Source organism: Quercus robur, chromosome 6 (assembly GCF_932294415.1).
Source record: "Quercus robur chromosome 6, dhQueRobu3.1, whole genome shotgun sequence".
NCBI classification, from domain to species: Eukaryota; Viridiplantae; Streptophyta; class Magnoliopsida; order Fagales; family Fagaceae; genus Quercus; species Quercus robur.
In genome coordinates, this window is record NC_065539.1 from 20,657,525 (window position 1) to 20,729,613 (window position 72,089).

The 72,089-nt window shown below is 35.5% G+C and overlaps 1 protein-coding gene and 2 long non-coding RNA genes across 3 annotated transcripts; 2 read left to right on the top strand and 1 right to left on the bottom strand.

Annotated features, from left to right (window-relative positions):
- Window positions 1-13,078: 13,078 nt before the first annotated feature.
- On the top strand, window positions 13,079-19,224 carry LOC126733201 (uncharacterized). The gene is made up of 7 exons (XM_050436414.1): window positions 13,079-13,477; window positions 13,757-13,842; window positions 15,016-15,162; window positions 15,308-15,416; window positions 16,846-16,969; window positions 17,821-18,091; window positions 18,816-19,224. Exons 1-7 carry the CDS (start codon window positions 13,354-13,356, stop codon window positions 18,921-18,923), a joined length of 969 nt encoding a protein of 322 aa, XP_050292371.1. The 5' UTR covers window positions 13,079-13,353; the 3' UTR covers window positions 18,924-19,224.
- A 16,930-nt stretch (window positions 19,225-36,154) lies between these two features.
- LOC126733202 (uncharacterized) lies at window positions 36,155-38,500 on the bottom strand. The gene is made up of 2 exons (XR_007659641.1): window positions 38,382-38,500; window positions 36,155-37,627 (listed from the first exon to the last, which is right to left on the bottom strand). It is a non-coding gene; the product is annotated as an uncharacterized LOC126733202 (long non-coding RNA).
- A 4,006-nt stretch (window positions 38,501-42,506) lies between these two features.
- Window positions 42,507-43,355, top strand: LOC126689668 (uncharacterized). Its single transcript, XR_007644571.1, has 2 exons — window positions 42,507-42,612; window positions 42,839-43,355. It is a non-coding gene; the product is annotated as an uncharacterized LOC126689668 (long non-coding RNA).
- The last annotated feature ends 28,734 nt before the right edge of the window (window positions 43,356-72,089 follow it).

The window sequence follows — 72,089 nt, forward strand, 5'->3', positions numbered from 1 at the left end:
GTTACCAAACATACCATTAGTTATTGCTTTTTTTACTGTCAAAAATACCTCTACCTAAAACTTAAAAATGGGGTTAAAATAGTAAATTGACAAAAATAATAAATTTCTATTTCTATATTGAAATGTCTTTCTACTTCGAATAAACTTCTACTTTTACGTTAATTTAAATTCCTACTTCTACTCTCTAACTCCCTACAAAATAAGATCACTCTTTTGTTAGTTTTAAAACTCCTCAAATTTGCAAAACTCACCCCACATTTTTTTTTTTTTTTTTGTGATTGGAAAAAGTAGAAATCTCAAATTATAATAAATACAAATTATTAATCTTCATACAAAAATTAGAAGAGCCTCTCATGTGCGTGCTCAGAGGCTAATATTATTTTAATGTGTTGTATATTAAAATAAAAGATGAGATGCTTTGTGTATTGTAAAGTGGTATTTTATTATAGATAAATAACTTTTTAGATGGTAAAATATAAACTATTTTGCAATTCTAGATGCTAATGCCGATGACAATGCAATGCGTCATTTGTTGTGATGGGTTAGACAAAGTGGATTAAATGGTGACTTTGTGGTGATGTGATGGGTTGGGCCTTATGGCGGTAGTGCTTGTGTGTATATATTGAGTTGGCCAGTTGGAGACGTGGTTATGGTGACCTTGGCTAGACGAGGGAGTGGGTATTTCAGTATTTGAGAGTCTTAAGTTGTCTTCTAAAAAAAAAGGTTTATTTATTTTTTATTTTTTTATAATGGTTTGAAGTTTAAATTAGGTTTTGGTTTGTGAGTCTTATGCACTTGGTGATGTGGGGTTGGAGACAATAATAGTTTAAATCACTTCGCCCTATCGTTTTTATGAAACACTAAGAGTCGTGTAGCATGGGTGGTGCTACAGCCAGCCAGGGGGCTTCATTTGAACCACCTGTCTTGGCCCAAAAAAAAAAACATTATATATAATTTTTTTGACCCTTAAATAAAAAATTTGAACACTCTAAACTTAAATTTTGTTTAACCCAGTTGAAATAAGCTTAAATATAATTATTTTAGTACTACTCTCATAATATTTTCACAATAATTTACAATAAAAGTTAAGTGGTATGTTGTAATTGGTTTTTATCTAAACTCATAACTGACATTGTTTTTTTATATACCTCTAACAATTTGCCACTTATATTATATTATGAAAATGTTGCATCAGTAGTATTACTGTTAAAATTGCTTCTTCGTTAAACAAATAAATAAATAAACTTTCTCTCCGGATTATACCTAACTCCAACACTATTGAACCCCCCTAGAAAAATTTTTTGGAGCCACCACTGTTGTGTAGTTCAATTAATACTTCTTGTTATCTTATAGTGGAGAGTCTAGAGATGATAAATGTTTAGGAATTTTTAAATTTTAATTTGAAATTACTCTAATTTATAGAATTTAAATATAATTCAACCTAAATAGATTTTGCAATAAAAGAAAAAACAATTGTACAAAATAACTAGGATGGTTTAATATAGATGCATCATGCAATGATAAAAAATAACGTAAAGGAATGAGTTGTTTAAAAGATTAACAATTTTAGTTGGAGGGGAAGGACGAGAACTACAATTAAATTTTATACTCAATTGAAACATAACATATATATATTCCTGAAATTTTTCATTGGCTGAAGGAGTTGAGTCAGAACGAAAATCCTAGGAGTCATGTCTGTCCGAAATTCTGTGGAAAGAAGGCTTAGAGCACTTGCAGCAGCAGCTGTGCTAAAAAGCTAAAAAGTTATTTTTAGCACCATTAAAAAGCTATTTGGAGCTGTAGCAGTGGACCTATAGCCAAAAAATTTGGCTTCTCAACTACAGTGCACAACTAAAGATAGTTGTGCACTGTAGCTCAAAAGTAAAAAAAAAATAAAAAAAAATAAAATTTGTGTTCACACTGCTGGTTAGAATATTTGTGTTTTTTTTTTTTTTTTTTTAGTGGGATGTATTATTTTATTATAGTAGATATATTATTTTATTGTGATATTTATATTATTTTGTTGTGTTGAAAGCTAAAATAGATCCACTGCTGCAGCATGTGAATAGGTAAAATAGATAAAATAATTTTTTGTGATGCCAAATAGCTAAAAATATAGTTCCACTATTGTGAATGCTCTAAAACGCAAATGATGGTAAAAGGCCAAACAGGGTAGGATCCTCTTGCCAAGAAAAGCCGACAAGGTTCAGATTGCCAAGGTAATGCCTCACTTGAGGACTGATGATTGATAAGGTAGTCGAGGATGAATGTATTACCCAAAATACAAGCTGAGGATATAAGACAGGTGCACGCAACCCAAGTAAATAGTCATTTATGTATTAATTAGGTGTTCCTACCTAATACAAGCCACATGAAATAGTGAATGACCAGCCTAAATGATGCTTTACACCCCAAAAGTCCTCTTTCATCATCAAAAGGGGGAGGAGGCGTCTGATGGGACAAGCACATTCTAACATCTAGCATGATAATCAACTATTAAAAGGGAGTGAACTGAGAGTATAAATAGGGCCTTTCCCTACACATAAAGGGGACTTGAAAAAAATAAAGAGAGGAAGTGTGTAAGTCATGAGAGAATCTTTTACTTATAAAAGTTTGCTTATAACTTTGCCAGAAGTGTATTTGTGTCTTTAAATCCAACGGTATTCATTTAGATTCTTGATTTTACTTGTTCAGTCTTCCCAAGTTGGATTACCCTCTTGTTTTTAAATTAATTGTGTCGGTTAGAATTTCCAGATCAACTTTATAGTTGGGCCAAAGAGTTTTTGACCACCACAATATATATATATATATATATATATATATAAATTGTTATTTTTTTTATTATTATATATTTTTATAGACTACATGATGGGTAAAGATTTATTTGATGCTTAACTTGCTAAAAGAGCCTATATAGTTGAAACTAACATGATTGGAAAATATTCCCTTTTGTAGTTAGAAAGAAAGGCATTTCATACAGTTTTTATTCTTCAATAAGTTTAGGCACACAGAATTTTTAATAATTATTAGCATGAGTTGTTGTAAAATTTGTAATTGGATGATATATATATTTTTTTTTAATTTAATAGTTGAGGATGTGAAATTTAAATTCAAGAAGTTGGAAGTACCTTAGGGTACCTATTTGCGAGTTGTATTATAAATTTTTTTGTGTAATTGGATGGTATCAATTATGAGTACATATAAAAAAATTTGATGCACTATATATATATATACTAGTTATTGGCCCGTGCGTTGCACGGTTTTATGAAAAAACTTATAAAATATATGTATAAATAATTATATATTTTAATAATTATTATAACAAAATAAGTGCTAATTTGTTAGTGACTTGAAGTATTGTTAAAAATAATATCAATGATTAAAAAATATCAGAAGAATTTTTTTTCCTTTGGAAAATCTTTGAATACTTATTTGTACACTATGTTTTTAGAGTATCCTTATTCTTCTTCGTCATTGTTCTTTATTAAAATCTTTAGACATAGTATTATAAAAATTGGCCACTTTTAAAAGATAGTAAAACTATTCGAAGAATAATAACCTTTAATTTGTTCTAATTATAGAACCTATCATGATTTTTGCTTCTTGTACTTTGCACAATTTTATACATAAATTCATATAATACAAAATTTATTTGAGAAACAAAAAGAAAATGAATAGTTTGAATTGTAAGAGAGACACTATGTGTAAATGAAAAAAAAATTGCAAAGCTCTACATATAGATTATAGACCTTTCTTAGGATGCTTGGAATCCTTTACGACAAACCTAGAAAACAAAATCAAGAAAAAAATTAAACCGAGTTAAATTTTTTTTTTTTTGAACCATATAGATTGTAAAATTGCATATGAGTCTATGACCATTTAATACCATGCTTTAAAATAAAATTTTTTTTTTTCTATAAAGAGCTATCATTTCCATTTTGATTTTACTACTTTAGTTAAATAATTTCCATAATCGCAAGGAAAAAAAAAACCTATTTTATAATGATGGTCCAAAATTTTGCAATTTAAAACCAAAAATATAAAAAGATTAATGAAGAATTTGTTGGGAATATAAAATTATACTAATAATTAGCAAAAAAAATATGAATTAATGTTGCAAACAGATACATAATTCTATGCACACTTTACATAAATAAATGTTGATATTCAAAATAAAAATAAAAACTAAAAAGGGAACAACATGAATAAATCATACTTGACAAAATTTATTTCATTTTTTTTGATAAATTATATAAAATAAATCCTATTAACTTAGTTTTAGTGTATTTAAATGATCTAGAAAAATAATGAAGCATATACTTTTGAGCCTAATCACATCTAGCAAAATAATAAAGGATTCAAAATAAAGGCAATTTAAGTTCATATATGTTTGCATGAGATACGTACCTATCCATAGTAGCAATGAAAGTCTCATCTTTGAGATGAAGAATCAATATAATGCTAATAAAAATAAAAATAAAAAAAGAGAAAGAGAACGTGGTTGATATTTTTTTATATATATAAATGATGCAAAAATTCATATCTAGTTAAACATCTAGATGATGAAAGACAACCTACAAAAATGACAAATTAAAAAAAAAAAAAAAACACGACTAGGTTCTTAGTTGTGTTGACAAAAAAACAAAATGTATAATAGATAATCAACAAATATTAAGCAATGAATCCAACATTATTTTCACTCATCATCCTCATTATCATCGGCTATGGAGTTAAAAGCATTCAATCTCTCAATCAATTTGGCATTCCTTTCCTTGTATGAAAGCTTCTTCAAGTCGAACTTCTTGTGTTCCTTTGGAGGCTGTTTCTCAGACTTCTTATTCTGATAGATTTTTTTTTTTTTTTTTTGGTTTAAAATGTCATTAACGTAGAAATTATAAATTTAATGGAGATATATACTGTTTTTTGACATAGATAAAGATTATCAAATTAATTGAGATATATACTATTTCTTAGGATAGATTTATATTAATCACTTCTTGAAGAATTTGGATTTTTCTTATCCCTTAATAGTAAAAAACGTGAACAATGAACAGTTGGATGAGATTTAAATTTAGAAAATTTTTGATTGTTTGTCAGTGACAATCTCCTTTGTCTCAAAGTTTCTTTCTTTCTTTATTCTAGAAAATTTGAAGTATTGCAATTTTGACCTTGTGACTCGTTTTTTATACAACTCAGAGAAAAACAAAGACTATATAGACTTTCAGTGGCATTAGCTATTTTAGTATTTGAGGATGCAAAGTGCAGCATTAGCTAAGATTTAAGTTGCAACTTGAGGAAAATAGAAACAACAAAAACGTGGGATGAGATTCAAATTTAGAAAAATTTTAAAATAGACTTTTAATTAGAGTAGAATTAAAGTCTTGAAAATTTAGATGATAAATATTATCTAAATTAAATTTTCGTATGTTAAATATTATCCCTTAATTTAAGAAATATATCGTAACAAATAAAAAAATAATGTTAATTAGATGATAGATATTATTTAAATTAATTTTTTGTATGTTAAATATTATCCCTTAATTTAAGAAATATATCCTAACAAATAAAAAAAATAATTGTGGGGCCCGACAACAGATGGGCCAGATCCACCTATTCACGGGGATACTTAAGGCCCAAGCCGAGGAGGATAGTAGTCCCAGCCCAATAAACACAAAGCACTAATGGGCCATAGAAGCCGCCGAGGAAGGTACAGCCCTCGGTTAGCCCAGAGCTACACTAAGGAAAGGGGCAAAAGTGGTATAGGGATAATCTTGTAAGAAATCTAAAATATCTAGGAAAGGCTGCCAATACTACTGGCCCTAGACAGAGCTTTGCCTCTCACAGAGTCGTGTTTCTTTGGCCTACTCAACCACTCCCAGCAACTCAGGTCTGAAACTGATGGGACAGGTGTCAGTCTTGGAAAGTCCGACCCTACACGTGGACGAAGGAAATTGAATGCATGCTAATATAAAAGGAAAATATACAACCTAAAGAAAGGGGGGGATTCTTCCGGAAAGAAAAAAAGACCTAAAGGGGTGAACACCTCTAGATCATGCATGAACAACTCAACTAAACCACGGCTGAGTAAACATGGTTTAGCCTTTCGACCCCATTCTCTACAAATGATATTGTACGGGTCCATTTACGTGTGAACCCAACCCTACTGTGGGCCCACGCGAACTGTGTCCCTACAATTGGCGCCGTCTGTGGGAAGGCTTGCATGTTAGCTCAAGCGATGGTGAAGTTGAGCTTCCGTCGAACAAGGGGCTACGAAGGTGCCTATATCACCGGCGACATATTACTGATGTTCCAACATAAGCTCTTACTAGGGGCTACGTTCCACGTCGTCGACGACATAGACAAGCCTAGGGGCTTCAAACACCAGGCCAGCTCCCCCCACCTTGTTCGAAGAGTCAAGCCTTCAGAAAACAAGCAAATAAAAAGAAACAAAAGCAAGTTTTGGACAGAACCAAGGCCTTGCATGGTCCTCGGACCCAAGCCTCTGGGGAAACCAACTACTTACAAAGAAAAAGCAAGTTTTGGACAGAACCAAGGCCTTGCATGGTCCTCGGACCCAAGCCTCTGGGGAAACCAACTACTTACAAAGAAAAAGCAAGTTTTGGACAGAACCAAGGCCTTGCATGGTCCTCGGACCCAAGCCTCTGGGGAAACCAACTACTTACAAAGAAAAAGCAAGTTTTGGACAGAACCAAGGCCTTGCATGGTCCTCGGACCCAAGCCTCTGGGGAAACCAACTACTTACAAAGAAAAAGCAAGTTTTGGACAGAACCAAGGCCATGCATGGTCCTCGGACCCAAGCCTCTGGGGAAACCAACTACTTACAAAGAAAAAGCAAGTTTTGGACAGAACCAAGGCCTTGCATGGTCCTCGGACCCAAGCCTCTGGGGAAACCAACTACTTACAAAGAAAAAGCAAGTTTTGGACAGAACCAAGGCCTTGCATGGTCCTCGGACCCAAGCCTCTGGGGAAACCAACTACTTACAAAGAAAAAGCAAGTTTTGGACAGAACCAAGGCCTTGCATGGTCCTCGGACCCAAGCCTCTGGGGAAACCAACTACTTACAAAGAAAAAGCAAGTTTTGGACAGAACCAAGGCCTTGCATGGTCCTCGGACCCAAGCCTCTGGGGAAACCAACTACTTACAAAGAAAAAGCAAGTTTTGGACAGAACCAAGGCCTTGCATGGTCCTCGGACCCAAGCCTCTGGGGAAACCAACTACTTACAAAGAAAAAGCAAGTTTTGGACAGAACCAAGGCCTTGCATGGTCCTCGGACCCAAGCCTCTGGGGAAACCAACTACTTACAAAGAAAAAGCAAGTTTTGGACAGAACCAAGGCCTTGCATGGTCCTCGGACCCAAGCCTCTGGGGAAACCAACTACTTACAAAGAAAAAGCAAGTTTTGGACAGAACCAAGGCCTTGCATGGTCCTCGGACCCAAGCCTCTGGGGAAACCAACTACTTACAAAGAAAAAGCAAGTTTTGGACAGAACCAAGGCCTTGCATGGTCCTCGGACCCAAGCCTCTGGGGAAACCAACTACTTACAAAGAAAAAGCAAGTTTTGGACAGAACCAAGGCCTTGCATGGTCCTCGGACCCAAGCCTCTGGGGAAACCAACTACTTACAAAGAAAAAGCAAGTTTTGGACAGAACCAAGGCCATGCATGGTCCTCGGACCCAAGCCTCTGGGGAAACCAACTACTTACAAAGAAAAAGCAAGTTTTGGACAGAACCAAGGCCTTGCATGGTCCTCGGACCCAAGCCTCTGGGGAAACCAACTACTTACAAAGAAAAAGCAAGTTTTGGACAGAACCAAGGCCTTGCATGGTCCTCGGACCCAAGCCTCTGGGGAAACCAACTACTTACAAAGAAAAAGCAAGTTTTGGACAGAACCAAGGCCTTGCATGGTCCTCGGACCCAAGCCTCTGGGGAAACCAACTACTTACAAAGAAAAAGCAAGTTTTGGACAGAACCAAGGCCTTGCATGGTCCTCGGACCCAAGCCTCTGGGGAAACCAACTACTTACAAAGAAAAAGCAAGTTTTGGACAGAACCAAGGCCTTGCATGGTCCTCGGACCCAAGCCTCTGGGGAAACCAACTACTTACAAAGAAAAAGCAAGTTTTGGACAGAACCAAGGCCTTGCATGGTCCTCGGACCCAAGCCTCTGGGGAAACCAACTACTTACAAAGAAAAAGCAAGTTTTGGACAGAACCAAGGCCTTGCATGGTCCTCGGACCCAAGCCTCTGGGGAAACCAACTACTTACAAAGAAAAAGCAAGTTTTGGACAGAACCAAGGCCTTGCATGGTCCTCGGACCCAAGCCTCTGGGGAAACCAACTACTTACAAAGAAAAAGCAAGTTTTGGACAGAACCAAGGCCTTGCATGGTCCTCGGACCCAAGCCTCTGGGGAAATCAACTACTTAAATGGAAGAGCTGTGTTACATGGACTCTCTAGTCTGCTTTTGAACCCTTAACACTAAAGGGACCAATATGGAATGGATTAACAAGTTTTCAAAAGCACCACCAAAGTCGCGCAACGTTTGGTCGTGCTCTTAGATGAATTATTCAAAGTTCGACACCCTCAGACGATATTCTCACACTTATTGCAGAGCGTTCAATCGACATCTCGGTTAGTTTTCTAAGTTTAACTTATTACGAGTTATTATCATGTCTGTTAGTGTGCATAGATTAAAATTAGTTGAATCGGGTTTCAAGAGTCCTTGCCCTGAATACTGCCAAGGAGAAACACACACATGGAGTACACCAACTCACAAAGTAGTTCTATCAAAGGAACAACATTCAGAATAAATAAAGAAATCGTCATTTCTTACTAAAGCAAAAAGACAGTACAATGTACAATGAAAAGCTAGAACCGGTCTGTGTCAAAGTTCACTACATGACCAAAAGAAAGAAAGATACAAGAAAATAAGTAAAAGCCGAGGAAGTAGGTCAGAGGAGAAGTTGGCTACAGCTCCAAGACCTTGTTCTTCTTCAAAGCTCTCACTTGCCCACAACTCAAACAGCGAAAGAGATCCAACTTGAACCTGACACCATTGAAGAAAAGGTGTAGGGAGTTGAAGGTGGTGGGGCTTTCTCTAAATATACGCCTACCGCAAAGCGGAGGCGCTGAGGGAGGAAAACCCTTCTTCTGCCGTACCAAAACTCTGGCATGAACAGAACCTGCTTCGGATTTTGACTAAAAGAGGGGACGATTCTTTTCCCTCTCGGCGGAGAGGGAGTATTCTCCTGAATTTGTGCTTCCTGCGCCCATGTCTTATGGTAGTAAGCCTCATGAAGACACGATGCTTCTGCGGCGGAGGAAGTTCTTTATTCCCAACCCTCGTTTTCAACATGTTATGCCAAGAAAGGAGAGCTCCGGATGTGGGGAGCGTGATGTGAGAGAAAACTGAAAGAAGGAGTGTTATATATAACGCAACCATCTCTCCCTCCTATTTATTTGAAAAGACAAGATGATGGTAGTCAACTCATGCAGCGTCCCAAGGAGCACTACAGACAAAGTGGTCTTGGCTCAACTTCCAACATCGACTGCAACCACAAGATTAAAAAGCCTCGTAAAGGCGCATTTCGGTCATCGTGACATCAGAGAGTACCACGTGGCCAGAAGTTGCAGAAATATCTCTTAATTCATAGGCTAGGTGGATTCGTGGACCCGGGGCCGCTTGGCGTAAGGGCCCAGGTACCTTGGCCGACGCGGAGCAGCGGCCATGGCCGAGGACAGTCAATTTTGGGCGAATCGGGAAATGCTCAAAGATAAGGGAAACCAAGTACTGGTGCGGACATTGGTCTCGGACAGAACCTAAGGCTCGCATGGTCCTCGGACCCATGCTAAAAGGTAAAACTCAATACCGACAAAACCCAAGTCTCGGACTCATGCCTCCGAGAAAAATCAAGTACGTAAGATAAAACGTATAAGTCCTGAACAAAACCCAGGTTTGGCAAAGTCCTCGGACTTAAGCTTCTTTGGAAGTCAGCTGCCCTAATGAAGGGATTCTTTTCGGCTTAAATAATGGAAAAGGTTAATGCTCACGCCTCGTGGAGATGGCAGAGCAACCTAATGATCGTCAACCTAAGGAGGCCATTCATCCGAGAGGTAACATGTCCTCGGGTAAATACTTCTCACACCTAATCGGACATTTGACACCCATCACTGCTAATTTTAAGATAAGTCTCATTCCTTACTGGTCGGACTGTTATATTGAATAATAATTTTGTTAAAATTATCGTGGCATCATTTTATCAACGATTACTTCGTCCTTAGTCCTTACTGATTCAAATTCTATACTATTATGCCGAGCAGCGCTTTCGCATTTGTTAGAATATATAAACAAGACATAAGAAATAGAGTAACACTATCTTTTATTAATATGAAAATTTGTTACAACGTACAAGGAAGGGCTTAAACAAGCCTATACAAAAAATGAACTGCAAAAACAATAACAATATCTGTAATACAAATAAGTAAACCATCAGGTGTCTTTTGAATCTGCCTTCAAGGTCTCTCTGAAATCCATGCCTCAGTACTGCTCATATCAGGAGAAGAACCTTATACAAAAATAATGAAGGACAAGGAAGAAGAATTGGAACACATGGAAGCACTCCAGCAAGCTCTTGTTGCTGAAGAAAGCAAGGGAAAAAGAAGATGGAGGACATAAACGGGAAGGAGGAGAAGAAGAGTGAAGCAATGAAAAGAAAGTAAAAGGAGCAAAAGAGGGAGAAGGGGAGCCTAATTAGGTATGCTCATGAGAGAGCAGATGGAGATGACAAGGGAGGTTTTCGACTCAGTCACACCAGAAATGGGGTATGACGAGTCCCTGCTTCGGATTTTGGCTAAAAGAATGGGGAGACAAACCTTGAGTCTCCACCATCCTTGTCCCGACCGAGCCATCTCAAGTTTCGTTAAGATATGGTGTTTCAGGGAAAGGAGGGATTCATTCATGGTTGATCACTGTGGTGGACGTGTTATCAAATGAGGGATAACCAGAGGGAAGAGGCGGATTCTGGGAAAAGTCTAAGGGATTCGCATATGAGAGAATCACCCTCTTATCTTCTCTCTTTATATAGGGGAAAAAGACGAGGGTACGTGACACGTTCCGATCCTCTAAGAAATCTGCTAGTAAATGCAAAACCGTTTCGTTTCTCCAAGCCATCCTTAACCGATAGAGTTAAGAGACCTCGTAAAAAGAAGACATTAAAAGCGCACTACGGCTATCCAAACGGAATAAACGCCTCATGCGTAAGTCAAGGGAATTGTCACGTAGACCGGCGCATTACTTGGGGAGGTGAGAAGTCGCTGACGTTGATCAAGGGCCGAACTTAATAAGCCGCAATAAAGTCTCGGTATTATCAAAACCCACCTTTCCAACCGAAGAGTTGGATAGCAGGGTTTTGAGGGGCTATTGTGGGGCCCGACAACAGATGGGCCAGATCCACCTATTCACGGGGATACTTAAGGCCCAAGCCGAGGAGGATAGTAGTCCCAGCCCAATAAACACAAAGCACTAATGGGCCATAGAAGCCGCCGAGGAAGGTACAGCCCTCGGTTAGCCCAGAGCTACACTAAGGAAAGGGGCAAAAGTGGTATAGGGATAATCTTGTAAGAAATCTAAAATATCTAGGAAAGGCTGCCAATACTACTGGCCCTAGACAGAGCTTTGCCTCTCACAGAGTCGTGTTTCTTTGGCCTACTCAACCACTCCCAGCAACTCAGGTCTGAAACTGATGGGACAGGTGTCAGTCTTGGAAAGTCCGACCCTACACGTGGACGAAGGAAATTGAATGCATGCTAATATAAAAGGAAAATATACAACCTAAAGAAAGGGGGGGATTCTTCCGGAAAGAAAAAAAGACCTAAAGGGGTGAACACCTCTAGATCATGCATGAACAACTAAACTAAACCACGGCTGAGTAAACATGGTTTAGCCTTTCGACCCCATTCTCTACAAATGATATTGTACGGGTCCATTTACGTGTGAACCCAACCCTACTGTGGGCCCACGCGAACTGTGTCCCTACAATAATGTTAATCTAATTTTATTTGATGATAAGAATGAATTAGAATCCTGGTAATATACTATTATTTTTTAGTTCTTTAAAAATCTAAAATTTTAATAAAATTTTTGCAATTTGGTGAAGTCACGTGACGCAACCATGGCGTTTAAGTCCAACTTTTATTATATATAATAATATGATATAATATGATGTATGTATTTTCTCTATATATTAAGAAAATTCAGAAAGTTAGTAGCGGTTTCAGAAAATATCAAAAATACCCCTAATCTAATTTGATAATCTTTATTCCTAAAAAAAAGGGTTAAAATTGTAGTTCAACAAAATTCAAAATAAAAAAACTACAGCATAAATTTTTTTCCTAAAAATTAGCGCACACTTTATTTAAAAATTAGCATACACTAAATTCAGCAGTTTACTTATTTTTTAAAAGCTAAATTTTAACTTCTTAAAAATTAATTCCCGTGTAACCTTACTAACAATAGACAAATTCAAATTGACAAATTATGATATTGAACTAAAAAATAAAAAAGAGCCTCATCATAAGTGCAGCTTGTGATAAGGCTAGTATAACTTATTACTTTAACAAATTGTGAAAAATATTGTATAAGAGAGTATTATATATTTATATTTAGATCCATCACATTGCTTTTTTTCACCTTTGTTTATTTCTTATGGCAAAACTAAATTACATATTTTAGTATTTTTTAATACCTAAAATTTTTTTCAATTACTAGCTAATATTTTCAAATAATGTACAAATACTGTAATAACTTTTTTCCTACCTTTTATATATAAAAATTATGTTATAACAAATTTATCTTTCCTTAAAATAAAAAATATCTTTTTTTTTTTTTATAACAAAAAAAATTATAATTTGGTTTTAAACTTTTAATTAAACAAATAATAATCTGGATGGAAGTGGAGGGCAAAATTTTCGTCACAAAAATAATTAGAAAATTACAAATTACAGGTGAAGAGGGGACATAGCGGTCAAATGGAGAAAGGCGTAGTCCAAATTGGGAAACGCAATTCAAAACACCACCATCAACCATTGCAGAGACTTTACTATTCCTTCTTCTACTATTTCCTACGTGTCATCAAGGACCTCACTGACGTTGAATTTCCTCTCAGAACAACGCTCACACAGAGAAAGAGGGTCAGAGAGAGAGAGAGAGAGAGAATATTAGAAAATTAGGGTTTTTCCTCGATGAATTCTTAGTTTTTTCGAGACGCATTTCCTCAAAATTCATCAACACCTTGATCAAAATTCTCTCTCTCTCTCTCTCTCTCTGGTTCGCAATTCAATGTCGGATCACTCTGACTCATCGCCTCTCGTCGCTCCGTCGCCGATCACCGACCCCAGCGAGATCGACCTCGAGGCCGGCCCCGGCGAACAAATTCAATGCAGAATTTGCCTCGAAACCGATGGTAATTGTGTTAAGAATTTTGGATTCTATGTTTCTTTCTGTACTGTACAATTGGTGTTAAGAATTTTGATCAAGAAATTTAGGTCTAGTTCCAGTACATCAGCCTCAGTTTGGTGAAACATTAACATGAATTTTTAGTGTGCTTTGTTATTGTTAATTTTGCCTTTTAAAGCTGTATATTCAAGTTAATTGAGGCAATTAAACAATTGCATTTGCATATATTGTTGAGTGGGACAATTTAAGCTCATCTGCTTGTGATTTTATCTTATTTTCCACTCAGGTAGGGATTTTATAGCTCCTTGCAAGTGCAAAGGAACATCGAAGTATGTACACCGGGAATGTTTGGATCATTGGCGAGCCGTAAGGGTATGGGTGCCCATTTCCATCTTTAATTCTATTGATAGGAGCATATCATACGATAATCATATTAACACTTCTTATGCTAGTTGCTCCTGGGTTTAAGCATAAATTGCTTAGCCCGTCAGGGGCAAATGCCCCTGGATTACCCGGCAATTGATCCTGGCAAGTGCGTTCAGTTGCTCGTAGGTTTTACTGGCTAGAGGTGTGTCCAAAGGGCTCTTCTTCTTTAGAAAGGTTCCCTATGTTATCAATAAAACACTTCTTATACTAGTCATTGGTCTTAGCATGGTTACTATGTTTAATCATTTATGTGAGGTTCATGCTTGTGGATCAACTTTATAAACCCCAATTTTGATCGTCACTACACCATCACTTTCTGTTGATCAAATTCTAGGATGTCCCAGAGTATGTACCCATCAGTCAGTCATTGAATTTGCACCACTAGTCTACTGATGATCAAACTGCATAGTAGAAAGTGGTCTTATAAAAAAAACACTTCTTATGCTAGTCATTGGTCTTAGCTAAAGAACATTTGTAGCAAAAGTGGTCTTAACCCTTTTTTTTCATGTTTAGATTTCGGTAGCTTGAGTCTGCAATGTTAGTTGTTTTTGGGTTTAAATCCATTTTTGCCCTGTAAATCTGGACTGACAGACATTCAAGATTTTTAATTTACTTCAAAGGTTAAGTATATGTTTGTTAGAAATTAGAGTAACCACTTGCAGGTACAAGGGTGGGGAGGAGAACTTGCAAACTAGGGTTATATATGCATTCAATTGCATATGAATGTGATTCAGAGCATGTAGAAGTATGTGACGAAGGTTTATAAAGTGAACTTTTCTCGATACACTTGTTGCTTGCTAAATTGAACTGAGGTCCACGCCACAATAGATTGCATGATAAGGATTCTGTTGGTAACTGCCATGTCGGCAAGCTGAATCCTGGGTTGCATAACATGCACACATATACACACACAAATTTTGTTTGTCTCATGTATAAACTGCAAATTTCATGATGGGCGTACTTCTTACAATAAGATAATCTACTTGGAGGTAGGCTTTTGATGATCTTTGCGTAGCCTGTTGTTCAATACAAATTGTTAGCATGTATGCTTATGTTCCTTAGGAATTGCTGCCAATGTGTCATTTTTAATTTATCTGCATCACACTTTGACTTCTGCAGGAAGGGTTTGCTTTTGCTCATTGCACAACCTGCAAGGCCCCTTACCATCTGAGAGTTCATGTTGCTGCTGATAGGAAATGGCGAACCTTGAAATTTCGATTCTTTGTGACTAGAGATATCATATTTATATTTCTGGCCGTTCAGTTTGTATGTAATTTTTTCTCTAACTCTGGTTTTTTTTTTTTTTTTTTTTTTGGGGGGGGGGGGGTGTGGGGGGGTGGCGGGGCGTTGTTGGTGAGAGGAATTGCATATTAATAATTTGGTCCTCTGTCTATATTTTCATTGTATGCAGGTGATTTCTTTACTGGCGTACTTGGTGTATTTGATTGATACTTACAAGCAATCCTGGCTTCGTCATGCATGGGGTTTCGACAGTGAGCTTAGTTTCTATTACATATGTGGTAAAATTTTAAGTACCTAAATAATAGTTGTCAAAATGTATATATTTATGCCCCCCAAAATTTTATGATTCTTGTTAACCGTGCTGGTCAACCTATAATCCTGTAAATTTGCTAGTGTATCTGTTCTTACTTTGGGTCATCATTAATATGAATAGTGTTGTGTTCATAATTATTTGTACAGTCACTTACATATGTTTATGTTTTGGGTAAGCAACTAAGTTAGTCTATGAAAACTACCCAAGGTTCCATTTTGGTCCTTAACATTTAAAAATTAAAATAAAGTCCTTAAATAATTTAAAAAATTGCAATTACATCCTCCCTGTCAGTCTAAGAGACAGAAAGTGATAATGAGTGGTGTTAATTTCTTACATGGTAGCTTTACTTATCAAAATAATAATAGTAATAATTACGTGGTAGCTACTTATCAAAACAAAAAAATAATTACGTGGTAGCTAATGTTAAGAGAAGTTCAATTAAATATCTGCACACTTACCTCACTCAAGAAAGGAATTATTATATGGCAATTTTTGTTGATATGTGGCATTATTTTGTGTTTAAAATTAAAAGTAACAAAAAGAAAATCTCTTTGTTTTCTCTTAGTTTCTTCCCCCTTTCTGACCAAATCCCAAACATATAAGAGGTTCTTATAACCAACTAATATTTAACAATTCTTTTATTGATGTGGCTATGTGATGTGGACAACTATCCATATGGCATATGTCATGTCAATCAAAATTGTTTTGCCAACACTTTTCGTCACATCCAATTGAAAGAAGGACCTAATTGCCACTAAAATTATTTGGGGACTTAATTGCAACCTTCTAAATTTCAGGGACCAATTATTTTATTTTTAAGAACCAGAGGAGTTGGTTGCCCCCCCTTTTTTTCTCTTAAGTAGCACAATGATTCTGATCATGATTTTGGTTGAATGTATTTAAGGTTATATTGTGCCCCTGGAGCATGTTGGGATGATTTTCATACTGTATTAAGGCTCAAAAGTTTTGAATGAAGTTATTAGTTATTTTTTATATATAAAAAAGTGGTATTTTCCATGACAACCATTAATGATAGTTAGAACACTTAAACTTCTCTTTTTCTGTTAAGTAAATGATAAGTGTGACAAAAAGGAAGTGCAGGGATATAAATTTATTGGCAGGTGATGACTGGTGAACCTGAATTTGCTTACAACCAGAATCTTTGGATACATTTTAGCTTGGGAAATGGATACCAATCAAGTACTGTTTTATCCATTGATTGTAGGATGTGTCTATTTTCTTATTTGACTCTAATGACAAGGCTATATATCGGTTGTCACCTTAGCTTTTTTTTTTTGCATTAATATTATATGCTGTTTTCAGTTTGACAATTCATGCATTAATATTATTTATTAAAAAAATAATAATTCATGCATTAATATTGTCGAGTATAGGTGCTCTATTGTTTTTTGCGCTGCTTGGGCTGTCTGGGTGCTTCATTACTTGTTATGATCGAAGGGTGCGGAATGATTTGGCTCAGCCTTGTCGAGAATTATGTCTTTGTTGCTGTCATCCTGGGTATGATTCTGCCATATATACTTTGAAACTTTGCCATAATTGTCACAGATGATTTAAGTTGTACTGTCAGACTGTCAGTATGCTGCTATATCATTTTGTTATTATCCAACTCATTCTTTTTTCAGTCTATATTTTATAGAGTTTTTTAAATATAAAGTGGAGGTGTTTAAAAAAATTAGAATCTATCTTGGGTTTAACTCCTAAACTGTTGAGAGCTTTTAAGGAGCAAAGCAGCAAGGTAGAAGTGCTGCTTGATCTTAAAGTGAAGCTCATTCAATGGTGTAGTAAAGCAAAAAAACATGCTTTTTTTGGAGGTGCCAATCTCAACCAAAAAAAAAAAAGAAAAAGAAAAAAAAGCAAGCTTTTTTTTTCTCTTGGAAATACTTATGTGTTGTGTTTATAGAATGTGCACTTGCACTTTGAACTTAGGCTTCATGAGGACTTCGTGCTCAAGTGTGCCTTGAGCTTTTATCATCACTGTTCAAGATGCATTATCCTTGTTCATGTCGTGGCAGCTTTACTATGATGATTGTGGGCATTCTAATTATATATAGTTTCACAATTATTTCTTGGTATTTCCTTTATGTCATCTATTGCATAAAGGCTGCAATTTGTGTGCACCTGCTATCTGCCTATGCGCTACTACTTCGATTATTGTACGATGGTCAAATAATTATATAGGTTATGTATGCCTAGGAGTTTTTTTAAGGTTGAAATGTATAATGCATTAAGCACTAATATCTGTACCTAAAAAATATGTTGTCTATTATATTCACAAATTATCTATGTAAACTAAAAAATGCAAATCAATATTGACTAAGATGATTCAACTTTTCATTTTATTGTTGCAGAGTCTGTGCAGACTGTCACCTACCTGGTACTCTCTGTATGTGGACTGACTGCACCACATGCTTTGAAGGTTGTGCCAGTATGGCAGGTGAATGTGGTTGCTTAGGAGGCGCTGGTGAAGCAGGATTACCTTTATTATTTATAATGGCTTTGATTGTTCTGGGACTTTTTACAGTGATTGGGATATTCTATAGTGTGTTGGTGGCTACAATGGTTGGACAAAGAATTTGGCAGCGGCACTATCACATTCTTGCGAAAAGGATGCTAACAAAGGTGAGAATGGATGACCTGTCCTCTATATGCTGATAGACCCATGTTGCACTAAGCTCAACCAGTCAAACTCAACTACTCAAACTAGTAGGCCTTCAGGTTATAGCTGTGTATAAGAGGGATCATTATATAATAAAGGAGTAATATTTCATTGAAGAACTAAATATCAGGATGGAATAGTGAAAAAGGGTTCCAGTTTTTGGATCCAATTGGGAGGCGTGGCATTAGAACACTTGTGTTTAATAGAATATTCATCTTAAGCTTAAAAGCTGTAGACTATCAGATATCTCTGGATCTGGCAGGCATGCAAGTTTATTTTGTGAGGTTGTCTTTTCTATAGAAACTTCAGAAATGTATGTTTTCTAGGGGTTTTCCCCATTTTGGATAAGTATTCTGTTTTTTAGGTTTGCATGGGGACATGCAAATGTTTCAGCAATTTGGTCTAAATTATGTTGGATATGCCCTTTGTTATGCAACTTTTTGGTGATAATTCTGGCTTGATGAAAATATATATTGCAAGTTGGCATGCTTAACTTTTCATGTTACTCATTCACCATGTATTTTTCCATGAATTGTTGGCCTCCCAAAAGTACTTTACAGAGCTAGTCATAATATTATACTCATGATTTTAAGTTTTGCCATCACCAAATATTATAATGCTATTCAGTCTTTTGATAAGGAGGTTATTCATTCTTGGTTGTGAAACTGATTCGATTTGCTTTTCCAGGAATATGTGGTCGAGGATGTTGATGGTGAGATGACAGGATCTGACTGGGCTCCCCCGGCTCTTCCGCCTGAGCATGTTCAGCAACTAAAAACTCTTGGCCTCCTATGAATTCAAATGGTGTATGTATATCACTTTCAAAAGAATTACAAGATCTAGAAATGGGCCGACTCTCTAATACAGTAAATTGGTCCTAACTATGGGCTTGCTAGTTGCTAAGTCTTTTTCGGCTTAGTCAACAAAAGTGTGCATCTCAAAGGCACTCCTTGGTGTAGTCATATGTAATACTATGTATAACTGTGAATGATAATATTTGAAAAAGAGCCTGATGTTCTTATTGTTACTTTCACTTAAGTGTAAGAAAACAAGTACAGGATACCTCTAATGACTAACGAAAGGTATTTTAATGATACTTCCATGCCAAATTCTTGTTAGAGAAATTGCTTCTCTTCATTTTATTTATTTGCTTGGAGAGTTGTGTCAAAAATGTTTAGATCGCTTTTCTTCATCAATTACAAGTTACAACTTCATTATATTCTTTATTCACAATGGAAAATCTATAAACTTACTATATTTTGTTCAATATAATTGTGGAATAGGCAAAATTAAAAAGGGAAGAAGCCAAAATGAGAGCTTGAAATAACTTTCCTCCGGATCAAAGCAAAACGAAATCGTTTCAACAATCTCCCTTAATATTCTTTTTAACTTTAGCTTATTTGCCTAAAGATTCACTTCCAAGAATATGTGTGCTATGTATTTATTTGTGATTTGTGTAAGTATCAAAACTATATGGTTTCAATTAAATGCAATAATCCCTAATTACATGATGAGTTATATATATATATATATATATATATATATATATTATACACACACATGTATATATGTATGTATGTATGTATGTATGTATTTGTGTGTGTTTAACATGGTTATGATAACCGGACCGGACGTTCCTACTGGTTGAACTGGTCACCAGTCCGGTTTGGAAAAAAATCCCAAAATTGGCAAAAACCAGTAAAAAATCGAGAGCCAAAGGCGAATCCGGTTTTGCCTTGGCCCGGTTTTTAAAACCATGGTGTTTACCTTTTTCTCTTAGTTTCTTATCTAAATGTTGGTTGAACTTTAATTTTGAGTGAAAAATAATGTGTTACTTTTATTGAACCTTTTTTTTTATAAGTTTGTACGGTGGTCGATCCATTATTAACAGGCTCATAGGCTAAGGGGTTGGTACCAATCTCATGGTGGGCCCGATCTATAGTGCTCGAGAGATTGGCCTCGAATTTGTTAGTTCTCGGGATTCAATCTCGTTCGAGGTCCAGTCCAGGGAGTACCTCGATAATGCCTTAGGGGACATCACCGCAGAGCAACATTCGGCCTTTATTGTAAGTCCCAGAACCTAGAATCCCCGTTTCCAAGGTGGGACCTAGGTACGTCAAGAATAATCCTGAAGGGCCCCACCTGCATAATAAATACTAAAATTAATCATTCCAACTCCACTAAGGGAGGGTATAAATAGGAAAAGGAGAGGAAGAATGGGGGTTAGGCACTAGAGAGTACAAAACCAGAATACTACAAACCGAGAGAGAGAGAGAGAGAGAGAGAGAGAGAGAGAGAGAGAGAGAGAGAGAGAGAGAGAGAGAGAGAGAGAGAGAGAGAGAGAGAAGAAAAAACTGCTCTGAAGGGAGAATAGGTAATCAAGTCACGAATATTGATTTCGTTTCTAAGGAACTTCCCATTGTAGGAAGTTGTGAGCCCAATATAGGAGTTAGCCCATTAACCAAAATTTGGCCCGCACAATTGGCGTCGTCTGTGGGGATCTTTTACTTAGCTGTAGTTCTAGGCGAAATAAGCTATTGTTGAGTATGGCTGACCAGCATTTGGCGAGTTCTACAGACAGTCGGTCAAAGGAGGCAAAAAAGAGATTAGGATCGCTGGTATGAATAGAATGGGAATGGCCTGGCTTTAGAGAAGGGTCCTCGCAGTTGTATCAATTAGCGTCCGATATTCCCGAGCAGGAGCATTATGATAGAAGGGATCAGGAATTAGAGCGTTTGTGTAAACAAGTTAAGGAGTTGGAAGTACAAGGTAGGCATGTAACACCCCAAACCCATACCAAGGATTTAGATGCACAACTTTTCCTATAAATAATCAACAATAATATAATGGAACAGAGCGTAATTAAATATCCACAAATAAACTTCAAACCATCAAATTTCTTTCCTATGAAATCCATAAAAAAACAAAAATTTTAACAATAAAGTCTCCAAATACAATCTCAAAGAGTTGCACAAATGCCAAACTCACCATCCTAAGAAAGTATACTAAAACAGTCCATTAACTAACATAACTCCAAAAGAAGTCTTCAGTCTATGGCTCCAATGATCTACCACCAAAAGATATTCTATTGCTCTAATCTAAAAGGGTGGAGAAAGGGGGGTGAGCTAGAAGCCCAATAAGAGATTACATAACATGAAGGCGTTTTTCAAAACAAAACAATAGTATCATTGACAAAATATAGTTCTTACAAAAAATTTACAAATAGTTTTAACAATAATATTATATATTCTATAAAACTGCTAGGAACAAAACATTTAACTATAACACTGTAATTAGTAAATAAAATAGAAACCACTTTAGTTAGCCAAAATACACTAAATGGGTAGAAACAATATACTATAATAATAGACAATTTTTCCACTTGTGAAGGCCAATAATGATAAAACAATAGTTTGATATGGAAAACATTAAATATTAGCAAGACAAAGACATAAACTGCTAAACACTTGGTGGGTGATTCCTTTGGGAACAATAACACTAACCTCAAACAGGCAACACTGGCTCTAAAGAGCAAATGATAACATTGCACCACACCACAATAACACTACATCAGCCGAAGACCAACACTTAACCCTGTGTTGACAAATGTTGTAGTTTGTCTAGCTGACCGTTTGAAAACATTCTTACTTTATTACAATATTGTCAATACCAATCATATATCATATAACAAATACTTTCTCAAAAATATAGTTTTGAGTCATTCTTAACATATACAGTTTCAAAGTAATATACAAGAAATAATAAAATTCAAGTATGTGTATAAAGCATTGATAATGGTATAAGTTTTTGAAACTTCACTTTTGCAATTTTGTATACATATAAATATATTTTTACCAAAAAATATATATGTATATATATATCGTGAGAGACGTCATGTTCTGAAGTCCACTTACCTCAAATCACCAAAACACTTTAGACCTCAACTATCCAAGCCAATGTCACTTGAACCTAATAGATAAATAGATGATTTATTAAGTGCTAAGCTTTCCACTACTAATTAAAAATCCTCTTACTAAAAGAAAATAAATAAAGCAGTCACCAAAAGCTCTTGCATTAGCTATAGAGATGATTTTGCTGAGTTAAGCCATACTTACTCTATTTATATAATCCATTCATGCTATCCCTCTTACAAAATCATATATTGACCTCTATACATCATACCTACACGTGAGATCCTAACAATGTTTTCTAACCAAAGGCTTATCATTAGTATTTAATACTTTACCATCAGATCCGAAATAATCCACAAGCATCAGTATTTACTTACATCTCATGATAGTCTATTTAAATTGGATATAGGGATTTCGATATCAATTGGGGTATTTATATCGTGTAATCTTATGACTCACCATGCTATGTACATAAATTATGACTCTTTACTCTCTACATATATATAGATGCCTATCATACCACTTAATTAAGTCATAGCGCAGAAACTTCAAGAAATCCTATACCATCAACTTAAAGATATCTTGCACCATGTAATATTGTAATATCGACTCTACTGTTTGGAGATAAACAACATGTATCTTTAACCTATGATATCACACACAAAATCTATAGTTAGCTCCTTAGAAGTTACCTTGATGTTGTCTTTGTCAAGTTTGGCAATGATCCTTTTTGTTGTAGCTTTTAGCATCCAACGTCTCTCTCTACCTTTCACGTGACTAACTTAAAAGACCCAATATATATACCTCTAAAATAACACTCTAATTCAGTGTAGGAAGATTAATCCCACTCCAATTAGTACTCTTAAAAAACACTCATACTTGGGCTAGAGTTTAAGACCCACTAAAACTTAAATAAGCTTCCAAGACTTTAATTCCCAATTAAACTCAAATTAAGGTTGTTTAGATAGGCTAGAACTCTAAAAGGATTTCAATAACACTTAAACTCCTAATCCAAATAGGTTTTAATCTCTTATCCTTTTCCTTAACTGATAAGGAGACTAAAAGTTAAATATGAATAATCAACAAAATAACTCTCACGTTACATCTTCTTTTATTAATTTTCTTTGTAGGGATTATAATATAAATAATATCACCTTAAAAATGAATTAAATAATTCATCAATTCCACTCTAGAAGCAATTAAATTAAATTTAAGTGAGGTGGGTGTTATAAGGCGTTGAAGAAGGAATCGTGATGAATCCCTTGAAAGATCTAGCAACACCTAGGAAAGTAGTGGAGAGTTCTCTCACCAAAGTGGTTCCCGCTCATCAAGAGAGACATCGCGGGATTTTGCCGAGCGATTGTCGATTTCTCCTAAGCAACCTAGGAATCATAGTGCGGCGATGGATGCAATGAGCCGGGCTCTACGCAGAGCGGCCCATCACTGTTTTCTAATGAGATTGAATGTGAGCAGATGCCGAAACGATTTAACAGATCGCCTTTCATTTCATATGATGGTAAGGCCGATCTTGTTGAACACGTTAGCCATTACATTCGAATGATGTCATTGTACAACCAGAATGTCACGCTTATGTGCAAAGTATTCTCTTCCAGTCTTAGGCCTACGACTTTGAGGTGGTTCAATTGATTAAGGAAATGGTCAATACATAGTTTCGGTGAGTTAATTCAAGAATTCGGGGCTCGGTATATGACTTGTAGCCGAGTGCCACAACTAGTTGATGCGTTGCTATCTATGAAGATAGGGGCTAGGGAAACTCTTTGGAGCTATGACAACTGATATTGGGAACTTTACATTGAAATTGGGAGAGGCAATGAAAAGGTGGCCACCAACACCTTTCAATTAGGACTTCCACAAGACTCGAAGTTGCGAGACTTGTTGACCATGAGGCCCCTCGAGAGTATGCATTAGTTAATGAGGCGAATTGAAGAGTATAAAAGGTGGGAGGATGATTAACAGTAAAGCAAAGGCAAGGCGCTTGCCACTTCGCAGTATGCAAAGGATTCATGGCCAAGGGGCTTTAAGCTAAGACCGAGGAGAGAGCTAAGAATCCAAGAGCCTAATGTTTGGACCGAGGAGGTCAATGTAATGTTTAGGGAACCTGTTCATAAGATTCTAGAACGAATCAAGAATGAACTGTATTTCAGGTGGCCGAGTAAGATGGGAGGTGATCTGGTAAGAAAGATTCAAAACTTATATTGCACGTATCATTAAGAAAAGGGACACTACTAAACAATGCAGAGTATTTAAGGATCATTTGGAGCAATTGGTAATATCTGGGCATTTGAAAGAGTTTGTGGTAGCGCCTAAAGGCAACGCTACAGGGCAGGCATCGAGAACTCAAAGGAGTACACTCCCACCGCTGTTGGGAGTGATTGAAGTCATCCTTGCAACTTCGATGAGCACAAACTTGAGTTGATGCAAAGGGGTTTTAAGTGTAGTCTCGGTAGAGAATTCTAAGAGTGACACTTGGCCTAGGAAGAAGCTAAGGATGAGTTGGGGGCTGATTGAGTTTGGGGATGAAGACCTGGAAGGGACGACTCAATCGCATGACAACGCCCTAATAGTTACCGCTAGAATTGGTGGCTTTGTAATAAAAAGAGTGTTAGTAGATCAAGGAAGCGGAGCAAAGTGATGTACCCCGATCTGTACAAGGGATTGGGGTTAAAGGTTGAAAACTTGTCTAAATACGACACTCCCTTGGTGGTATTTGATGGTAGAATGGTTATCCCAGAGGGACAAATCTCTCTGCCCGTTAATACTGAAGGGAAAGAGGTGATAGTAAACTTCATTGTGGTGAACTCCTTCTCCCCATACATTGCGATTCTCGGACGGCCCTGGATCCATGCTATGGGGGCCGTACTGTCCACCTTGCATGTGAAGGTGAAGTTCCACACCGAGCAAGGGATTGACGTTGTAAGAGGAGATCAACAGGTAGCAAGACAATGTTTGGTAGCGGCGGTTAATCGGGAGATTAAACAGAAGGAATCAGTCGAGTAGGAATGGTTATAGCAATTACAGGAACCCGTGGAGGCAGAGGCGTTGACAACGCCGAGGATCTAGTTAAGTTTAGCATACTTCCGTGCGAGAATAGGAGTTTTCAAATAGGTGCAAGTTTGAGGCAAGAAGAGCGGGTGGATTTGTTATTGACCTTGGTACAAAATATGGATGTGTTTGCCTGGAGTCCGTATCATGTCCCCGGGGTCAACCCCAAGTTTATTACCCATAAACTAAACGTAGACCCGTAATTTCCCCCTAAGAAGCAGAAGCCGAGAAGGTTGGCTAAGCCACATGTTGAAGCCGTGAAGCAAGAAGTAGAAACGCTGAAACAAGCTGGGGCAATTCGGGAGGTCTTTTTCCCAAAATGTTTGTCTAACATTGTAGTGGTTAAGAAGAAGAATGGCAAGTGGCGGGTTTAAGTGGACTTTACTGATCTTAATCAGGCATGTCCTAAGGATCCATTTCCAATCCCGAAAATTGATCAGTTAGTAGATGCAACATGCGAGCACATGAGGATGAGCTTTCTAGATGCTTTCCACGGCTATCATCAGATTGCACTAGCAACCGAGGATCAAGAGAAGACATCCTTTATAATCCCTAAAGCCAATTACCACTATACAGTAATGCCTTTTGGCCTTAAGAATGTGTGGGCAACTTATCAAAGGATGATGACTAGGATGTTCAGGGATAAGATTGGGAGCACGGTGGAGGTATACATAGATGACATGGTTGTGGAGAGAGAGAGAGAGAGAGAGAGAGAGAGAGAGAGAGAGAGAGAACAAACTGCCTTGAAGGGAGAATAGGTAACCAAGTCACAAACACTAATTTCGTTTCAAAGGAACTTCTCATTTTAGGATATTCGCACACCTACAATAACAAATAAGTTGTGAGCCCAATATAGGAGTTAGCCCATTAACCAAAATTTGGCCCGCACAAAGTTATTATTACTATTTATGAATAATTGAGTTTAATTCTATTTTAAAATATTTTAACTTAAATAATTTTTAAGGCTATCCATCCCAACAATGACTCGACTAACTAGTCCAACCTGAAGCCACCTGAACCAAAACTGTCTGATTGAAGAAGAGAGGCAGTTGGCGGTGGGTCTCAAAGTTCCACAACTGATGTCGATAGGTCGGGTGGCAAGTCTCTTTCTCAAAAACCCAAGCCCCGATCCAAGTAACTAAGCCCTTGAAAGAGGCCAGATCTACCTAGATTCGGCAAAAACATAGTGGTTTTCGCTTAGATCCGGTAAAGATCTTGTTATTTTTGGTGAAGATCTCGTTGTTTTTGCTAAGATCCGACTTCGATATAGTGGGTTTTGCATAAATATGGCTCAAATTCAGTGTTTTTTTTTTTTTGCTTAGATCCGGCGAAGATTCGGTGAAAAATACATGTCGCCACCAAAAGGAACCTCCAACAGCATCTTTGTCGGCCTCATTCAATCCGATTGTTGACCAACCGAGTCAGATTTGACTTGATAGTTAGTTTTCGCAGTCAGTGGTGGGTCTTCTCGTTGGAAACCTGATGCCATCGAGTTGATTACGGGTTGGTAAACAAGGGTATCCACATCTCTTGAGTATCTGACTATTCCCTTGGGCATGTGCAGTCCCCTTGTCACACATACACAGGGTTATTACAAGGAAGAATCCCTTAGATGGCCCCAAGGTGCTGGCAAGGAGAAAGTATCTTATGAGACACTCTCCCCACATTAGCACACTTATTTGGTTGGACTATCCAATAAAAATAGGACACGCTTTTCTCCTCCTCCATTTTCATTGTAGAAATCAAATTTCATAAAAACTCTCTCTCTCTCTCTCTCTCTCTCGGCCGTTGACTAATTTTTTAAAACTTTTTTGTGGTAAAAAAATAATAAATTAAGACATTGTTGGTTTAATTGTTTATTGTGAGTTTTACTGTACACAAGTCAAACTCAATTGGTAATATATAATGGACATTATTAAAGTTTTTTTCATTAAAAAAAATCATCAATTTTTTTAACATATTTGGATTACGCCATTCAAAAATATATATTTAATATCATTTAGATACAATGGTTTTAAGGAAATAATTTAGACCTATACATAATTACATGCAAATGAATTGAAAAATAAATGGTTGGAGCATTCTATAATGAGTAAAAAAATTTAAATATCAAATAGCAAAATACATGCCCAGATAATTTGGTCACACTAGAGTTAAAAACATATATTTAAAATTATAGACATGTATGAGAAACATTCATAAGTGCGAAAAGAGTGAAGGCTATACAATGAAATTAGCAAAAATTATGAGTGCTTGGACCCATTTTTTAACAATTCATGTACAAAATAAACGGCTTTTCAAAATAAATTACAATATTTCCTAAAGTGTGTGTTGCTTAACAATAATATGATATTCATAAAAGAGATCATGTATAAATAAGTAAACAATCAAATTTTAATGTATATTTTCAAATTGAAATAGAGTGCCAACCACAATTGATATTAGATTATAAAATTAGTTTTCAAGATTATAAATTTCTTATATATTTTTATTCTTTGTCAAATTAGTTATCCGATAAGGCATTTGTAATTTTGTTTTATATTTTGAGATGTTTATATTGTGTAGAAATGAAACTTGTGTGTTTGTTTTAATTATCTTTTGTGCCTTTTTTTTTGGATAGTAACGTTGGAATTTGTAAAATTTTAAACTTATTGAAAAAGTATTAATTTGTTTAGTTGAGCTCATTCCTGATATGAATGATGAATTCAAAGTAATGCATTTTATATTAATTAATTTGTTACATTACTTTCCAAATGGAAAATACTTTTTTTTTTCTTAAAAAACTTTCATGTGAAAAATACGGGTCGACTTGACCCGACCTGAAACCTGATTGATTTGACCAATTCCTAACCCACTTAAAATGACCTATTTTGAATCGAACCCATTTGACCTGCGACTGGATTGACCCAAACTATCCAAAAAGTTGTTTAAATTCTTGTATCATCTTTGTCGAAGCAAAAAACCCCTACATAAAAAAAAAAAAAAAAAATTGTCATAATCTTAGAAAAAGAGATAAACAAAACCATCTATCTTATCCATAAAAACATACATACTCAACTGGGGTGGGCATACCCATTATCAAAAAATCATAATTTTCACAATAACTCAATCAATAATATGAAATTCAAAAAATTTCCTTGAAACTTTTATCACAAATGAAAATAAATATAATAAAGGTTTGATATATTGTAGGAAATCACCTCCAGATAGCACTCCCACCTCAATATTGATTGTGAAAATATTATTACTATAAAAAGATCTTCAAGAATTAAACAATAGGAAAGAAGCAAACCCAAAATCAGAAAATAAACAAACACACACAAACAAAAGAACACCAAGGATTTGTATAGTTTGGCTTTTGGCCTACATTCACGGGCAACAGCGAAGAAATTCTACTAATCAAAATATGGAGATATACAAGTTGGTATATCAATATTCTCACACACACCCAATCCCTAATACACCTAATAGCTCTCTCACAAATACAAAGAATAGAGAAAACCTTGCACCCTATTCTAAACTAGAGAACTCTTACAAATATGCACCAGCCAATCTCTCTATTTCACTCTCTCTTTTTTCTCTATAATTGCCGAAGCACCTCTATCCTATTTATGCTAAGTTAGGCTGGCTAGTAGTGATTGCTTTGCACAAAAATTGCTATGAAAAACTAGGAAACAGTGTTGCACATGAAATAGGAAATCAAGACTTGTATGGAAATAGTGTTGGCAATGAAATAGACTTCAAGTATTGTACAACACTCCAAAACAATCATAGCTTAAGTTGAATTCAAGCCATTGACTTCACAAGATATCATAATCCTATACTTGTTTTTTAAGATTCAAATTATCTAATTGAGAATGAAGGTCTTGTTAAAATTTAAAAATTCAAAAACAAATGAAATTTCTTAAAGTGAATGAGAAATGAATTTCCACAATCTTATAAATTAAGTGTTGATGCAATATGACCTTTAAAATATCAAAAGATAATGCCCCAATAACATAGACCTCAAATAAAAGCATCAATTCACGTTTGACCAACGAGTAATTCTATCGAGGTAAGATTCAACCTGCTATGTCAGATTATCAAAACATCACATTTGACGGTTTCATCTTCACAGTGTGTAGTATCAAATCACATATGACTGCATTTTTGTCACATTTGAAGGTTCCCTTTTTTTTTTCCCCCTTACATTTGATAATTACATTGTAACATTAGGCAATACCAATATTACATTTGACTGTACTTCTGTCACATTTAGTGGTACATTTTTTTCTCACATTTGACGGTTTTATTATCACTTTAGGCAATACCAACATTATATGTGACTGTAATTTGACACATTTAATGGTTTCTTAATTTTTTTTTCTCAGTTTGACTTATCTATTGGCACATTAAACAATACCAACATTAGTTTTAACCACACTTTTGTCACATTCAGTAATACCTTTATTTTTTTTCTCACATTTGATAGTTTAATCGTCACATTGGGTAGTACTAATATCACATATAACCATATTTTTGTCACATTCGATAGATCCATTATTTTTAACTCACATTTTACAGTTCCATGATCACATTGGGCAATGCCAACATTATATATGACCATTATTTTTGTCATATTCAATAGTTCCATTATTTTTTATTCATATTTGACAGTTCCATGGTTATATTAGGCAGTACTAATATCACATATGACCGTACTTTTGTCACATTCTGTGATTCCCTTATTTTTTTACTTACGTTTGACAATTCCATTGTCACATTAAGTAGTACTAACATCACATATAACTGTACTTTTATCACATTTGGCAGTTTACAATTTTTTCCACATTAAACAGTACCAACATCACAACCAATAGTACTTTTGTCATATTCAGTGGTTTCTTTATTTTTATTTTAACTCACATTTGATAGTTCTATTGTCACATTAATCAGTACCAACATTATATAGGACCGTACTTTTGTCATATTTGGTAGTTTATTAGTTTTTACTCATATTTGACAATTCCATAGTTACATTGGACAGTCCCAACATTACATATGACCCTATTTTTATCACATTCGGTGGTTCCATTATTTCTTTTCTCACATTTGATTGTTCCATTATCAAATTAGGAAGTAACAACATTATAATTGACTACAATTTTTCACATTCAGTGGTTCTTTTATTTTTTTACTCATATTTGACATTTTTATTGTCACATTTTATAATACTAACATCGCATATGACCACACTTTTGTCACATTAGATGGATCTATTATTTTGTACTCACATTTGATAGTTTCATTGTCACATTGGACAACCTAAAAAATGATGGAAATACCCTTAGAACCTAAAAAATGACCAAAAAGCCCATATAACCTAAAAAATTGATGGTAATACCCTTAAAACTTAAAAAATGACTGCAATGCCCCTAAAACCTAAAAAATGACCAAAAATATCACCTAAAATTTGAAAATGACCAAAATACCCCCCTCGAAACCCTCTAAAAATACCCATAAAACCTAAAAAATAACTGAATGACCTTAAAACCTAAAAAATGATCGAAATAACTTTGAAACCTAGAAAATGACCGAAATGACCCTATAACTTAAAAATGACTTAAATACGCTTAGAACCTTAAAAAATGACCGTAGTGCTCTCAAAACTTAAAAATTGACCGAAATAACCCAAAACCTCCAAAATGACTTAAAAATCATCCATGAATTTCACAAGAATTGATTCATGACAAAGCTTACTGGTTTATTAATTGCCTACTCTATTATTGTAAAATTATAATATGTGGAGTAATTCTAGAGCTCTTTTTTTTTTTTTTTGGTGATAACAGAGAATTTTAGAGCTCTTTCTAAATGTCAAAGCAATGGTAATCATGAGTTCACAGTTATAAAGAACATTTTTTTTTTTCATAATAACATGTTGGATATCAAGAGTCAAGAAATCACCATAGATAGGTTAGAGGAACCTTTTTTTTATGACCTAAAGTTAAGAAAGCACCATGAATATGATCTCACAAGAACAAAATGACAATAAAAATGTTATATGACCACTTTATTTGGTTTTCCCAACCTAAAAGTCTCAGTGGAACTCATAAGATTTTCTTTTGTTGTATATTTATTGAAATTTAAAGATGATAAGGTATATATATATATATATACAAACGCACATAGTGGGAGGTTTTTCATGACTAATCTATTTAGTACCACAACTAAGTGCCCCAGATAAAAATTAATGGTTCCAGCCCTAAGTATGTTCTTTATATTTTATTAGACCATGTTTGTTATTGACTCTTCTTACTCACCTTTGAGTCCCAATACATGTGAATTCACTATCCTTTATAATTTAAAATAGAAAAGAAAAAAAAAATGAAATAAGAAGTCACAATCTTGGTTGTATATCTGATTCATTGCACAGATTACTGATTGCTAGTAATTCATTGAGATTGTGGTGTAATAGGAGAGTCAATTTTACAAAAATGACCATACGAACAAAATTATTTACGGGTGTCAAATAGGTGGGTTTGGGATGGACATAATTGAGTTTAGTACATAAAACTCATGTATTAATTTATAGGTTTTAGGGGTATTATGGTAAGTTTCTAGGTTTCGGGGGTATTTCTGTTATTTTTTAGGTTTATGAGGTGTTTTGGTCAATTTTTAATTAGGGGGGTTATTTTGGTCATTATAAAGGTTTCAAGGGTATTTCGTCATTTTTTATGTTTAGGGGGTATTTTGGTCATTTTAAAGGTTTCAAGGGTATTTTAGTCATTTTCTAAGTTTTGGAGGTATTTTAGTAAATTTTTTATGTTTAGGGGTATCTTCTTCATTCCATAATAGTTATACCATAAATGTTTGAGTGATCTTGTGAACTTCATTGGATATAATTTGCTAGAATATTTTTTTATAAATTTTTTGAAGTACTCTAATATATTGGTCCTCTGCCTAGACGCATTGATGATGGATACAATGAGTTCGTTGTGAACTTCATAAGAAAGAAACTATACAATGAACTTTTTTTTTGGTTGGGGGTGGCAGAGTTTGATGATAATCATTAGCATATATACAATTTTTTTTACATTAATCTCTTTAATTTTCTTTTTTCCATCTAAATAATCATCATCATAGATTATATATTATGGATTGGTAATGGTTTCTTTGCAGGTATGAATATTTTAGAAAACAATACAAAGAAAGAGAGTTTGCAATGACAATTGTTAGCATGTATACAGTTTTATTGGCATGGAGGTCTTATACAAGTTCAAAACAGCAAGATGAATATACTACTCAACCACTTGAAACCTCCCAGAAGTTGGATGTGAGGACTTCAAAAATACTGGAGGCCAGGTCGTCAACTAAGCATTCTTCTTTCTTTGGACGATTTGCCTCTGCCTTTTGGTGGGACACGACTGAGAAGGGCAAGGTTGGTGGGGGTGAAGATGACAGAATGTAGAGCTCTTTGTGATTTGTTTGATAAATTCTGGATTTTGTCTGATAAAACAAATCACAAAGAGCTCTACATTCTGTCATCTTCACCCCCACCAGCCTTGCCCTTCTCAGTCGTGTCCCACCAAAAGGCAGAGGCAAATCGTCCAAAAAGAAAGAAGAATGCTTAGTTGACGACCTAGCCTCTAGTCTTTCACACACTTCTAGTATTTTTGAAGTCCTCACATCCAACTTCTGAGAGGGCTTCAAGTGCCTGAGAAGTGTTTTCATCTTGCTGTTTTGAACTTCTATAAGACCTCCATGCCAATATGACGGCATAAACTACGTTAACGATTGTCGTTACAAACTCTCTTTCTTTGCATTGCTTTCTAAAATATTCATAACTACCAAACCAAATTACCAATCCATAATATATAATATAATCTATGATGATCATTATTTGGATGGAAAAAAGAAAATTAAAGATATTAATGTAAAAAAAAAAAAAAAAAAACTGTATATAAGCTAATGATTATCATCAAACCCTGCCACATCCAACCAAAAAAAAGACCATCATATAGTTTCCTTCCTATGAAGTTCACAATAAACTCATTGTATCTATCAAATACATTATCAATGCCCCAGGAGGACCAATATACAAGAGTAGCTTCAAAAATTTTATAAAATGTTTTTAGTAAATTATATCTAATGAAGTTCACAAGATCCCTCAAACATTTATGGTATAACTATTATGGAACGAAGAAGACCCCAAGAGCTCAAAATTGTTGACCAGTAACAGCCACACGGACATGAAATCCACATATAAAGACCACACCCCAGAGAAAATAGAATAAAAAAGCTAAAGAATGTACTTGTTGGAAGATTGGGGACAAAAAAATGAAGCTCCAGAAGAGTAATCATATTTGCAAGCCTTGACATTCATTCCGATGCCAATAATTTATTAAAGAATATGCATGTTTTCACTAATTTTTTTTTTCCCATGAAAAGTAGCTAGAAAGCATAAAAGGAGAAAACAATTCCACTTAAAATTACTGTAACTACTACTAAATCTAAATGACTCAGCAAAATTTTATCAATCCATCTTTAGTACCTTTGAAAGACCCCAGATAATGTTGAATTTCTGAACAGGTTACAAACATTCAATTCATTATAATGCAACACTATATTGTACCTTCAAATGGATAAACCCAAAGCTTAATAAATCCTAGCTCACTCATGGGTATCACAAAACCTCATTAAAATCTTGTAAATACAACAAAGATGCTGCCATTATGGCCTCAAGTTCAGCTGCACTTCAACTGCAATATGGAGCCCAAGCATGTGAGGGCAGTAACAATGAAAAACAATAAATGGCCGCCCTAAATTGTTTAGTAAAATTTCTAAACAACATTAAAGCTTTTAAATATGGAATAAAATATCAGAACCTGCAAAGAGATCAAGGACCTATGAAGCACGGGTGCGTTTCGGGACTCGGGTGCGGGTGCGGGTGCGGGACTCGGCAATTTTTGAAAAAGTTGGGTGCGGGTGCGGCGGGACTCGGCGATTAAAAAATTATTAAAAATATTTTTATTTATATTTTTAATATATTGTTAAGCATACTTTTTCACATTACACAAACATATCAAAGATTGAAAACTAAGATATTAACTAAATATTAATATATTAATTAACAAAAACTAAGATATTAACTAAATACTTTTTCACATTATAGTTAATATATTAACTAAATAAAACTAAGATTGAAAACTAAGAAGGATTCACAAATCATAAATCACAAATCAGAGACAGAGGCAGAGAGCACAGAAAGAGTGAGAGACGAGTGAGTGACGGAAAGAGTGAGAGGCAGAGAGCTGAATTTGGTGTGTTTGTGTGAAGTGAGCTGAAGGAGGGTTTAATATTTAGTTCAAACGGTGCGTTTTGCACCTTTTTTTTTTTTTTTTTTAAATTTCGGCCTGAATCGGCCGATACTGCCGATTCAAGCCGATACGGCCCGAGTCGGACCGATTCAGCGCGAATCAGCCTGAGTCGGAGCCGCGTTGGTGCGAGTCGGCTTAAAAAAAACAAAAGCCTCGTGGCATGACGCAGTGGGATGCGGCCGGATGCGCGGGTAGCGGCGTCCCTCACGCGTCGCTGCGTCCCGCCGCGACGGACGCGGGTGCGGCACCTCTGGTGCCGCGTCCGTGCTTCACAGTCAAGGACACACCTAACAAAAAAAAAGAGGTGAAAGGAGCAAGAAAACTCTCTCACAATTACCCGCTAGAATTAGCTCTGACCGGATAATTTACAATAAGTAGAAATTTCTTATGGTTTACAGCAAACCATCAAAAGGAAAATGAGGTTGGTTGCTGGTCAGGATTATTCACCAAGCATCTTAGAAGTTAAAAACAATAGAGAAAAAAAAAAATACAAATCAATGGGTACAATTGCTGATATTGACGTAGATACTCTATTTTGAAGGAATAAAAAATATGAAAATATTTTAGAGAAGACCCTAAAATTTAGATACAAATCTTCAAAGTACATCTATGGGTGAATACGTACTTTAAAGATTTGTATCTAAATTTTAGGGTCTTCTCTAAAATATTTTCATATTTTTTATTCCTTCAAAATAGAGTATCTACGTCAATATCAGCAATTGTACCCATTGATTTGTATTTTTTTTTCTCTATTGTTTTTAACTGGTGAATAACCGTGACCAGCAACGAACCTCATTTTCCTTTTGATGGTTTGCTGTAAACCATAAAAAATTTCTACTTATTGTAAATTGTCCGGTCAGAGCTAATTCTGGCAGGTAATTGTGAGAGAGTTTTCTTGAATACATGTTTTTAACTTTTCAGCATTATTACCTTTTTCTTGCTCCTTTCTCCTCTCTTTTTTTGTTAGGTGTGTCCTTGATCTCTTTGCAGTATATCATGAATACATTTTTATGCATCAAAAATACATCTTGAATATTTTATCAAAAAAAGAAACTACAATTTCTATCCTCTTATGAAGAGAACAACATAAGCAGACAACAATATAAAAGGACTTATTATATGAAAATTAAAGGATCTCAAAAGAATCACAAAAGGAGGGAGAAGGGATACCGCCTAAACCAATCATCTACTCAGCTTAAGCATTTCCATTTCATTTTCAAATCATATATGAAGGTGATAAATTCATGTAAACTCGTGTCCCTCATCCACTAACTAAATAATAACAAGGATGCTTATAACAATCAATTTAACTTTGCTGCTCAAAGTACTAGAGAAGTTTTGTGAACAGTAAATTTTGAACAAATTAATCTTCTGCATAACTAATGTAGAGACAGCATTACCTTTTTGGTTACACAAATGTAGAGAAGCATTAGCTTTTTGGTTACACTAATGTACGTAATAATATTATTCATCACAAAAAATGTATGTAATAAAATTAATCAATAACTAAAGCTAACATTTGGAATCACCCCAGCGTTTTCTTACAAAGGCTCAAAATAAATGCAAAAGTTCTGAGTTTGGATAGCATACAGGATTCCAAACAAAGCAAAAAATAAATTAAACGTTCAAAATATATATAATATCATGTAATATAGCACCACCAGTAAGGGAATTAAAGTAAAAAGAAAAAAGGAACTAAGAAAAAGCTCATGATCGCGATAAGGCCATAACAAATAAAATACAAATACATGACACACAAGAAAAGAGAAAGAGCATCGCATGGCAACGGGTTGGGTTCGGGCCGGGTTTTTTCATACCCAGACCTGCCCCGTCGGGCCTACGCGGGCCCCGTCCCCTCATGCCCAGCAATGCCCAAAATCAGAAACACATACTTCGATTTATAATTTTTCGGCCCAAAATCACAAACACAAACACAAATCCAAACACGATCACAAACATAAATATAGAAATCCCAAACACAAATGTCAGATCTATGATTTTTCTTTCAAAATCACAAACCAAACACAAATTTTAGATCTATGATTTTCCCTTTCAAAATCACAAACACAAACATAAACTCACATTGAGACGAACTGAACCCAGAAAAAAATGGAGATCGAGGTGGAGCGAGGCCGTGAGGCCATGGGTGAGGAAGATGAGAGGGGTAGAGGGCTGTCCGACAGTGTGAGTTCGGCGACAGCGAGGACGAAACGAAGTTGGGAGAGTAGAGAGCTGTGCCTGTGCTTGAGAGATGAAGAGGGAGAGGCGGCCGTGTGAGACAGTGAGTCAGAGAGCTGAGACAGAGTGAGTGAGATTGTAAGCTGGAGATGAGAGGCGGATGTGCTAGGCTGTGAGGTGAAATGAAATGAGGAATAGAAAATTTTAGGGTTTATAACTATATATATGAGAGGGTATTTTAGTAACTGTATATGTAACCGGGTCCGGTCCGGGTTCGGGCCAGGTTTTGGAAAACCCCTGAACCCGCTTCGGGTTTTTTTTTTTTTAAACCCATACTTGACCCTTTTTTTATCGGGCCAAGTACCTGCGGGTCGAGCAGAAATTGCCAACCAATAAGAGAAATGATAATGTGATTTCATGTAATCGTGAAAGTCTTATTTCCTTAAATTTCACAAATAATAACACTTGACACACGATCAGACCTGATAACTTTAAATCAACAGTGAGGAAAAAAATTTCAACTATCTTTTCTTTTTTTTTTTCTTTTTTTTTTTAGCTTATGATACCAGCTCATTTTCACCATTAGCTTATATAAATTTTTTTAAAAATAACCATTTAAATACAAAATAGGTAAAGATACTGTGAAAATCCAAATCATTTAACATATAAGATAGGTATCTTCAATGTTGAGAAATCGGTGCGTACCATCCGCCACCAGATCCCACCGGTTCCGCAACACGGGGGTTACCGCCACCAAAACCCACCGGTTCAGCTACCATCCTGTATATAGGTGGTAGAGGGCCAGGTAGCAGCAATGTGGTTGCTGGCTTTAGTAGACAGCTTATAGGTAGTGGCCGGCGCAAAGCCGGTAGAGGTACCATGGCTGGATGGTGCACAGCTAGTGGACAGCGCACTTGAAGCCGCATCAGTAGAAGAACACTCATTCTACTAGATGCAAAAAGATAAACGTTTGTAGAACTCCTACAAAATACTAAACAAAACAAAATAAACACGTGTTAATCATAATAAAACTTTTATAACCAAATGCAAATATATAACCAAATCACAATAAAACACTTCACGCACCTGAAGTGTACATGAGTATATGTTTGTGTGATTGGTAAGTTATAAAATAAAAAATAATTGATGATAACCTTTAATAGAAAGATACATAACATATAATAAAAAGGGTTAATAAATTAAAATTTAGTAATATATTGTCTATTAGTTCAAAGGATGGTGCCACTGCACAAAGGGTTAATGATTTGATTTATTTCAAATCATTAGCATATTTACCCATTCATACTCCAACAAGACCAAGGTGGGACAAAAATCCACGGTAAAAACTATCTAGACCTAGCATATTTACCCATTCTTTTTTTTAGATAGGTAATAAGAATATTATTAAACAAACTGTAAAACTGAAGAAAGCAAACACAAGGCGTTCATGATGGTGAACACAAGGAAATGCAACAAACAAACAAACAACATCAAACAAGAAGGAGAAAAATCACCCATTCATATGTTTAAAGGCACCTCAGCTTACTTAAACATGGCAAAATCAAATCGTATAATCAAACATAGCAAAATCTCCCAAAAATGAATCGAGCAAATTAAATCACACCAAAACCAAACCCTAACTACTACATTTAATCAATAAAACATATAGCAATAAAAGCAATGTTTAGAAAATAATTCAGAAAAACAAATAGCAACAAAAGCAATGTTTAGAAAATGATTCAGACCTTGTTTGAGCAGATCTTCGCCGGTAGCTCACCAGAATATTCTCTGTTTGAGTGAGTTTGTCTGTTTTTGTAAATGACTACTGAGTATTAGCACGGGCTTTGGCATTTTTATTTCAGTGAGTGAGTTCCTTGGACACGTCACACGAGGTTATAGTTGGGTAACTTCAACTTTTTTTTTTAAAAGTTAAGTTACAAATTAAACCCTCTAATTTTGTCAAATTCAATTTAGTCCTTTAAATTAACTTTCTTTCGTGGAATTTAGTTTTTTAAATTTCAACTTTATTCAATTCAATCATTTCGATAATTTCTGTTAAAATTGCACCTTAGCAATTTCTAAATTTTTGAATTTTAGTTAATTTGTCAATAAAAAATACTATTTGAAAAAAAAAAAAAAAATATATATATATATATTATTTGAAAGAAGTGAGTAACAAAATTTATTAATTTCCTCTAAAGAAGAATTCCTAATGGAGGGGTTTGTAAGTATAATAATAACTAGTCTCATATGAGACTCTTTTTTTAATTTTAAGTTTAATATAATATTTCAATTTAAGGGTGTGTTTGCCTTGTGCGTCCGCGTCTGCGTCCGTGTTTTACGCGTCTGGCGTTTTCAGCTTTTATTTTTATTTTTTAACTAGTGCCTATTGCATTATTCATGGGACATAAACAGTGCAATCAGGCATATGAACAGTACTTTCAAGCATGAATAGTAATTTATTATTATTATTTTATTGTTTTCAGTTTTCAGCAAAATAAGTGGTATCCAAACGCACACTAATTCTATCTATTGTCAGCGAGTTTATAAAACTAAATATTGTTAATGAGTTTATAAAACTAATATTTAGGATTTGAAATGGAGTAAACAAAAATTTTTCTATCTAGTTTTTAGATAAAAAGTATGCTAATTTTTAGGAAAAACCAAAATTTTTGTACAAATTATTGTCAAAGGTACTCATTAGTGTTTGTTTGGACAAATTTTAGTGATCCCTTGAAAAAAGTTGAAAAAGATCAGATTTCTTGCTGTGAAGAAAAAGATTACCTCTCAGAGAAGGATTGGAGAAGAGTGAGAAAAAAGTACTTTTCGCAAAGATAATAAAATGTAGAAAAAAATGTACTAGAGTGTTCAGTGATTACCTCAGTAAAGGATTGAAAAAGAGTGAGAACTCTTCGAAACAGGCTTTGCTCGACATTGGCTCAGCGCTAGGTTCGGTTGTATAATCACATAAAAAATAAAAACGCATAGCGAAAATTTGAAACAAGTTAATTAATAATAAAACTCAATTTGAACAAACAAACATAATTGTAATTATTATAACAAAGATGTGGATATAAACAATTTTAAACAAGTTAATTAAGAATAAAACTCAATTTGAACAAATTAAACATAAATTGTAATTACACAATTACATGTGTAGGGTCTCGATTCGGGGCCTGGGCCCAACAATTATGGGGTTCTGGCTCAAAGAGCCCTATGATCATTTCACTTATGGGATGTGAGACCTTTCCCTCTTGAGCGACTTCTGCTCGTGTGGGAGGTGTTTACACTATCCTCTCGTTGCTTATCTTGATCTTTCTCCCTTTTGAGGTTCAAGAAGTTGTCTTGCCGTTGGGAGTCTACGTGTCTCGTTTGGCACGGACCTGATCCTTCCATTTCTAACGGTTTCACTTGTCGAGGCTCGAGTTCTTCCCACAAACAGCGCCAATTGTAGGGTCTCGATTCGGGGCCTGGGCCCAACAGTTATGGGGTTCTAGCCCAAAGAGCCCTAGATAATGAATTTGTAGAGAGTGGGTTACAGAACTAGGCCCTAACGAAGTGCGTGCTAGTTAACTTTGGGCCATACAACAATAAAAAAATAAGAAAATCTCCTTCATGTCCATTAGGTATACGGCCCAAGGAGACGTATAGGGTGTATCCCTGTCTCTATTCAAAGGTTATGGTCTTTCTCTTCTTCTTCTGTTCTAAGTTCCTCCTTTTTTCGGTCCCCCTCTTCATGGGGACTCCCCTCTCTTATATAGCCCCTTTGAGGTCATCAGAACCTTACACTTGTTGATCATCTGGACCTTCACTTTAGTGCCCGTCCCATCGGACATCTCTCCCATCTTTCTGTGAGTTGTAGTAGCCAAGATAACATTGTTCGCAAGTCCTTTCCACATTAATGCGGCCAGAAAAGTAGCCGCCATGCATTTAATGTGGCAGCTGCAGTCCCTCCATTGACATCATGCACTTTCTTCCATCTTACGGGCTTGTGGGATTCATCCTTGTGGGATTCATCCTTGCTACTAACACTCGTTGGGGTGAATCTTTATTGCTGGCAGAGGGCGTGTTTGAGCCATATTTGGCACGTCCGAGGAGACATTTCTCCTTGGATCGCCTTTTAAACAAGCTTGGGCCCATAAGAATTGGGCCGAGAGCCCTTTTGGTATCCACACCTTCTCCTCGGATGTGATCGAATTCTATATGGGCCCAAGACCCATTGTATGTTCTTGGGACTTTACCCCTACAACATGGATTGCCAAAAGTTTAAACATACAGAAATAAATGTACAAGATCTAAGATTATATGCCGATTTGAAAAAAAATATTAAAGAAAAAAGTATAAATCTAGCATAATCTATATATATAATAATAGGTAAAGCAGAGAGAAAATCCAATTAAGTTTCAAATTGGAATTTAATTAGAGTCTAATTTTGCGCCATATGTCTCATCAAATCCAAATTTTAGAATTTTGTGTCAAGTGAGTTAATTTAGTATAAAAATTGAATTTCAATTAGAGTTTAATTTTGTGCCATGTGTCCTATCTAATCTAAATTTTTAAATTTTTGTGCCAAATTTATTAATTTAGTGTAGAAAACGATGAATTCAATATAATAAATCGTAAAAAACATAATCATATAACTAAAAAAAAATTCAAATTTATAAGTCATATATATATATATATCTATATATATAATAATAGGTGAAGTTGAAAGAAACTCAAATTAGAATTCCAAATTAGAGTTCCAATTTTGTGCCATGTATCATAAATTATTTATTCTTAAAGAGTTTTATTTCTTAATTTTAGAATCAAATGTAGGACTACATCATAAATATTCATTCAAGTGAGTTATTAAGTACAAAAACCAAAAAGTCTAGAATAAATGAATCTAAAAAAAAAGGGTGCTTCACAATAATTTTTTTTAAAAAAATATATATATGGACAATTTACATTTTATATCTAATAATATCCTTACAAATTTTTTTAAAGAGTTAACAAAATATAAAAATGACTATTAATAGTATTTAAATTATATATATAGAAATTATATTATGTATCTTATTGTATATATATTTTTAAGTGTTTCCATGCATATTCATGAGATTACAAGATACTATCCAATAATTAGACCCTGATCCATGTGGATCTAGCCTCATGGTTCCAGATCTATGATTACGTGTCGATTTGACAGAATGCAAAGTTTGGATAAGGAAATCCAAATTCCAAAATAAAGTAGACATGGATAATTCAAGAAGAAGAAAAACTACACCTTACTGAGAAAAAGAAAGTTTCAAAAAAAAAAAAATAATGAGAAAAAGAAAGAAATTAAAATAAAAGTTACACCCTGCTGTAGGTTGAGAAAAAAAAAATTAAAGTAAATGGTACACCCCCTGTTGAAGGTTGAGCAGCCGGATGTACTTCTCTAAATCTAACCCCAAATGTGAGTAAACTCAAACTAAAGCGATCTGACACAAACCCTAACCTATATATATATATATATATATATATATATATATGAAGTTTTCTGTGTGTGAACAAAATAACGCATTTACCATGAAGAGTGTACCACCAATAAAAAATTCACACCTAAGTGTGTATTTAGATATTGCTTATTTTACTAAAAACTGAAAATACGGTAGTAAAATAATTTTTAAATATATGAATGGTGTCATGGGACCCATTTTTAATGAATGTTTGTGTGAACAAAGAGGTTTGTGGGTCCCGTGAAGAATGCACGGGACCCACTGAAAAGCACTATCCACCACTTATTTTGTTGGTCAGGAGGTAGTAGGACCCACTGACAGACGTGATGGAGCGCTTCTCAATAATAATGAAAAAGACCTGAAAACGCAGAAGCAAAAACACAGCCGCTATCCAAATGCTGCTCTAGTAGCTTTGTTTGTTTTTTTTTTTTTTTTTTTCCTTCTCAACTAACGGGAGAGGTCCTTCTCAAAAAAATAAAATAAAGGCTAAAAGGTAAAACTGTCCCTCTAAATTTCACCAAAATTCAGTCTTCTAACTTTCCATCCGGTCAATTTAGTCTTATATGTTTAAAAAATGTTTAATCGAGTCATTTCGTTTGATTCCGTAATTGTTCTGTTAGTTTAATATTTTTTTTAAATTTTTTTGTTAATTTCTCCGTTTAAAAAATCCATAAGAAATTATATCAACTTAGTTCTCTTTTTCTCCTCTTTGTCTCTAGGTTGTACCCAAGGAGCTCCTTTCCAAGCTTCATTCATGGCCAACCACCAAGGTCAGCTGCTTTTTGCTCATCACTGGTCACTGTCTGATTGTCGTTCCTTGGCGGTGGTTGTCTTTCTCTTAACTCGGTTTGACTTCAAACCTTCATTGGAGTTCCAATCCACAGCTGGGTTATTATGTTTTGGTTGATTTAAAAGTTTTTTGGATTTGGTGAACAACCTAGTTAAGCTCTCTCTATGATCTGGTATAGGTTGTTGGATTATTTCTCTCCAATCTAATATGGGTCTCCTTGGATTCTTTCTCTATTTGATCTGATTTGAGTTTTTAAGTTCAGTTTTTAGTTAAATCTTTTCTTATTTCTGATTTTGTTTGTAAAAACCAAATGAATCACAAAAAAGAAAAACCCAGAAACATTGTTTCATTATCGAATAAATAATCATTATTATAGGTAGTGAATTCGTAAATTGTATGAGATATTGATGGTTGACGTTAGATCCTACTGTTCGAGTTTGTTGTGCTTTGATTTGAATTTGTGTATTTTTGGATGCCATTTTTGGTTGTGATGAATGTAAAGAAATTTTTTGTTGTTTGTGTGCTGGGTTTGTTGTGTGTTATGGGATTTCTTAATTTTTTTTAATTCAAATTAGTTTTCTGCATTTTTTAATATAAAAAATTGAAGAAAAAAAATGCACTTAATGGTAGAGCATTCACAAAAGTTAGTGGAAGGCTTGAATTGAACATTTTTGAAACTTAGAGGAATAAATTGACCAAAACCAAAGTTAGAGGACTGAAATGAATTTTGGTGAAACTTAAAGTGTCACTTTTGTATTTTAGTCTAAAATAAAATAAATTAACTAGAGGCAAATGTTACCAATGATAACGCCTCATGGTTAAAGCATTCACATCCGAATTTTACATCCTATTTTATTTTACCATTCCAAAAATCTACTTTATCAATTATACAATATCATTTTACAATAAACCCAGCATACCAATTTTTATTTTACAATAAAACGCATTAAAATAATATAAATTATACAATAAAATATATTTCATTCTCTCTCTAATTTTTGTCTCCCTTCCTCGCTCTCAACCAATGGTCAAGTACCACAGAGAAAACCCAATACACCCATCTATAGACCAACCATCCTTTCAACCACACCTGAAAGTTCAAAAACGTGTACAAAAACACTTTTGAACGTTTAGACCCCCAAAAACCAACTTAACCAACACAAGCAATATATCAAACAACAAGTGTGCGGAAACTTAACATATGCTATAATATGAAATTGGTTAAACAACTATCTAAGCCATAACAAAATAAACCATAGCAGATAATGTAAAGGCAGAGATAGAGAGGAAGGAAGATGCAAACACAAAGATAACACCCGATGTGTTATCGAAGAGGAAACCGAAGACCTCGGCGAAAAACCTCTCCGCCGCCCTCCAAGCGGTAATCAATCCACTAGAAAATACAGTTGGGATACAAGGACAGCAATAGACCCTCCAAGCCTAATCTACCCAGTGCACCTAAGCCCTCCAAGCTTCTTGCTCCAACGAGGTTGCGCCGAACCTTTTTCTTTTCTAGCTTTCCGGATTCCGCTACTACACCGTAGCATCAACCAATGAAGATTGGCTCCTTCCTAACTGCTTCCCAGAACTCCAAACGACTGTCTCACAGAGATGATAATGGTGAGAACCAGGTTTGGTATAATGCCTCTCAAGGATTTGACAATGGAGAGGAAGAGAGTAAGGGAATTTGATGAGACTCTAAGGTATAGATTGTGGGTGAAACAATCTGGTTTTTCTTTAGGGTTTCTCTCTCAAAATTCTCTCTGGAAGCTCTCTTTCAATCGTGGGTTAAAGGGGTATTTATACTGGAGTGGAGAGGAATGTGAAACGTCAGGTTTTTTCCAAAACAGGGGTGGCTCGCGGCTTGACCTTGCGGCTTGACCAAGTCGCGAGATCCAGTCGCGAGTTAACCGTATGGCCAGTTGTCCTGTTTTGTCCTGTAGTGCTCCAGCTAGCATGACTGTTCATCTTCCAGCATGCTTGGCACGTGTGCAGCTTCTGGCGGCTTGCAGCCGCGAGTCCACCCGCGAGTCCCAGCCGCGACACTCTGTTTTCTTGCACACTCTTGAGCAGTCTTCACTTTATCTCACTCACTACCCTTACAACAAACCCACCTAAATACAGGGTTACTAAATGCTGAATTATAAGCAAATTTGGCACGGAATAAAGCCAATTAGATGGTTGAATAAATTCAACCTTACAACACCATTTCCACACAGCAACCTAGTCACCACCACACAATAACCCCCATGACACCAATCCCACCACAAACCCAGCAAATATCCAGCCACAAAACAACCAAAAACCAGCCACAAACCCACTAAAAAATAACCAAACAAACCTGGCACCACCTAGCCACCACCATGCCCACTACCTTTTGCCCACCACCGCCATTGCCACCACCATGAACCCATATCAGAAAACCACTTCCACGGCAACCCCCACCTCCACCATCATCAATCACCCACTACCCACCCCTTCACCACCCAAGCAACCCCTACCAAACCAACCCAAACCAACCAATCCGAATCCAAAATCCAAAGTCCAACCATGTGGAATCCACTGCTCAATCAAAACCCATGACCCACCTGATCTCCAATGTTCGATCAAAACCCACGAACCACGCCGATCTCCACCGTGATATCGATCAAAACCCACAAACCACACCGATCTTCATTGCTCGACGATCTTGACCCACTCGATCAACCACCACGTCGAACCACGCCCCACTCTGCCAAGACCACGTTGCTAAACCACCATCTCGACCCACTATGATGAGAGATGAGAGAGAGGCCGTGTGAAACTTCAGTGATAGAGAGAGAGATGAGAGACCATGCGTCTCATGTGAATGAGAGAGCAAACCTGAGATATTTAGAATAAAATATTATATTTTGTTTTAGAATTGAGATATAGTGCGATTCTACATTTAGAATCGCACTATAGTACAATTCCAAATATTCTGGCAATAGTAGTTTTTTGCAAGTTTGAATGCAGAGGTTATTTTGGGCTTCTATGCTAAATTAAACCAACATATGGCATATAGCATTCCCAATGTGAATGCTCTTATAGTTTTAAAAATAAGGCACCCCTATCCCTCTCTACCAACAATGAACTCTTCTCCTCTCTCTCTCTCTTTATTAGTACCAAAAAAGCACAAACTATTTTATTAATGCATCAAACCATATAATAAGTAAATAATAAAACCACACACACAAATATATATACACACACACACACACACACACACTAGCCTCTGAGTATGCGCTCACGTGCTTGGAGGCTCTTCTATTTTTTTGGGTAAAATTTAATAATTTGCATCTATTATAATTTGAGATTACAACATTTTTAATTCAAAAAAAATCTAGAGGTGTGATAAGTATTATGAGTTTGTGGTGTGATAAGTACTATGCATTTCATCACACCTCTAGATTTTTTTTGTGATTAAAAAATATAGTAATCCCAAATTATAATGGATGCAAATTATTAACTTTCACTCAAAAAAATAGAAGAGCCTCTGAGCACGCGCTTAATAACAATTATCAATTTTTGTTTAATCCTAAAATTTAGTTTTTAAATCCTAAAAGTTAGCCACTTACTACACACCCATAACAAAAGATAAAAAGAGCTTAAATTTAAAATTTAGCAGCTACCTTCATAACATTTTTGATGAAGTAAATTAATAGTTATAAAAAAATGTAAATTGAATTTTACATAGAATTATACAAATGATAAATATAGTTTCTGTTACAAAAGAAATTTTTTTACAACAATTTCTTAGATAACAATCACTTCATGTGAGGTTTGAATCATAACAACAATTTCATTCATTATTATTCAAAGTTGTTACATTTTTCAATCACAAAAAAACCTAAGATGTGATGAAATTTATGCATTTATGAGTGAAATAATTTTTTGGTATAAATATCATCAAACTCCTAAATATTTTTGTAATTGAAAAATATAATAACTTCCAATCATGATGAATGAAAACTATACAAATGATAAATATAGTTTCTGTTACAAAAGAAATTTATTTTTATAATAATTTCTTAGACAACAACCGTTTCATGTGAGGTTTGAATCATAGCAACAATTTCATTTATTATTATTCAAAGTTGCTACATTTTTCAATCACAAAATAAACCTAAGGTGTGATAAAATTTATGCATCTATGAGTGAAATAATTTTTTGGTATAAATATCATCAAACTCTTAAATATTTTTATAATTGAAAATTTTAATAACTTTCAATAATTATGAATGAAAACTATTAACTTTTATAAAACAAAAATAGAATAGCCTCTAAGCTGGGCTCACAGGCTAGTATGATAAAAGTGAAAATTTTTCATTGGAATTGGTGTGTTAGTAAACGTCAGATCAAAAAGAGAAACATAATTCAACAAAAAAAAATTTTGAAAAGTAAATAAATAAATAAAAATTTTGACCTTTGATATGAAGGGCCACCATGATCTTGTCTATAAATGAGATTCACCTACACCTAAAGGCACAAACACAAAAGAGAAAACGTTATTGTTAAAGTGCCATCCATCATATGTGGTTACCGGGTGTGTTAGTAAACGTCAGATCAAAAAGAGAAACATAATTCAACAAAAAAAAAAATTGAAAAGTAAATAAATAAATAAAATTTCTGACCTTTGATATGAAGGGCCACCATGATCTTGTCTATAAATGAGATTCACCTACACCTAAAGGCACAAACACAAAAGAGAAAATGTTATTGTTAAAGTGCCATCCACTATATATGGTTACCGGGTAGTCATCATATTTGATGTTAAACAGTGGCAAGACCTTCACCCCTTAGGTTACAAATTAAAATGGCAACATGGATTTTTCTAACCGCTTCAGTCTTTTTAGAAGTTGTTATTCGAATGAACATGGTCTTTTTTTCTTTTTCTTTTTTGATAGGATCTGAACGTGGATTTGCGGCAAGTTTTTATTTTATTTATTTATTTTTATTTCAATGGTGGGAATGTTACAATACGTGGAGGAGAGGGGGGAAATGGAAGAAACTGTTTGTTTCTTTGTTTTTTGTTTTTGTTTTTGTTTTTTTTTGTTTGTTTGTTTTTTTTTTTTTTTTGTTTTTTTTTTTTTAAGTTATCTAAAATTTAGGATTTTTTAAAATGATTTATGATGAACTCTAGGAAATCAGTAAGCTGAAAATCTCGAGTGTTAATGATCTCTAAGGCTGTTCGTATGTCCTGAAAGAGCAAACACAAAATCAGAGGAGATCGGTGGAGACCGGTCAAGAATCCTCTGATGACAAAGTCAGTATTTTTTTGAATTCCAAGTATAATGGAAGTGTCTAAATGCCCTACCCTCTTATAGAAGAGCCCTTATATAGTGCTTGTCTGAGGCAGTTATTTGTATAGTAACTTCTCCTACCGTTGTGGAGTTCAGAAGACTCGGAGGTAACTTCCATAACTGCTATGGAAGTTACATTATTTGGGGTCCATTTTCCACAACCGTTTATTGGGGGACCAGTTTGTAGCCTGATAGGAATACAGGGGTCGCTTCAAGTTTGTATCCAAGGAACATGTTCAGGACGCAAGATGCTCGTCCAACCAACTTCACGGATGGACAAGCTTATCCTTGGACGAACATGCCCTATGCAACTTAACTCTTCCTTTGGACGAGCCATATGGACGAATTAGAAGTCGGTCTATTTTATAACACCATCAGTTGCCCCCTTATCCACATGGATCGTCTAAGGGAATGTGTAACTTGGCATCATTTCCCTGGACGTACGTATTTAATGTCTACAGTTAGATGTGCCACGTGTTATAATTTTATCGGTGACTAGTCTCGTTGATTTATTTTTTCGAGGGGTAAGCCACATCTCATCTCCTAGTTAGTTGTGTCGTTTCAAGTGCCCAGGTCAATTGTTTATAAATAGTGGAATTCCTCCTCTACCCTTCACATTTCTAAAATTTTCCTTCCGGACACTCCTCGTCTAGAAGTCCCTTCGCGTCTGTAGCTTTCTTCTGTCTTAGAGCCAAGTATTCTTTCCTTTCTCGACTTTAGGTTTTCCTTCATTTTTGTCAGAAAAAATGTCTGTTTCTTCATCTAGTAATAGCACAGAGAAAGCTATAAACGAGTACCGTGACTCAACTGGCTATAGTAGTTCTACCAATAGCACTAGCCATAGCAGCAGTAGGGGGAGTTCCACGGACGAGGGGTACACTTCTGATGTCCCCGGGTTTCCTTTAGAAGTCATACAGGAACAACTTAGGAAGGCCTCGAGGTCCCAGGCTAGTACCTCATCCAATGTCCCTCCGTCTAGTCCTTTGGACGAGGCGGAAATCACCATCTATAGCTGTGCGATAGATATCCCTTCTAAAACGGATGAATAAAGGCTTAACAACAATAGGACGTGGTACCAGATCCCGGACGAGCTTAACCCTAGGTTGCCTGTTCGAGGAGAATGGTGCTACAACCCCTACTTAGGAATAGGCGTCTATGAGGCTTATTTTTTGGGGGGCTTAAGGTTGCCTTTGAACGCCTTCGCTAGAGAATTGTTAGTTAGATTAAGTTTAGGAGTATGTCAATTCAACCCCAATGCATGGAGACTAATTGTCTCCATGCAAATTTTGTGGAGGGAAGTATTTGGAGGGGACCGTCCTCTTACTGTGGACGAGTTTCTCTACTATTACAAACCCTCGGAAATACATTAGTCCCTTGGCTTCTACCAATTCACAGCTAGGGGCACAAATTGTAGATTGATTAAGTCTCTGGCCTCGTCTGATAGAAACTGGAAGAAGGAATTTTTCTTCGTCTCCGGTTTCTGGGTCGAGACACCTTCGGTCGTTACACCGGGGATCTAGGGAACCTTCGTCCTGAGGGTAAGTCCCTCCCCTTTTTCTTTTCTTTGTTCTATTTTATTCACGTCTAACCTCTTCTTACTTGCTTATTTAAAGCTGTTGAATGACCGTCTTTGAGCAAGTTTTATCGAGACTGTGTCCACAGGGCTCGTCTACACGTGGATAGGAGCTTCCACTCTTTTGTCACACTTAGACGACTTGCCAAGTGGGGATTAGGCCCTAATCCGTCCGACAAAGCACTCGCTCACGAAATCACAGTAAGAAGAAGTAAGTTTTTAAACTTTAGACAAACATTACATTTTTTATGTTTTGCTTTAGTTCTAAAAAATTTCTTTTTTATTTATTTATTTATTTATATTTTATTTTTAGGAATGGCAACAATGAAAGGAAACAAAGGAAAAGAGGTTATTGGTCAGGAGGGTCGTCTCGAGGCCCAACCCCAGGCTCGTCCGTCGACTAGAGATAAAAGAAAATCCCTATCAAAGAATATTGATTTGGGAAGCCTTCCTAGCCGACAAGATAAAAGAGTTAAGCGTGGGTTGTCCCAAGTAGTCAAGCCTAAGCTTCCTCAGTCCCAGCCTCCCGTCCATATAGTTGATGTTGACTCGTCCACTCCAGTTGAGACTACCCCGTCCAAGACTTCTCCGCCTAGGATGACTGCGCTTGTTTCGTCCCAGCCTCCTCCCAGGGTCCTACAAACATTATTGAAAATGAGGACCTGGCTTGGGAACGCTTTGGGGAAGCTGTAAAGGACGAGGACATAAATGTTTGTTATGACATGTCCCTAAAGGGTTTTGAGCACTCAGGTGTTCATGATCTTTTTAAGGTATGTAACTGTACTTTTGTCTCGTCTTTATTACTTCATAATTTTTTCCTCGTCTAACCAGCATTTTTTGGGTCCATCTTTTTATAGGCCATATCAAAATTCATCGCAGCGTCCAGGCAAGCCACTGAATTGGACAAGACGAGGATCTTGCTGGAGACGAGAATTCAAGACATGAAGGACGGATGCAAGAAATGGGCTGAGGTGGCTGCCAAAGCTAAGGAGGAAGCAACGGAGCAACAAAACTTGATTGGGGAGTTGAGAACTGATATAGTGGAGAAAGATACTCGTCTTGATCATTTATAGAAAAGGAATGACGAGTTGAGTACCTTTCTCTCCAAGGCGAAATAAGATGCAGTTGCTGAGTTCAAGGCGTCCAAACAATATACTGATCTTCTGGACGCCAATTACGCAGCAGGTTTTGAAGATTTTAGGATGGACGCTATGGAAAACTTCCTTGAAGTGGACTTTAGCTCCATTAAGTTTAACCTTGCTGTTGCTACCAGTTCTCTTCTTCAGGCCAGCTCCGAGGATGTTAATGTGGAGGACGATGCTACTACCCAGCTGTCCCAAGACGACCCCAACATTAATGCCCCCCCTGCTTAAATCTCTTGACTATCCTTGTATTTTTCCTTTTCTTTTGATTTTTATTTAGTCCTTGGTTTTGGGACCTTTTAATGTAGCTTGAGTACACTGAGCTCGTCCATAGTTTTAGGACGAGTTATCAACAATTTGTTTTACTTTCGTAAGGGTGTTTGGACGTTGGTTGTCTGCCATTGAACAATTGAATGAATGTTATTTTCTTTTATCATGGTATGGACGAGAATTTTATTTCCATATACAACAGATTTCAAGCTTAGCTTGTCCATTCTTCATATAAATATATATATATATATATATATATATATATATTTTACCATTCTTTGAATTTCACCAAGTGTAATTCGTCTATGTGAAATGGTAATCATCAGCATTACTTGTCCTTAGACTTAGCTGGTTTTCACGCTTTATGAAGGCCCAACTTTTCTCTCATCCATAGATTGGATTATTTTAGTAGGCATCTTGATCAACAGGTTAAGCGTTTGCTTATGTATTTCCTCGTCCATGGATTGGACTAAAGCATTATGGGCTTTACTTCGTCCATTGTTAGGACGTTTTCATGCTTCACCTAAGAGTTTAAGGCTTCTGCTCGTTCATAATTTGGACAAATATGCCTTTGTTACCCTTAGGAGAGTTTACAGACGTTACATCTCTGCGTCCAGAGAATTTACTCGTCTTGGGCTCTTAGCCTTCTTGTGGATTAATTTGAATGAAAATAGCATGGAAACTAGGAATTCACACAACATTATGTACATGGCATAAATATTGTTCACAGACGAGGCATATGCTTAGAAGCAAATGCCTTCCAGGGAGTTTAATAAATACAAACAAATCCATAATTTTGTTCATAACCACAGCATAATAATAAAGTAGTATTAAAAATATGTAGATAAACAGGCTCTAAGCTCGTCCATAGTAACACTTGTCCAGGCTAGCATTTTACTGATAATACCTCTTTAGGTGCTCAACATTCCAAGGATGCTACAATTTCCTCTCGTCCAGGGCCTCCAAGTAGTAGGATCCTTACCTTTTACAGTTGATAACTATGTAGGGTCCTTCCTAATTAGGTCCCAGTTTCCCATGAGCTAGGTTCTTGGTTGCCAAAGAAACCCTTTTTAGGATGAGGTCTCCTATGTTGAACCACCTTGGCTTCACCATTGCATCATACTGCCTAGCCATAAGGTTTTTGTACCTCGCTGTTCTATGTTCTGCGTCCGTCCTTACCTCATCTATTAGATCGAGGTTTAAACGGAGTTGCTCCTCGTTATCCTTATCTTGATATGTCGTCACCTTGTGGTTGGCTATGTGCACTTCTGCAGGTATGACTGCCTCGCTTTCATAGGCTAGCTTGAAAGGAGTTTCCCCTGTAGGGGTTCTCACCATCGTCCTGTACGCCTATAGAACACTTGGTAGCTCATCTGGCGATACTCCTTTCACCCATTCAAGCCGAGTCTTAATGATTTTCAACAAGGATCGATTTGCAACTTCAACCTGACCGTTTGCTTGGGGTTGGGCGGGTGAGGAATAATGATTTTGAATTCCAAAGTGTTCACAGAAGTCCTTGAAAAGTGCATTGTCAAATTTTCGTCCGTTGTCAGACACTAATACTCTGGGCACCCCAAACCTGCACACAATATTCTTCCAGACAAAACTCTTGACATTCTATTGCGTGATACTTGCTAAAGGTTCTGCTTCCACCCACTTGGTGAAGTAATTAATGCCCACTACCAGAAACTTCATCTGCCTCGTCCTAAGTGAAAATGGACCCAAAATGTCTAGTCCCCATTGTGCGAAGGGCCATGGGGCCATAATCGGTGTGAGATACTCTGACGGTTGTCTGGGGACCTTGCTAAATCGTTGACATTGGTTATATACCTTGACATAAGCTTTTGCATCTGCTTGGATAGTTGGCCAGTAGTACCCTGCACAGACGACCTTATGGATGAGTGATCTAGCCCCCGAATGGTTTCCACAAGCTCTTTCATGAACCTCTCTCAACACATAGTTTGCCTTGTCTAGAGCCAAACACCTGAGATAAGGTTGAAAGAAGCCTCTCTTATATAGTACTTCATCCAAAAGGACATAACTGGCTGCCTTAACCCTAAGCTTTCTGGTCTCGTCCTTCCCTTCTGGAAGCTTTCCGTCCTTTAGATATGATATTATTGGAGTCATCCAGTTTTCTTCATTCTCTATTTGTTGCACTTCTAGAAGATCTATACTTAGGACATACTGAACTTCATCAAACTCATCCATGGCTTCATTCGCCGAGGCTTCCTTCACTAAGGTATCCGCTTCCCTGTTCTCCTCTCTTGGGATTTGAACAAAGTTAGCTTTTTTGAATTTCTTCACAAGCCACAATACCTTTTCAAGGTATTTTTTTCATTCGTCTTCCTTAGTCTCACACGTTCGTTTATCTGGCCCATGACCAACTGAGAATCCCCCAGGATGAGTATTGATTTTGCTTCTACTGATCTAGCCAGTTCCAACCCTTTATGAAGGGCTTCATACTCAACTTCATTATTGGTTGCTTGATACTGCAAACGGATCTTATGCTTTAATTTATCTCCTTTTGAGGATTGTAGAACCACTCCTATTCCCCCCTGCATGTTGCGTGGACGAGCCGTCCATGTGGACAACCCACTTCTTACTGTCTTCCATCCCTTCTAAGTCATCATAGCTTGGTGTGAACTCCGCAATGAAATCTGCAAGGGCTTGAGCCTTTATCGCATTCCTTGGTTGGTACCTGACATCAAACTCACTGAGTTTAATAGCCCATTGGATTAGTCGTCCTATGGTTTCCAACTTGTTCATGTCTTTCTTGAGTGGATGGTCCGTCATGACATTAATTACATGAGTTTGGAAGTAGTGCCTTAGCTTTCTGGAAGTCGTTATTAGCGCGAAGGCTAGCTTTTCTATTAGCAGATATTGTCCTTCCGCTCCCCTCAGTGCTCTGCTTGTATAGTACATGGGTTTTTGCACTCTTCCTTCCTCCCTTATCAATGCTGAACTAACGGCATGTGGGGTCACTGCTAAGTACAAATACAACTCCTCTCCCATCACGGACGAACTTAGTAACGGAGCCGTAACGAGGTACGTCTTCAAGTCTTGGAAGGCTTTTTGGCATTCGTTCGTCCACTCAAACGCTTTCTTAAGAACCTCAAAAAATGGTAAGCATTTGTCTGTAGTTTTAGAGACAAACTTGTTGAGGGCAATAACTCGTCTGGTAAGGGACTGGACTTCTTTGATGTTTTGTGGAGGCTTCATATCTAGAATTGCTTTAATCTTTTCAGGATTTGCCTCAATCCCCCTATGGGAAACCATGAATCTGAGGAATTTTCTTGACGATACTCTGAAAGCGCATTTGCTGAGGTTCAACTTCATACTGTATCGTCTGAGTGTGTCAAAAGTCTCTTGTAGGTCATCCAAATGCTTTCCCTCGTCCAGGCTTTTTACCAACATGTCATCCATATAAACTTCTACATTTCATCCAATCTGAGGACGGAACATGTGGTTGAGCAGTCGTTGGTATGTTGCCCCAACATTCTTCAAGCTAAAGGGCATCACTTCATAACAGAACAAGTCTTGACTAGTAACAAAGGATGTCTTCTCCTGGTCTGCCTTGTCCATCCTTATTTGGTTGTATCCTGAGAAAGCATCCATAAAACTAAGTAATTTATGATCTGCAGTGGAATCCACCAGTTGATCAATATGCGACAATGGATAGCTATTCTTGGGGCAAGCCTTGTTTAGATTAGTGAAGTCTACACACATTCTCCACTTTCCATTTGCCTTCTTGACCATTACCACATTGGCTAGCCAATTTGGATAATACACCTCTCAAATGAACTTCGTTGTGATCAGCTTTTGGACCTCGTCCTTAATAGCATTGTCTCTCTTAGGGGTGAATACTCTTTTCTTCTGTCGCACAAGCTTAGAGGAGGGACATACATTCAAACGGTGGGTAATGACACTAGGATCTATACCTAGCATATCCTCATGACTCCAAGTAAACACATCAATGCTCTTTTTCAAAAAACGGACGAGGTCCTTCTTAGTCTTCTTTTCTAGATTTGCTCTAACCTTGGTGCACCTCTCAGGGTTATTCTCATCTAAGGAAATATCTTCCAACACTTCGGTGGGTTCTGCCACAACTCTCTTTTCTTCAATATTCATCGTCTGAACCTGTTTGTCCATGGCCAACATGGCTAGGTAACATTCTTTTGCTGCTAGCTGGTCTCCTTGTACTTGCTCTATTCCATACTCTGTTGGAAACTTGACTGTCAAGTTATAGGTAGATGTAACCACCTTCCAACTATTTAAAGTCGATCTTCCAATTATGGCATTATAAGAGGACGAACAAACTACCACAAGGAAATTCACATGTTTGGTTACCTGTTGCAGATATGTCCCTACCACCACAGGTAATGTAACTGTGCCTATAGACTGCACCTTCATTCCACTAAAACCTACCAAGGGCGAGTTCACTAGACGAAGTAGGTCTCGTCCTAGCCTCAGCTGCTGAAAAGCTGGATAATACAAAATATCTACTGAGCTTCCGTTGTCCACTAACACCCTTCTTGTTGCATAGTTGGCAATAAGCAAAGTGATGACAATGGCATCATCATGGGGGTGGTGAACTCTTTCAGCATCTTCATCTGTAAATGTGATGGCTTGTTCGTTCGTGTTCCTCGTCCTTGGTGATCGTTCAGATAGTTGAACGTTCTGCACTACCTTGAGATATGTTTTCCTTGACTTGGACGACTGGCCTATTGAATTTCCTCTTATGATAACTCTTATTTCTCCAAGCGGTGGTTGTGACGACTCTTCCACCTTCCCTTTCAACTTCTCGTCCTTGTGGTCTCGTCCAAGGAAATTTCTTAACTTTCCTTGCCTTATGAGATTCTCAATCTGCTGCTTTATATCAAAACACTCGTCCGTATCATGCCCATGGTCTCTATGGAAGCGACAATACTTATTCCTATTGCGTTTATTGGGGTCTCCCTTTATTTTCACTGGCCATTTCAAGGAAGGATCATCCTTGATTTGTAGAAGGACTTGCTCGAGCGGCATTCAGTGGCGTGTATTGTTGACTCTGTGCTGAAGGGTCAGCCTTCTTCTCTCGGTGTTTCTTATCTTCCGTTCATCCCTTCTTAGGACGAGAACCTTGTTCAGAATGGCGCGAGAGGTTTGCTTCCATTTTCTCAGCTCTCTTCCTCTTCTTGGCTATGATTGCATCTTCCACGTTCATAAAATTTTGGGCTGAATGGATGAGTTCCGCCATGGTTTGGGGCTCTTGCTCATAAAGTTTGTGGGTGAATTAGTCAGAATTAATCCCATTATGGAAGGCCGCTAGTAGTAACTTGTCATCCATTTCATCCACTGTCAGGGCTTCCCTGTTGAAACGCGTAATGAAGGACCGCAAACTTTCATTTTCTCCCTGTTTTATGGTTAGCAAGCTAGACGAGGAACGCTTGTGCCTTTGTCCTCCAATAAAATTATTAACAAATAACTTGCTTAACTCTTCGAAGGAACTCACTGTATTCGGAGGTATCTTGCTAAACCATACTCGTGCGGGCCCTTTAAGGGTGGTGAGGAAGGCTCTACACATTATCTCATCTGGAAACCCCCTGAAGGTGCATAGTGGTCTTGAAGGTGGCAATGTGATTAAATGGGTCACGCGTCCCATCGTATGAATCTAAAAAAGGATCTTGAACTTTGGTGGCAAGGGATCACTGTTGATGGAGGCCGTGAAAGGGGAGTCAGTTCTGTGGACTAGATTTTCTATGGGGTTCGCCCTTCTCATATTCTCCCTCATCTCATCCATAGCCTTTCTCATTTGGTCCATCTCTCTTTCCAGCTGTGGTACCCTACGTGAAGTGGTACCCTTTGATTGGCTTTCAGGTTCAACATTCCTTCTATCTTCTTGACTTTGGGCTTCTCCTTCAGTATTCCCTTCATGACGCTGCCTCCTTAAATTAAGTTCCTTGGTCAACTCCTGGTTTTGACGGGTTAACTCCGCCATGGCGGCGGCCATGGACTGCACGTGTTGAACAGAAGATGGTTGCATGGTAGGCGCCGATTGTCGGTCGCAATGGGGGTTACTGGAGGTGTCCCTACTCTCTTGAGGGCCTGGACTAGTAGCCCTTGATCTTATCCGAACCATTTCAGCCCTTTGTTGGAGAAAGAAATTACAGAACTCAAAGATGAAGTTCTAGTGCAAAAAATTACTTTCCCACAGACGGCGCCAACTGATGAACTTTAGGAAATTAGTAGGCTAAAAATCTCGGGCGTTAACGATCTCTAAGGCTATTCGTATGTCTTGAAAAAGCAAACACAAAATCAAAGGAGACCGGTGGAGAATCCTCCAATGGCAAAGTCAGTATTTTTTAGAATTTCAAGTATAATGGAAGTGTCTGAATGCCCTACCCTCTTATAGAAGAGCCCTTATATAGTGCTTGTTTGAGGTAGTTATTTGTATAATAACTTCTCCTACCGTTGTGGAGTTCAGAAGACTCGGAGGTAACTTCTATAACCGACATGGAAGTTACATTATTTGGGGTCCGTTTTCCACAACCGTTTATTGGGGGAACGGTTTGTAGCTTGACAGGAATACAGTGGTCACTTCAAGTTTGTATCCAAGGAACATGTTCAGGATGCAAGATGCTCGTCCAACCAACTTCACGGATGGACGAGCTTATCCTTGGATGAACATGCCCTATGCAACTTAACTTTTCCTTTGGACGAGCCATATGGATGAATTAGAAGTTGGTCTATTTTATAACACCATCAATTTATTTTACACTTCTAACCCTCTTATTTGAACTTTCTAAATAGTTAGATTTGAGGATTCTTTTAGCATTTAAAAAGTAGGAATCCAAATCGGAGAAACTCCTTAATTTTAATTTTTTATATAAATGAATAAAGTAATTTGAAAACCATTAGAAGAATGATCCTATTTTATAGACAACGTTTTAATGGGAGTTAAAGATGTATCTATTTATAATAAAAAAAAACATGTATATATACCTATTTAATTAGTTTAGTTTTTTTTTTTTGGAAAAAAATTAATACTAATGTTTTTGGATAAACGTAGGGCTTTTTTTTTTTTTTTTTTTTTTTTTTTTTTAAGGAAAAAAACAACAGAAACGTAGGTAGCTAATTTTTCTATTAAAAAAAAAAAAAAACAATAAACGTATAGTTGCTTAGAAGAAGTGGATTAGTGGAAAAGTGTTCCTATTTTGTAGGCAATGTTTTAGTGCAAGTTAGCTATGTATTTTTATAGGACTATCCTTTAGTTTTGTCTCAACTTAAACTTAGGGGTGTAGGGATATTTTGGAATAAAGAAAATTCAATCCAAATAGGAGAAGCCCTTTAAATATTTGTATAGATATATATAAATACACACACTAGCCTCTGAGCACGCGCGTACTTCTATTTTTTTGGGAAAAAATTAATAATTTGCATTCATTATAATTTGAAATTACTACATTTTCTAATCACAAAATACCTAAAGATGCGATGAGTATTATGGGTTTGTGGGTGAAATAATTTTTTCATCACACTTCTAGTGATATTGATGTATTTTCCAATCACAAAAATCCCTAGAAGTGTAATGACATGTATATAAACACATTTGGAAATACATAAATCTAATCACATCTCTAGATATTTTCATGATTGAAAAATGCATTAGTCATAAATTATGATAAATGAAAAATAGTCCTTTAGAGGAAAGTAAAATTAAAAAGAAAAGTCTAGGCACGTGCAAAAAGGCTAGTTTGTTCTAACTTGATTGTCAATTGTTTATATCATTAGAAAATTAGTTTTAAAAAAATAACCCAATTTGAATGCTCCTCAAACTAATGCTTTTGTCCAATAAAATAAATGAGCTACAATGTACATAATAGCCCTTTCGCGCATATTTAGAGGCTTTTCTATTTTTTAAATGTCAATACTTTCTTTATCTTAATTTTTTTTTCATTAATATACAAATTTTAATTATAATGATAAGATACAAAAAGAACAAACTTTTGTCAATGGATTCATGTCTTCCTACCTTTACTTGATTTATAAAGAAAAATTTACCACAAATTAGTGTATAATTAATCCCAACATCTTAAAAAAATCATGTAAACATCTAGAATTGACCATTAAAATATTCATAATTTTTTGATCACTTTAAAGCCTACAAAGCATTTACTATTCAAGTAACAATACTTCATATTATTGTCATGATTAATACGATACCAAATTGAGACTCAACTTCAACTAAAATATTTATCAAAGAAAAAAAAAAACTTCAACTAAAATATTCTTAAAATTTTATTTTTAAATTTTTTTTACATTCTTGGAGGAGAGAATAAAAATCATTACGGAGAAATTTGCAATTTTTATATAATCTAAATTCAAATGAGAAAAGAATGGAGGAAAAAGAAAATGCCATGAAAGGTAAATGATTTGTATATCTTGCAAAGTTATGATATTTTTAAAAGTTTTGAATGCATGTGTGTGGAGACTTTTTTATTTTTGTAAAATTTGTCATTAATGATTTCAACATCAATAAGGTTTTTTTTTTTTTTTTTTTTTTTTTTTTTTTTTTTTTTTTTTTTTTTTTTTTTAAGGAGATGAGAGCATGCCTTTTAAAATACCACTTGTACTATACATGAATTTGAAATCCACTTTGACTTGTAAGATCTTAGACAAATTCCCATTCATGGTTTTTTGGAGCCATAATATGTTAATGAAATTGTATAAGAAATTCTAAAATCTAAAAAGTAAAGGAAAAAAGAAAATAAAAGAATTTCAAAGAATGAGTTAGACATGGTCATGAACATCGATTCTCAACATGTCGATCCTCACTTAACAGAGTGGAAGATATTGCTCCAATACCATGTGAAAATCTTCTAAAAAATAGAGAAAACCAACTGACAAAATTAACATGCTATAATTTGCTGATAGAATTATATAAGAAATTCTAAAATCTAAAAAGAAAATGAAAAAATTAAATTAAAAGATTTGGGCATAATAAAGTTCTAGGCATGCAAAAGAAATGCTATCATGGTCCTGGAATATTTTGGCAAACAGAACCCAGTAAACAAAAAACTAAAAATTTAAAAAGAATGTGAAAGAGAAATAGGGATGCCTAGCATATAATTAAGATACTGCATCAAATCTTTGCCAATAAATTCCCACCTACACAGCACCAAATTTAAATAAATAAATAAATTACAACCCATAAAAACCAAAATTGGGGATCACAACACATAAAATCTCAAATGTCAATAATAAAATATAGAGAGAAAGATTAGAGTATCTACCTTTAGAATTTTATTTTGAGCGGTGGCATTCTTTTTTTTTTTTTTTTTTTTTTCCTCTGAATTAGCATTAAAGATGGGATGTGAGGATAAGGATGGACAGACATAAGATAAAATTGTAACTCTAAGATTGCTAAGTGCTAACTGGTTGGTGATAATGAGAAGTTTAAACTTTAAATTTGTACTTGGGTGGGTTTGTACCTGAGAGTGGTTTTTTTATTTTTATTTTTTTAAAATACAATGTAACCAAATGTGGGGATGATTTTTTATTTTTAAAGGATAAAAAAATAACAACAACTTGGGGTTGTTTAATTTTTTTTTTTTTTAAAAGTAAATGTATAGTTATTTTGAAGAAGTGGGTTAGTAGAAGAGTGTTCCTATTTTGTAGGCAGTGTTTTAGTGCAATTTTTTTTTTGAGTAAAACTTTTTTAGTGCAAGTTAGACATGTATTTTTACCAAACTATCGTTTAGTTTTGTCTTTACTTAAACCTAGGGGTGTACCTTTAAAAAAAAAAAAAAAAAAAAAAAAACCTAGGGGTGTAGGGGTATTTTGGAACAAAAAAAAAAATCCGGTCAAAATAGAAGAAGCTCCTTAAATAATAGTATAGATATAATGGATTTGTGAATATGTTAGCTCGCACCGAACCCAAACCGCAGTATCAAAAAATTTAACAACTCGACCTAACCTATCAACCTTTAAAAACCAACCCAATTCATTAGGGTTGGGTTGAATTTGATTAGTTTTAGCGAATGTGATGAAGTCCCTGAAAGTTAAATAAGAGATTTGGGGTTCAATATCTACCTACACCAAAAATTGACTGATGTCTTGATTTGATAATAAAAAAAATATTATTAATAGTAGCCGTCATACGTTGAAACTTTCAAATAATAAATTATGGATATTACTTGACCTAATACGTATTTTAAAAAAGATATGAAAATAATTCTCTCTTTTTCTTTTTCTTTTTTGGCAAAAACCGAAAACAACGGTGAGGAATACAAGCTTTTACAATTATATTAAAGACAATGACAGTAAAATAGTGATTTTTTTAATAATGATAGAAATAATAATGATTTTTAAACAGATGGAAATGAAAAAAAAGAAGTATGATGGTTTGTCTGATGTGTTTAACATGGAGTACATAGTCTGATAAATACAACTTTCTACCATTTTTTATAGGACATTTTGGTAGTTGTAGAGAATGACTATTACTCCCATAAAAAAAACAATATTCAATATGACTACATATTTTAAAAATATAACCATTGAATTTTACATTCTTTATGTTTTTAACACGCATGTCAAATTTTGTGTCAATTGGACGTTATTTACCATTCGATCTATAAACTTATTTTTATGCATAATTGAAAACTACAAAAAAAAAATTAAAATTTAAACATTTGATTTATGACATAGCTATTGATCTTTCATCTTTAGTAAACCTGAAGGATATAAGAATAAAATGTAATCTAATGGTTGACTTGTCAAAATTTATATATATTAAAAAGATATTAAGTGAAGTTATAGTCATTTGCTAGAATTAAATTAGTAGCCAAACTTTTTCATTTTTTATGTACAAGGCAAACTCATAGTGTTATGAGATAACATAAGTCAATTAAGAATTTAAGCCGAAATGTGTGTATTTATATATATATATATATATATATATATATATTATTTTGGGGTAATTCACTACCCTTCCTTGAGAATTGAAGGAATAATACTTCATCCCAAACCTAAAGGGAAAAAAACACTTCACTTCATTGAGGTTTGAAGAAAATAACACCCCCCTTATGTTTATATTAATAACAAAATATTCTAAATTTTTACAAGATTCTTTTTACCAAGTTTAACTATGTTTAGTAAGAAAAAAAAAACCATAAAAATTAGAATTAAAGTGCAAAGTTTATCAAGTGCCAACATACCTGCAATGAAAAGTTTATCCAAAAACTGTTGAAAAAAATAAATAAAAGTGTAGGGACACAAAATCTTTAACGGCCCAACATCGATGTTGGGCTCGCACACGGAAAGTCCCTCACAATAATATTTGTAGAGAGTGGGCTTGAAAGGCCAGCGTTGGATCACAGGGTGACATTTCGGGCCGAACTATAGATGAACCAATATGAGAAAGAGCTTTGGGCTGGATATTCAGGCCCTTCAATCTTGTATCTAAGAGGATTTGGCTCCTCGGATCATGTCCGAGGAACGATGGTGCTGTCCCCGGTTACCCGTCGGAGGGTTTTTATGTGGTGTCCGACATATATTATCCAGGCATTCTCTTTCATCAAGTCTTTCTCCAGAAGCTAGATGGGAGACTCCCCTTTGGTCACATAACATTCTCTTTTATACTAGCCTACGTTTGTTGTCCTTCGTCCACGTGTAGGGTCGATCTTTCTAGGACAGATATCTGTCCCATCAGTCTAATCCCAAAAATTGCTGGAGATGATCCATAAAGCCTAAGATCCCGGCTCTGTTAGGGGCAGTGTCATGTCAGGGAAGAGTATTAAAGACAACTTCCCCAGGATATTTTCTGATCTTTCCAACTTACTCGTATTCCATTTCTATCCATGAGGTTTTGGACCTGCCGAGGACGAAACCGTCCTCGGCTATGTCTTCGGGCTATTTTTATGTTTCCTAGTTTCGAGCTTGGGCCCTGGCCTCCTTCAGTTTAAGACCGGTGGGCTTCCCATAAGCGTGTGGGCCGGACCCATAAATTATTGGACCCCACAAAAAGAATAAGCTAAATTTATTCTGAATATTTTGAAATACTCTTTAATTAAAAAGTTAAAATCAATTGATTTTAATTTTGAAATGGATGTTAATTTTGGAAACCTGCCCTAATAAGCAAAGAGCTAGTTAGTACACAACATTTTTAACATTAATTCAACAACGAGTTTGGTCAAATAGATGTAAGGGAAAAATGATTTTTATTTATTTATTTTATCTACAAGTTTAAGTTTTGGGCAGTGTTATTTGCTCAAATCTCAAAGATAATGATTGCAATTACCCCTTTTATTTTATGGTCTTTTAAGTGAATAAAGATAAATTTAGATTTAGAAGAAAATGCATTTTTCATCCCTACAATTTGGTCCCTATTTTTTAATTTTACCACCTTTAGTCCCCAAAATCAAAAAGCTTTCTCATTTTGGTCCCTACTGTCATTATTTTAAATGAAGTGGGATGTAGGATGTACGGTAAAGTGAGATGGTAAAATAGATAAAATAGCTTATTGAGGTGCTAAAAGCTAAAAAATTTTAGCACCATCACTATGAATGATCTTATCAAGCCTATATTTGATTTAGACACATAATCTCAACCCAATTAATTAAAGGCTTAGTGAGATAGGAGTTTATTTTTCAAGCCCTTATCAAACTTATTACCAAGTCCATAAACTAGCTTAAACTCAGCTTGTATTTTATCAAACCTTATTGTTCACGAGCTTGTTCATGAACAAATTTTTATTTTATTTTGCTTGGGCTTAACTCGTTTATTAAACACACCTAAAATTAATGCTTAAGCTTTGGTTATTCATAAACAAACAAACATGAACGAGTTTTTTATCGAGCCATACCAAAGTACGGCTTGGTTCATTGAGGGTAGAACCTTCTCAATTCCTACAAGATTAACTTTTCTCTTTCTTTTTCTTTTTTGAGTACACAATTGTATGGTCCAAGTTTATTAGCCCATACCGAGCTAGTAGCACCTCCTGAACGACCACATGTCATTCAGTTTACTAATTGAGCACCCAATCCAGTACCAAGGTGGGCCAGGGCCATGCTCATGACCCACCCGAACATCTAGTCCAGTTTCGATGGTGGGCTTGGGCCAAGCTTATGACCTAACCAAGCATTTGTTACCATACTGAGGTCAAGGGATAGTACCTTGAGAAAATCCGCCTGTTGAGCAATAATTGCCACTTGACACATGTTCTAAAAGAGTCATATCAATCGCAAATAATGGGTCCACCCGGTCAAGAAAACGGCTTAATGGGACCCATCGACGTGGGAAACCACCCCCTCATCATGACTACCCCATTAAAGGAAGTCTATAAATAGAGGCTGATGGGTAGAGGGCAAGGGGTGGACCCGGGGAGAGAGAAGTCTAGTCCAGATTTCATTGGCAAAAAGGGGACCATTCATATAGCAACGATAAATGAGAGTGTAGCTCTCATTTGTTGACTATAAGAGCTGCACTACCAACTTTTGGGCCTCCCATTGTTGGATATTCTTGACCCATGATACAAATAAATTGGGGGAAAAGCCTAAAAGCCTCACTTGTTTAGGCTTGACTTCACAATTGGCGCCACCTGTTGGAATCTCCTACTTAGCTGAAGGTCTAGGGTTGGTATGACAGCACTTCGCATGGAGGGCCCACATGCGAACCAGGAGTCAGTAGGATCAAGGGGAAACCAATCTTAAATCTCAAATCGGGCATTAAAGAGAATGGAGGAGCAAAAAAGAGAACAAGATCTCCGACAAGTCGAACATGAAACTCGTTTGGATTTGGATGAGGCTTCTTCTTAAGGGGAACAAACACTTTCCTACATTCTTAAGCCTTCCTATCACAATGATCATGATCGGGAGATCAAGCGCCTACAAAGTCAAATTAAAGAGTTGGAGTTGGAAATGAAAGGTCGACACTAAAGAAGGGATCACGATCATGGATCCCCGAGTCGCCATATAGGGGGCTCCTCCTGCCAAAGTCATTCTCGTCTATCGAGATTTAGGTCATTTAAGACGTTTTAGTGTATTTTTGGTTGTTTTGAAGTTTTTTTTTGGGGGGGGGGGGGGTATTTTGTTCATTTTAATGGTTTTTGAGTATATTTTGGCAATTTTAGTGATTTTGGTTATTATAGTGGTTTCAAGATTATTTTTGTCATTTTAGAAGTTTAAGAGGTATTTTTGTCATTTTGGAGATTTTGGGATATTTTGGTCATTCTAGTGGTTTCAAAAGTATTTTGGTCATTTTAGAGATTTCGAGGTATTTTTTGTCATTTTTGAGGTTTTGATATATTTTGTCATTTTAGTGGTTTCAATGTATTTTTGCTCATTTTAAAAATTCGAAGGTATTTTCGTCGTTTAAGAGGTTTCAGGTTATTTTAGTAATTTTTAGGTTTTGGGGTATTTTTGTCACTTTAGAGGTGTTGGGGGGTATTTGGTCATTTTAGAAGTTTCAAGGCTATTTTGGTAATTTTAAGGTTTGGGGGTATTTTGGTCTTTTATAGAGGTTTCGATGGTATTTTGGTCATTTTAAAGGTTTCAAGGGTTTTTGGTCGTTTTAAAAATTTTGGTGGTATTGTGGCCATTTTGAGGGTTTTGGGGGCATTTTGGAGGTTGTTGAGATATTTTGGATATTCGCAGTGCATTTTAGTAATTTTGGTGGTTTCAAGGGTATTTTGGTATTTTAAAGGGTTTTTTTTTTAATAAATAATTCTCAAGAGCAAAATAATTTTTTTTAGTATGGCTACTTTTGTCAATTCAATAAATTATTACATTTCCACCAATAAGTAATGTAAGATCCCCTCCATTTAAGAAGATGACAACGTGACGTGATATATTTTGTAATCTTAGATTATCGTAATGTTAAAAAAAAAAAAAAATCAAATGAACCAAACACTTTAATATCACATTAAGGTAAGTGCATCACACTAATTAATAACATTAATAGTAGTTAATAAAAAGACTAACAATGCTCATTATTGAAACTTGAGAGACCACCACCGCACATCCTTGATGCAATGGTTACTCCACAAGTATAAGTGTTTGTAGGGTGTGGGAGGTAAGGACTGTGGTTCAAGTTTCCAAAATGAAGTTTTATACACATATACATTTAGATTAGGCTAGAGTAGAATTTCTATCTTGTTAAAAAAAAAAAAAAAAACATATTGAGAAACCAATAGCACTAAATTAAAACTTAAGGAATCAATTGTACTTTAAAGAAAATAATAATAAAAACCAAAAGTTTAGTTTCATCACACACACACACATATATATATATATACACTCTTTTAAAATCATTTTACAAAGTTTCACAGCTGCTTATTTTTTAAAGTCACATTATAACATTGAACTTCTATATATTTTTTTTAATTGCTAATCAAAATAATCTCTAAAAAGTCTGTAATATGAGAATAAAAAATGTATTATTTTAGAAAATTGTTACAAGGACAATGTTATTTTGATTGTAAAATCCGCAGTGAGTGTTACAAACTTTGTTGTTGATGATTCTCAAAAAAAATAAAAAATAAAAACTTTTTTGTTGATTTGATTGTGAAATCCACAGATGGTGTTACAAACTTGGGAGTAGGGATGGCCGTGGGTAGGGTATGGATCGGGTATACCCATACCCTACTCGAAATATTTGCCCATGGATACTCGGATACCAATACTCATTATCCATACCCAATTCTTACCTGGATTTATTATCCATGGATATCCATACCCTACTCGAAACCCATTTAATTTTTTCTTTTTAAAATCCAAAAACATTTTAACTTAAAAACTAACCACAAGTGACTCCGACAACAATGACTCCAGCACGTGCACGTCTTGGTAGAGCGTGACCGACCCACCTTTCCGAACCGGGAAGTAAGAGTTTCGGACTCCGAAATGGTCTGGATCAGTTCTGATGCCGCACCGATATACCGGATTGTCCTTGCATTTTGTGAACCTCATTTTGAGTAGGAGCAATGCGTTCGGTTTCGGAGGCTTGCTGAGTAAGTTGAGTATCAGCGATCCGACGAGTAGAGACAGTGGCAACGCCGATTAAATCGACGCCGAACACATTGGAGATCGGGTGTGCAAGGGGGATCTTGAAGCGCTCGTTCCACACAGGGCTTTAGGAGTTGGAGATCACGTGCGTGTGGGCCACGGTGGCTTCGGCAAGGCACACCAGAGATAGAGAGAAAGTTCAAATCCTCTCAGCAAGGATTAAAGAGAGATTTCGAGCTTCAGAGAGTTGGTTCGAAGATGGAGAAGACCACCGTAGTTGTGGTGCTGGTGATCGAAGTGATGAGTTCAAGGTACTAGGCCATGAAGGCTCGAGTGAGAAAAACAGAGAGAGTTACGGTGAGGATGGAAGCTCAAGTGGGAGAGAGTGTGTGTGTGAAAGTGAGAGAGTAAGGGTTTTTTTTTATTTTTTTTATATACGGGTCGGGTATGGATAATATCCATAGCCTACCCGAACTATTCGAGTAATATCCATACCCTACCTGATTAGGTTCTACCCATGAAGAACTGAGTATTACCCAAAACATTTGGATCAAGTAGGGTAAGATATCCATTACCCAATGGGTATGGCCATCCCTACTTGGGAGGACCCAAGGGCCACGAATCAAGGAATTAGGATAATGACCCTCATTCCAATAACAGAACATGCAGATACAATGTGCAATATGACATTTTCTGTCAGTATTTTGACAATTCAACTTATTAATGACTTTGTAACTTAATAATTAAAAAAAAAAAAACTTATTTATTACTTTGTACTTTTTCATTAAAAAAAAAAAATTAACAAATGCTCTTACTCAGGCCTTTATTTTTTTTGAGAAACCAAACCCAAGAGCCAAATTTATTGAATGCTCTAACTAAGTCTAAGACAAAAACAACATTTTAGCTTAAATGCAACACATGATTGCATTAACCAATGAAGCATAAAATAATGTTATCTTCTTAGAAGACAATAATATTCAATCCAATCAAGCATTTGTTATGAATCTTGTAACTCAATTAACACCTCCTAATTTTTTATAAAGATCAATAATTCAAATTCCCCAACCTCCAACTATTAAATTATAATAATAAGAAAAAGCAATTATTTCATACTATTGATTATCCTCTCTAATAGCATAAAATATAATTAAAGTTGAATCCCCAAAATACTACACATAATAAGTACTATACATGAAACATAACACAATTTTAACAAAATATTTCAATATAAGCTAGTAGTTAATAATCCAGTGAGAAGTGAGGAATATAACTCTGCAGATTTCACATCAATCTTTCTTCTTCTGATTCGCACCTTGGTTCTCTTTAGATTTGGCCAATTCCTCCCATATTCCTCCAAAATACCTAGGCCATAACAAAATTGGGAAATCATTAAGACTTTTTTACAAGAAAAAAAAATTTGAAAGAGTTTTCACTTTCTAGTCCAAAATTTTGCATTTTCAAAATCCATAAAGTAAACCAACACACCTAATCAAAAGGGTATTCCACTCTATCTTTAAGGAAAAATTCTACAGCCCAACAAGTACATTATGTTTAGTTTAAAAGGATTAGGTTTGGGGATTCTTGTGAGCAGATCCTAAAGTTACTATGGTGTCTTTCTACACGTGTAATAAATTTGTTTAAATTGTAAGACTTACCTAATCTCCTCAGCTAACTCCCCCACAGTCATAGATTTTGCTGCCTTCCCTTTCTTGCGAATTATGTCATTGATTTTATCGAACCTGTTAAAAAAAATATTTTCATTAGAATGAAAATATTAATTGAAACAATAATATTTATTCAAATTGATTCTGAATAAATACTATGAATGTAATCCAGAGGAACTTCTAGTGGAATTCAAACAGAGTAATGGTGTACATGGGTTGGGTTAATGGTTTTTTTCCAATCCAATCCAACAAGGTTGGGTTAATGCAACAATTGCTGCAACTTTGTATGCAGCAAATCCTTGATTTTTTTTTTTTAGAAGAAAACAACAAATAGGTGCACGAGTAGTTTGGGATAGACTGCTGAATATTGGTTACTGTGTGAAAATTCATTGGGGAAAACTGAAAGAGAAGTGTATTTTGCTAAATTTTTCAATACCCTTGCTTTGTATATAGGATGTATGTATGCAAACTCAACTTGATAAAGCTTTAAATGTCAATTATTCCATTGGCTACATAATCCATTTGGCCATATCTATCTATCTATAATCTAAAATCTAAAATTTATAATATATATCTCCATATATTTAAAAGCAGAAACGTAATATTTATTACTATTGAACTCCTATTGCACCACCTCATCGCCACATCATTGACCACATAATTATTCCTATGTTTTTTACAAAAAAAAAAAAAATTGATTATTGACTTTACAAATTCATCTTGAGCGGTTTTAACATTACATATAATTTTGCTTTTATAATTCATCTACTTTAATTTAGAATTTATTTTTTATTCCTATTTTTTTAACAAAAAAATATAAATATATTATTGACTTTATACATTCATCTTAGGTGGTTTTAACATTACATATAATTTTGCCTTTATATATTCATCTACTTTAATTTAGATGTTTATAACTAAATAATAAAAGTTTTGTAACTAAAAAAAAACAATGTCTGTACATATCTATTTTTTATTCCTATGTTTTATAAAGCTCTTTATCCACTACATCTTTAGCATCTTTTCTTTCTTTTTTCTTTTTTGCAATTCTTATTTTGTTCAACTTTTCATATTCTTCAATCATTGTCTTATTAGTTCAATCTTTCACCCCCTCCAATAAATTTTATTTTTTAATTTTCATTTTATTCCCTTTAGATTTTTAAATTTGTTCCTTTATATCTTCTTAAATTCTACCGTTTCACTTTGTTTAACCTTTCATATACCTTCACCCTTCCTATTCCATCTTAATTTTCATTTAAATTTCTTCTTACTTCATTTCCTCCTCTCTCCCCTATTCCTTCCAAGTTGTCAATGACGAAAAGATCAATATTGTTTCTCTTTCTCCAATTTTGTTTCTTTTTTGGTGGACTTTTTTTTTGTTTTTTGTTTTTATTGTTTCAACCAATTTTTTTTTTTTTTTTTTTTTTTTCTACTAGTGATTTTTTTTGTTATTGTTGATTTCTTCTTTATTTCCATCTCTCTCTCCTATTTCTTCCAAGTTTTTCACGATGAAAAGGTCAATACCATTTCTCTTTCTCCAATTTTGTTCTCTTTTGGTGGAATTTTTATAATGTTTCAACTTTTTTTTTTCTACTAATGGTTCGTTTTGTTATTATTATTTAATTGTCACATCTCAAATGAAAACGTGTTAAAATTCGAGCTAAGGATCTTCCAGCAATTGTTGGTTCTAATAAAGATGCAGGCAAGCATGAGGAGACTCTTTTCAAAAAAAAAAGCATGAGGAGACTTACCAGACTTCCAATGATATGCACGAGGAATAGAGGAAGCTGACACAAGTTCAGATGAACTCGATATTGAAGCTAATGATCCTAGCAAGGACGTAATTAGGCATACTGACCGGACTCCAAATGAATTTTACGAGGAATCTGAAACAAATTCTAATGAACTCGAAATTGAAGCCAACATTTCTTCTTGACCAGCCAGAGGTGTGACATTCGTATTTGTCCATATGCTCATATCTTAGAAGTTGTTAGGGACTTAAGGTTGCTAAATTCCGATCACAATTTCTTTTTCCTTATTGATTTGATTTGGGTTAGATTAATAATTAGTTGTTTTGCAAGTTAGAATTTGATTTTTTTTTTTTTTTTATGGTAATCAATTTAGATGTTAAACTGAGACTTTACTAATTTTTGTTTATTTTTTAATCCTTTGAGGTGAACAAAGTACTCTTAATAGTTGTATTAGAAGTAATCTATAATATCATTTATTCAAAAAAAGAAGCAAAAGTTTGTCAAACGAAAATAATCGGATGGGTGACATATTTTAGCTTTTGCAATTGTATTTCAATTATTATTATTATTATTTTATAACAATGCTATATAGAAATTTAATTTTTAGATTTTGCTAATAATTTTTATTTGATAATATGTTTTAGGTGGATGAAATTTCAATTTCTGCAAAGAAAATAATCTTAATAGATTATCAACAAAAAATTGTTCTCCTAATTGGTCCAATTAATTATTGTTAAATTTTATTAATTTTTCGTTATGTTTTTTGGTGTTTTGGATGGTAGGGTGTTGATATCATATTTTGTCCGCCTTCAATTTGCGTGCCGGACCCCAAGAAGTTCAAAAATATTTTTTTCTCTTTATGGGGCCGCGAAAACATCTAGAATGACATGGGGTAACCTATTCGGGCATCGAAGCACCCAAAATGCCTCTTTCAGCTAAAATGACTAAAATGCCTGAAGGTCAAACGAGGTCAAAATCCTCACAAAACAACATTTTTTCATAGTTTTACATCAAACCTGAGCTTCTCGGAGCTTTGACTAGGTTTGACCCGAAGTCGATCTCGGATGGGCCTAAAAACCCTAATTTTGATCTGGCTGTTAGAACGGGTTGAAATTAACGCCATTGCGAAGATTATCAAATTTTCATTTCAACGACTATTCATGGATCGAAATCGGAGTTAGAACAGCCAAGATATCATGAAAACCGGATTGACATACCGATCGATGCACCACTAACTTTCGGGAGCTATAACTTTTGATCCAACCGTTGGATTTTCAAGATTCATACCTTTTTAGAAACAGGAAGTCAAGATCTTTCTAGGGGTGTCAAGATCAAACCAATTGGAGGCCTTTTCAAGGTGGCGGCCCTTGAAATTTGTGCGGGGCTATAAAAAGCTCCAAACACCCTTCAGACTGGTGGGGACCATTCTTTGCTAAGTTTTGCTCTCTGCTTGGTTTTCTACATGTTTTTTCCCTCTTC

Coding starts and splice junctions, on each gene's coding strand:
- LOC126733201 (XM_050436414.1), top strand. CDS start 13,354: ATGTCGGATCACTCTGACTCATCGCCTCTCGTCGCTCCGTCGCCGATC. Junction 15,163..15,307: donor TATTTCTGGCCGTTCAGTTT/GTATGTAATTTT, acceptor CATTGTATGCAG/GTGATTTCTTTACTGGCGTA. Junction 16,970..17,820: donor CTTTGTTGCTGTCATCCTGG/GTATGATTCTGC, acceptor TTATTGTTGCAG/AGTCTGTGCAGACTGTCACC.